Source organism: Lepisosteus oculatus, chromosome 23 (genome assembly GCF_040954835.1).
Source record: "Lepisosteus oculatus isolate fLepOcu1 chromosome 23, fLepOcu1.hap2, whole genome shotgun sequence".
NCBI classification, from domain to species: domain Eukaryota; kingdom Metazoa; phylum Chordata; class Actinopteri; order Semionotiformes; family Lepisosteidae; genus Lepisosteus; species Lepisosteus oculatus.
The window spans coordinates 16,115,829-16,186,531 of record NC_090718.1 but is presented as its reverse complement, the minus strand read 5'-3'; the positions used below and the strand labels follow the sequence as shown (position 1 = coordinate 16,186,531).

The 70,703-nt window shown below is 43.4% G+C and overlaps 3 long non-coding RNA genes across 17 annotated transcripts; 1 reads left to right on the top strand and 2 right to left on the bottom strand.

The window, feature by feature from the left end:
• Positions 1–21,019: 21,019 nt before the first annotated feature.
• Positions 21,020–37,468, bottom strand: LOC138224753 (uncharacterized). 14 transcript variants are annotated; one of them, XR_011183178.1, is made up of 13 exons: positions 37,201–37,304; positions 36,827–36,958; positions 36,311–36,712; positions 30,807–33,088; positions 30,309–30,396; positions 29,579–30,185; positions 29,402–29,450; positions 26,475–28,178; positions 26,265–26,367; positions 26,041–26,169; positions 23,188–23,362; positions 22,818–22,859; positions 21,020–22,534 (listed from the first exon to the last, which is right to left on the bottom strand). It is a non-coding gene; the product is annotated as an uncharacterized lncRNA (long non-coding RNA). The 14 variants fall into 14 exon arrangements; XR_011183182.1 differs by having other exon boundaries at positions 29,985–30,069; XR_011183184.1 differs by having other exon boundaries at positions 26,475–26,805; positions 27,463–30,185; positions 37,201–37,468.
• Positions 37,469–38,271: 803 nt separating this feature from the next.
• Positions 38,272–43,456, top strand: LOC138224752 (uncharacterized). Of its 2 annotated transcripts, none has more exons than XR_011183171.1 (4): positions 38,272–38,286; positions 40,471–40,629; positions 40,756–40,882; positions 43,367–43,456. It is a non-coding gene; the product is annotated as an uncharacterized lncRNA (long non-coding RNA). The 2 variants fall into 2 exon arrangements; XR_011183170.1 differs by lacking the exon at positions 38,272–38,286 and adding an exon at positions 39,989–40,003.
• A 22,920-nt stretch (positions 43,457–66,376) lies between these two features.
• LOC138224847 (uncharacterized) lies at positions 66,377–68,820 on the bottom strand. The gene is made up of 3 exons (XR_011183302.1): positions 68,578–68,820; positions 67,371–67,472; positions 66,377–66,476 (listed from the first exon to the last, which is right to left on the bottom strand). It is a non-coding gene; the product is annotated as an uncharacterized lncRNA (long non-coding RNA).
• Between the last annotated feature and the right edge of the window lie 1,883 nt (positions 68,821–70,703).

Below are 70,703 nucleotides of genomic sequence, written 5' to 3'. Positions count from 1 at the left end.
AGCTTAAAACAATGAATGAATAACAGTCATCATTACAAATTTCAGAGCACACAAACCTTGTGCTCATTACAATACTAAACTTCATAAAAATTGGCAACATAACATTGAGCCCTAAACAATTTAAAATACCTTAAAAACAAGTTTAGTTATTCTTCATACAAAAAGATTGACAAACCTTTTCACCATCATAATCAAATTCCTTACAACCATAGAAAAACACCACATTACATGCTAAATGATCCCACATTCACTTACTCAAAACAAGACAGAACATGGCCATATTGTTCTAAGGTTAGAAGCAAAGTTAACCCATAACAAACTAACAAGCCAGATCTACTGAGATAAACCCTATCCCTAACCCCCCACACACAAAAATAGGTACTTACCACCTGCCTCTTCAAACTATGAAAGTGTTAGACATTACAATTTACATCATGTTAAAAAAAACAATCACACACTGTTCTTTAAAACAACTTGCATTCTAGCTCATTTGGAAAAAAAAACACACAAAGGATACCTTCCCAAAGCACAAAAATATAACACAGCTTAAAACAAGATTGTATAACAAACATATCCAAATTTTTTCAGTCATCATACAAATCCTCAAAGAGCACCCCCAGAAACTTTATTGTGCTCAAATGACAATACTAAACCACATCATGAAAATTGACAACATAACATGCAGTGAACATCCTTCACAATACAAAACAATCTACCATCCATTTGTTTCCATCACAATTAAGCTCCTTACTCCAAACAATACACAGAACATATTCACTTAACATACCACAACTTTTAAAAGTCCATCACTACTTCAGACAGGCTCCTCAACTCCATCCAGAAACTTGACTTGCTTGTAGAAACTCTCAAGTTGAAACACTTGCAACAGAAAAATATCCACTCAAACACTGCTCCTGATGAGGCCTCTTCAAGATGTACTCCATTTTCATCTTCAGTTCCAAGTCAGGAAATAAAAATACATCACACCTGGAAAACAGACACCACCTCCCTCATCTGCACCACACTCCATGCACATATACAGGTACCCAATGAAACAAACATCTGCCCACCACCACCAACAAAATGACCCAAGTAGAAAAACAAAAGAAAACTTTCAGATTCATTTACATTAAACATCCAAATAAAATACAACATTTCAAAAAATCCCTCCCCCAAAACTAACCCTAACTTCAAAGCATTAGAAATACAAATTTCCAAAGTAACATTGCAATACAAAACCCAACCAGACTATTCACACTTAAACATAGCCAAATACATGCAAGGCTCTACTTACAATTACTCCAAACAACTACCCAAACTTAAATAGTGAAACAAGAAACACACACCTGCAATCTGCAAATGAATCCACACCCCAACTACAAGAACACCCACAAAAAACGTACTCACCCAATTCCTCTTCAATCCCAGAAAGGTAGATGGACCTTGAAATGGACAGTTGATGAGTTTCCAACCATGTCAGATTTCTTGTATTACAAATATATACAATGAAAAACATGGTCCATTACACTACAAAACACTTTTGGAAAAATAAACTTCTTTCCAATCCAACACATTTTAACACTGTTTCTTACATAAACTCACTCAAAACAAACTTTTTTAATCTACCACAATTTACAGCTTTAGCTTCAACCAACTCAAAATTAAACCTCTAGCACACAAAAAAGATCCCCTCAAAGAACTACCATCACCTCATCAACATGCACACAAATAGCAGATTCCATTCCAATTTTACAGTCCACAGCAATGACCAAAAACATCCCTCTTGGAAGACAGACACCACCTCACATCTGCACATTTTACCAGTAAAAAAAAATACTAAACTTCATATTGTATGACAGCATTAAATATCAAAGTGCTTAAAAGGTAGATAAAAACATTACTCCATTGGATATATAAAATAGTTCATTATTATACTGTAGCCTGTGAACAAAGAACCTCTTTCAGGTTTCCATTCAAACAAAAATGTGAATTTACAAACAGCTACTTACCACCTGCCTCTTCAATCCCTGAAAGGATGTTAAACATTGCCATTTATCAAACTTCTTCAATTTCAATTAAACAACCTTGGATAAACATCCCATATCATTTAACAACATCACCAAACACTACAACTTCATACAATATTGTACAACAAAACATACCCACATCTTTTCAATCACTAATACCCTGAAAGAGCACACCCAGCAACTTTATTGTGCTCAAATTACAATGCTAAAACTACAACAAAGTGACAATACACCAGACATTGAGCATTACACAACTTCAAAAAATCTTGCATTACAAAGTTTTGAAAATACAATTTACAATTGAGAACACTGTCCATCACACTACAAAACAACTTTTCAAACATATTCAAGTTCTTTAAAGTTAAAAAAAGGAGACAAAGTAATTTCCCACAAACTTTCTCAAAACAATAAAAGATCACATTTATTTCATCGACCACAAATTTAATTGCTTTTAAACTCCAACTTTAAACACTCCTCCATTCCATCCAGACACATTCAAAAGTTGAAACACTGACAAAAAACTTCTAAATTTACTCATAATAAGGCCTCTTCTACATGCACAAAATCATATGCCATTACAAATGTAGAAATCACACATACAAACACAACAGAAACAAACAGAAAAGCATACTTTTAGAATTGAATGAATAGGGAATATAATATGGAAACATAAAAAAATAAGAACAATAATAAAGTTCAAGTACTGTAGCACAAACAGTACTAAAAGACTTTCTATTGATGTGTACAACTGTTTCACCACTGTGCTGTCACCATCTGTAGTGGATGTCTTAAATAACTGACTTAAATAAGTGTGAGATTGGGTGCAATTGCTATGAGTTTTTTTAAACAAATAAACATTTCTTTTCAAAACTAAAAGAGCAAATCTTAATAGCATTATATTGACATCTTTTACATTTCTAAATATCACATGTTCACACTGTATGAACACAGCAGTACCACAGGGTGTAGGGCGCAAACCCACAGGAGTCCAAGAGCACAACATTGCAGGATGGGATAGCCCTACGCTGAGGACATTGAATTAAGTGGAGGAGAGTGTAACACCTACAGCCACCATTGCAGGTTTTTTTTGTTTGTTTTTTTTTTAAAGCTACATACAGGACTCGCTCAAGTCGCCCCTCCTCATCCCCTGCATGTGCGAGTTTTTTTTTTCCCGTCAGAAGGAAAGACAGCTCTTTAAGACCATGCATTGATTACCGCAGCCTTAATGCCATTACAATCAAGAATCACTACCCTCTGCCCCTTATCTCTGCAGCCATAGAAGCCATCAGGGGTGCCACCATCTTCTCTAAACTCCATCTACGTGGTGCCTACAACCTCATTCGCATCCGCAAGGGCAACAAATGGAAAACTGTTTTCATTACCACCCACGGTCACTATGAATATCAAGTCATGCCGTTCGGCCTCGCGAATGCTCCTGCGGTCTTCCAGAATTTTATAAACTACATCTTCAGGGACATTATCAATCAGTTTGTTCTGGTCTACATCTTGATCTTCTCCAGCTCTCTTCAGGAACACATCACTTGCATCCAGGAGGTCCTCCATCGCCTCATCGACAACAAACTGTATGCAAACGCAGAGAAATGCCTTTTTCACATCTCCAAGGTACAATTTATAGGCTACATTATTTCTCCACTTGGTATCAAGATGGACCCTGCCAAGACAGAAGCCATCAAGGACTGGCCCACCCCTAGGAACTTGAAGCAGATTCAACAGTTCCAGGGATTCACCAACTTTGATCATCGCTTCATCAGGGACTTCAGTTCTGTCACTGAGCCCATTACCTCCTTGATTCGCAAGGGTCCCAGTCAGGGTAAGTGGACTCCTGAAGCTGACTATGCTTTTCTCCGCTTGAAGTACCTTTTTACCTCTGCTCCACCACCCTGACCCTCTCAACCTTTTGTCTTGCAAGTGGATGCCTCGGCACACAGAATTGGCGTCATCCTATCCCAGTGCCATGGGGACAGGGGCATTCTGCATCCCTGTGCCTTTTTCTCTCAGAGACTGTCTCCTGCCAAAATGAATTATGACTTGGGTGACAGGGAACCACTCTCCATCAAACTCGCTCTAGAAGAGTGGAGACACTGGCTGGAGGGGGCTATGCACCCCTTGACCATCCTTACTGACCACAAGAACCTGGCTTACCTCCAGTCAGCAAGGCAACTTAACCCCCCATCAAGCTTGATGGTCTCTATTCTTCACCCGATTCAAATTCTTCATTACCTATACACCCGGCTCTAAGAATATCGAGGCAGACGCCCTATCCTGCCTGCACAACCCCCCTGATTCTGAGAATTCCCCTGAACCCATTGTTCCCTCCAATAAGATCATTTCCGCTATCCGCTGTGACATTGAGGACCTTGTGCGCCGCTCTCTCTCCAGCCAGCCTGTACCACCCCAGTGCCCCCCGGATAAACTTTTTTTTCATGACTCTCAATTCACCAGACATCTCATCACACCTCTCTCTCAAGACCAATGTGGCCGACTATATTAAAGCTGGTCCGACCTGCGCCATCGCCAAGACTCCTCGCCTCAAGAGAGCCAGTCTCCTTCAACCCCTCCCTAGTCCCAGGTCACACGTCTCCATGGACTTCATTACTGACCTTCCCCCAAGTCAAGGCAAGTCTGTCATTATGGTCATCGTCAATAGATTCTCCAAAGCCGCCCACTTTGTGCACCTTACCTCGTTACCTACTGCTCAGGAAATGGCTGACATCTTCGTCCTTCAGGTCTTCACCTCGTATTCCGTCTTTCACCCTTTGGATTTCTGGACACCTATTCTCTCAGCACCGCATAGGGTCCTAACACCTTTTTACAGCAAGTCCCTAGTGACTTCAGTGACAGAACAGTGAGCCTTAAGATGGACCCCGCAGGCTCTAATTTTCCTTCAGCGCTGCTGGCAAAGTACTCGGGCACTGGACCAGCTCAGCTCTAACGTTCAACAATTAGTTAACTTTGTCTCCGGGTCTGCCCCCCAGCCTGTCATTTCCCACCCACCCCGGAACCCCATGCCTCCTCCCACCCTGGACCGATTCGATGGCAATCCGAACATGCCAGGTTTACCTGATGCAGTGCTGGGTGGCTTATAATCTCCATCCAAACTGCTTTCCTACAGATAAAGAAAGGATTGATTTTATGGTAGCCTACCTCTCTGGCCGGGCCCTGGAATGAGCTCCTCACCAGGAATGCTCCGGAAGCCAAGATCTCACAGTTTCAGGCACTGTTGACCAACTTCAGACAGTCCCAATCCTATTTCGCCACCTCTCGCCTTTCAGTCCTATCGCAAGATGCAAAGCCTCTCCAGAAATACATCACAGACTTTCGGGTTCTGGCCTCCCAGCTTGCTTGGAATCAGGAGGCCCTCATTCATCAATTCCGCCGGGGTCCGTCCCACGCTGGAGAGCTTTGTTTCGCTGGTCGTAGAGTTAGACGTCCACCTGCAGCAACGTAGGGCTCTAGCCAAACCCCTCCCGTTCCTACTCTGGCTACTCCCCCTTCGGTCTTATTCCTGAAGAACAGAGCCGCCGACTCTGAGGGATGCTATCTTTATTGTGGGGCCCCGATCACCTCAGAGCCTCCTCTCTAGTCCAACCCTTTCGCACCACCCATCCCCCTGCTAAGGTCAGTATCCATTCTCTCAGTCCTTCCACATCCGGGCTCTCCCTCCGTGCTACTCTTTCCTGGGGCAGTTCTCGGGAACCCATCTTGGCTTTTGTTGATTCAGGTGCTGTGGGCAACTTTCTAGACTCCAGTCTCGCCACCTCTAAGGATTCCCCTGCTGTCAGTCTCCCCTCTCATCCACATACAGTCCATCGACAGCTCCTCCCTCTCTCCGGGATTGGTGGAATGGCATACGATCCCCCTCTCTCTGCATATTGGTATTACTCACCAAGAACAGATCCAGCTCCTCCTCATCCATTCCCCATCTCTTCCACTTAATCTTGGTTTTCCCTGGTTGCAAGTACACAATCCTCGTATTTCCTGGCTTGCCATGATATCACTGCCTGGAGCCCTCGCTGCATTACCCATGTCAGGGAACCTATAGGTAGTATAGGAGGATCCTTATGCTTGACCGGAATTCCACAGAACACAGAGTAGCAAAGGGACGATCCGAAAGACGAAATCCAAAGGCTGGGTCGATTAGGGAGGCAAAGGGTTTGGTAACGAGAGATATCCAAAAACAATCCAAAAGTCAAAATCCAGAAGGCGAGGTCAAGAGGCGGAAGCAGAAGATTCTAACGGGAGATCAGTCAAAAGGCTAGGAAACACACTGGAGAATACTGCGAGAGGCTTCTCAGTAGTGAGCGTGGGAAGGTGTGTGAGGGGAGTTTAAATACTGAAAGGAAAGGGGTGTGATTGGATGATTGCTTAGGGAGTGAGAATTTGAGGAATCTGATGCATGTGAGAATGTGATGGGTTCAATCAGGGATGAGATTGTGAAGCAGATTTTCCCAGAATGTAACGTCATTTGCGAGGGAAAGTGTGGGGTGTGACAGGGACAGAACGGCGTTTGAGGTACAGTGTGGGGCGTGACAACCCATTGTTGTCAACTTCCCCAGAAACTCCACATCACCCTCATCTCTCAAGATATCCCATCCACTATACCCCCTGCTTACGCCAATCTTCATCTGGCAGTTTGTAAACAGAAAGCACTGTCTCTCACCCCACATCACCTTTACAACTGCCCAGTCAATCAAAATCCAGGTACCTTACTTCCCAGTGGATGCATCTACCCTCTCTCAGTACAGGAATCCAAGGTCTTAGAAACCTACATCCAGGACTCTCTGAAATCAGAATTTAGTCACCCCTCCGCCTCCCCTGCCTGTGCAAGTTTTTTGTTGGTAAAAAGGATGGCTCCTTAAGACCATGTGTGGATTACCGCAGGCTTAATGCAATTACCGTACAGAACCATTACCATCTGCCTCTTATCCCCGCAGCCAAAGAATCTGTCCGGGCCGCCACCATCTTCTCAAAATTTGACCTACATAGTGCCTACAACTTTCATCCGCATCTGCGAGGGCAACGAATGCAAGACGGCTTTCATTACCACTCACGGCCACTACGAAAACCATATCATGCCTTTAGGTCTCACCAACGCTTCGGCTGTTTTTCAGAATTTCACAAATGACATTTTTCGGGATATTATTAAATCGGTATGTCCTGGTCTACCTGGATGATATCTTGGTCTTCTCCAGCACCCTTCACGAACACACAACCCATGTCCGGGAGGTCCCTGGTCGCCTCATTGAGGACAAGTTATTTGGCAAGTTGGAGAACTGCCTTTTTCATGTGTCTAGGGTGCAATTCCTAGGTGACATTTCTCCACTTGGTGTTCAGATGGACCCTGCCAAGAAGGGCCATAAGGGACTGGCCCACCCCCAAGAACTTGAAGCAGATTCAGCACTTCCTGGGTTTTGCCAATTTTTAATGCCACTTCAGTTCTGTCGCATCCCCCATTACCTCCTTGACCGCAAGGGCTCCAAGCATGGCAAAATGAACTCTTGAAGCACCTTTCATCACCTTTTCACCTCTGCTCCACTCCTCCACCACCCTGACCCCTCTCTGCCTTTTGTCCTGGAAGTTGATGCCTCCTCTCACAGAGTCGGAGCTATCCTGTCCCAACGTCATGGGGACAGGGGCGCTCTTCACCACTGTGCCTTTCTCCCGAAGATTGTCTCCCACCGAGATGAATTCTCTGGGTGACAGGGAGCTACTCTCCATTAAACTCGCTCTCGAAGAGTGGAGACACTGGCTGGAGGGGGCCCTGCATCCCTTCACCATCCTCACCCATCACAAGAATCTGACCTACCTCCAGTTGGCAAGGCGACTCAATCCCCGACAAGCCTGGTGGTCCCTGTTCTTCACTCAATTTGACTCTCTCATCACTTACACTGCTGGCTCTTAGAATGTCAAGGCTGACGCCCTTTCCTACCTGCATGATCTTCCTGACTGAGAAACCCCTTAAACCCATTATCCCTCCTCATAAGATTGACGCCATCCGCTGCAACATTGAGAACCTCGTACGACGCTCACTGTCCAACCAGCCCGTACTCCCCCCCCAGTGCCCTCCGGATAAGCTTTTCGTTGCTGACCAGGTCTGCTCCGACATTCTCCGCTGGGGCCATGACTCTCGCGTTGCCGGTCATCTGGGGGTTCGACGCACCATCTCCTCTCACTTCTGGTGGTCCTCCCTCGAGACCAATGTCACCGACTGTTAAGGCTTGTTCCACTTGTGCCACGATCAAGACACCTTGTCTCAGAAGAGCTGGTCTCCTTCAACCTCTCCCTATCCCCAAGCATCCCTGGTCTCACGTCGCCGTGGATTTCCTTGCTGATCTCCTGTTAAGTAAAGGCAAGTCTGTCATTCTTGTCGTTGTTGATAGATTTTCCAAAGCCGCCCAGTTTGTTCCCCTTACCTCGTCACCCACTGCCCAGAAGATGGCGGACGTTTTCGTTCATCAGGTCTTCAGACTCCACGGCATACCGACTGATATAGTCTCTGGCAGAGGCCCTCAGTTTACGTTCCACTTTTGGAAAGCTTTCTGCAAGGCTCTAGGGACCTCCGACTCCCTCGCCACCGGCTATCATCCCGACGCTAACGGCCAGACCGAGCATCTGAGCCAGGAGCTTTTAACCTACCTGTGAGCTTACGTTTCCCCATCCCAGGATGTCTGGAGCTCTCTGCTACCTTGGGTCGAATACGCCCATAACTCCCTCTACTCCTCCTCCACCGGCGTCTCACCCTTCCTCTGCTCCTTGGGGTATCAACCCTCACTCCTCCTGAATAGCAGCCCCGACTGACTCGGATATTCCCTCCATCTGTCAATATACGTCTTCTCTTAAAACTCTGGAAAACAAGCACAGAAGACCCTTTCCCAGGCTCCAAAGGGGACAACTTGTCTGGTTATCAACCAAGAACATTCCATTACGCCAACCCTCTGTCAAGTTGGGACCCCATTTTGTCGGCCCTTTCTGGGTTGTTTCCAGGATCACCCCGGTTAGCTTTTGTCTTGCTCTCCCCCCTACCCTTCGAATCCACCCAACCTTCCACGTTTCTCTTTTTAAGCCTTATCACCGTCTCCCCTCTCTAGACCCCAACCTCGGCCATCTCATCAATGGCACTTCCACCTTGGCACTGGGGGCAGTGCCAGTTCCTAATAGACTGGGAAGGATAAAGTCCCAAGGACAGATCGTGGATTCCAGAACGGGACATCCTGGATAAGTCCCTCATCAGGATCTTCCGTCAGTCTACGGCATCCAGAGCCGCCCGTGAGCGGGGGTGGGTACTGTCACGAACCGCACTCCCGCGTGCACCTCTCCACATCAACACCTGCACCCTAGTTGAGCAATTAGCACTGCTCACACCCTCTTTCCCATTTAAACCCTCGCTCACTGTTGAGATGTCTTAGCCTTTCTCTTGTGCGCTTACCTTACTGAACTGACTTCTGGATACCGACCCCGTTTTGTCTTCAGCAACGTCTTCATTTTTGTCTCACAGCTTTTGGATTTGGATACCTCACAGACCTGACTACTGGATATCCGATTGCTCTGTCCCCGGCTTTGTCTTCATTTCTGTTTCGCAGCTTTTTGATTTGGACACCGTACCGACTTAACTACTGGAAACCCGACCTAGCCTACCCATTCGACCTCGTATTCTGTCTTTCATCCTATGGATTTCTGGACACCTATTCTCTAAGCACCGCATAAGGTCCTAAAATCTCCCCCCCCCCCCCTCCACACAAGTCCCTAGTGACTTCAGTGACATTTAGCCAGTTGTGGGTCAACTTCAACATCTGTCCAACTGTTTTTGATCATTTAACTTGAGCTTCTTAAAAAAAAAAAAAAAAAAAACAGAAAAGGGTCCTCAGATTAAAATTAAGTATTACATTAGCTAGATTGAGTGAATGGCCTCCTGTTGTTCATAACCCTTTTAATGGTTTTAGATTCCAGGCACTATTGATAAGTAAACCACTACCCCACACTGCACAGCATAATAGCTATATTTGAAAACAGTAATGAAAAGTATCTTTTCTCAGGATAACTCCCCTCACAAAGAAAGCCAAGTAACAGTTTCAATACTCCCAAAACGCAGTACGTCTTACAAAACTGTTAACTTTCAGAACCAATGTGAAACTGAAATAAGACACAGGAAACCCAGAAATTACTGGAAGCACTCCCCATCCCAGTGTATTACCTGCAGTGTTCTCTTAAAAAAAAAAAAAAAAAAAAACAGTTTCTCAACCCAAAGCAAGGTTGTATAAGGTGAGGGGGGCTGTCTGGTGTGTAAATGCTATTGAGTCATGAAGACCCCCTATTCCAGTATTACCTGTAGTGTCATCTTCAAAAAAAAGTTTCACAACACAAAGCATGACTTGGAAAGTATAAAACACTTACTTGCAGCATTGTGCAGCTGCTAATAAGCTGCCGAGTAACAATTTGAATTTTCCTGCTGTCAGCAGTATTGTGTATATAGTTTACCCTTACCTGAATGAAAACAGGACATAAATAAAGGGTTTCAGAAATCAAACAAAGCTTAATTCCCGTGCTTACAGTCTTGGTAATTGGAGGCTGCGCTGTTCTGCTTCCTATGGTGATATAGGAATTTTTCCACAAAGCCGTATTGAGCAGTATTTCTCACATTGTGAATGTGTGTACACAGCGGCCCCCCAGGTTCCAGTTAGTGCATAATTAGGCATTAATGAAAAACCAGAGGTTTTAAAAAAAGAATTAGCTCACTGATGTTTTACCTGGAGGCTGTGAACACTTTCACAAGTCGTGGTCTTTAAAATGCATTTGTTTGAAGGCTTTCTGCACTTCCCTTCCAAAGATATGGACAGAAGAATAATTCAGCGTGGTAAAAAAAGGCTTAAAAATGACAGTGAAGGCTGTGAAAACAGTCACAATGTACTTTGTACACACAGCCAGTGTTTTCGTAACTCAAGGAGGTTTCGTGAAAAAGCTACAGGCATGCCAATGTAATCTTTTTTTAAATTTTTAGAAAAGTTTTTTAGAACCATAAAATAGCAGGAGAGCAGAAAAAGACCCCATGCAAAGAGGCCGAACAGGGAGTTAGCCCGGGCTCAGCAGTGCAAAGAGTTCTGGATTGGCATATAGAAACCTTTTGTCACGGATGTCGGAAAGGACGAACCATGGAATGGCAGGAGAGCAAAAAGACCCCATGCGTAGGAGCAAGACGGGGGTTAGCCTGGGCTCAGCTGTTCAGGAAATGCCGTATAGAAACCTATGCCCTCAGTTAGCGGATGTGGGGCGACCTGGTGCTAGGCAGATTTCAGGACATCCAAACGTCAATGCTGAGTGAGTAGCAGAGCAGAAGCAGGAAATAAATGGGCTACACAACAAGACAAGAATAATCACAGGGAACTAGGAACAGGAGGAAAGTAGAGCGCCATCTAGGTGTACTGGGTGTGACACCTATGCCTTCAGGCCACGGACAGAGCAACGACCTGGTGCTAGGCAGGTCTCAAGATATCCGAACATCAATGCTGAGCAAAGTTACCCAGAAATATATAGCCCCTGGGAGAGAGAGAAACACCGGAAGGAGAGCAAAGCACAGGAAACTAGGGACAAGACAGTAGGAGCATCCTGCAGAGGGCGTGACAGTACACCCCCCCCCCCCCTTCATGGGTAGCTCCTAACGTCCATACAAATAAGTGAGCTGCACAGCACTGGGAAGAGGAAAAACCTCATTTAACTGAAAGGAAACCTCCAGGAGTTCACGGCTGAGAACTGCCCCCTCCTTCAGGTAAAAAAAAAAAAAAAAAACCTTTATTGAGTAGAGGAAGGGGGGGCTGGACTGAGCTCCGGAGGAGCAACACAAAAAAAGGCAGAACAGACAAAATCAAACAACAAAAATAAACCCTAATGGAACAGGGGGAACAATTAACACATAGGGGCATGGAAACCCAGACCAGAGGTGGTGGGAGCTCGGAGCCAGGGAGATCAGAGTGCATGGGAGCCCAGGACAAAGTTAAAACATGCAACAGGTGGGGCAACCTGGTGCTAGGTGGATTTCAGGACATCCAGACGTCAATGCTGAGTGAGTAGCAGAGCAGAAGCAGGAAATAAATAGGCTACACAAAAAGACAAGAATAAATCACATGGAACTAGGAACAGGAGGAAAGTAGAGCGCCCTCTAGGTGTACTGGGCGTGACACCTATGCCCTCAGGCCACGGACGGAGCAGCGACCTGGTGCTAGGCGGGGTCTCAGGATATCCAAACATCAATGCTGAGCAAAGGAGAATAAGTTACCCAGAAATATATAGCCCCCAGGAGAGAGAGACACCGGAAGGAGAGCAAAGCACAGGAAACTAGGGACAAGACAGTAGGAGCACCCTGCAGGGGGCGGGACAGTACGCCCCCCCCTTAATGGGTGGCTCCTAACGTCCAAACAAATAAGTGAGCTTCATAGCACTTGGGGGAGGAAAAACCTCATTTAACAGAAGGGAAACCTCCAGGAGTCCACGGCTGAGAGCTGCCCCCTCCTCCAGGGTATTAAAACTTTATCGGGTAGAGGAAGGGGGGGGGGGTCAAGTAGAGCTCCGGAGACTTGCCAAAAAAAAAAAAAAAAAAAGCACAAACCACAACAGAATTAAACCTGGGAGACCATAAAGAAGGGGAAACCGGGAAGGGAAAAATCAACACCAAGCAAAAAACAAGAAAAAAAAAAAAACACAGACTGGGCAAAACATGTTCAACATTCTATCACTGATATCGGAATGAACAACCCAAGGAGAGCCAGGCAAGGAGCCCGCTCACAGACACGGATGTCCGGAGTGATATCCGGCAATAAGAATAGGAAAGCCAGCTCAACATTCAATCACGGAAGCCAGGAGAGACAACCCGAAGAAAGCCAAGTATTCAGAAGTGTATGTCGGGATGGCATGACAGACTGACCCGCTCACAGGCTCGGAAGTCAAGAGTAGCATCCCACGAATAGAATATCAGAACTGAAAAAAAAGTACATTCATTAATACTATTAGTAATATCTTCAGTAAATACTGATGCATAAAATATTTATGATAAAGGTAGGTTGTGTGCTTTTGTCCAACTGAGCAATCTTGCTTTCATCGAATATACCCTTTTTAATGTTGGATGATTAACATGCTGTAATACAGTTTAAAGTCTAAAGAATATACAACTTAAATTCTTAATTGAATAAAGATTGTCCCTCAGCAGTGATCGGGATTCAAAACTGGCAATTTCTGGTGACAGCTCAAATGCTGGACATGCAAGGTTAAGCTTTATGAGCTCCACCTGGTGGTTTTACAAGGTGATTCCGGGTACTATTAACAATCTAATTTGCATACAGTCAATTGCAGTATGACACGAAATTGCGCGTTTTGATGCAACACGCCCACCGCGTTGTACCACAGCATACCCAGCTCGTTTTGAATGGCTGCATCTGTACAAATCGAAACAAACCGACCCCCAAAACTAACACCTCCCTTCCTGCACAATACCCCTTGCTAAACTAATGTAATTGTGCACACTTCCATCAAGAAAAAACAAACTACCTCCACAATCGTAGAGCAAATAAATGCTCCAATTTCAGTTCTACATTGTATTGCATGACTCTCAAAAAAATACAATACAAAGCAATAGAAATTCCAAAACATGAAAATTGCAAAGTTCCAACATAACACAAAACCAAAACAGGCTATTCACATTGAAAATTAAAACTGACTTAATTCCAAAAGTCAAAAAGAAAATAACCAGCACATTCACCTAATAACAAACCATAACAACCATCAACATAAATTGTTAGTGTAATAAGGGTATCATTAAACATCCAAATATATACAGGGCTTTACTTTCAATGACTCAAAAAGGTGTGAATGGTGCAATTAGCCAAAGAGCTTACCACCAGGAAAACAATTGTTCAAAACAAAGTTACTTCAGATATCATTCAGCCAAATCATAACAGAACATCTTCAATGTCCACTAGAACCAATAACATTATAGCCATTGAAAATAAGTGAAGCTCCAACTCTTCTCTGAATCCAACATGGCCTCATCATTCACAACCACCCTCACTGTAAATCAGCATACCTTACTCCACAAATTCAGAGTACTAATCTAAACAATGTTACCAAAAACATTCATATAAAAAAAAAGCAAAATAGACTAATTTCCACATCAGCTAAAATGACAAAACTGAAAGCTCAAAACAACCATAAACATCTAAGCATGTTTCAAAATACTCATATTTAAGCATAAAAAAGGATAACTCCTAACCTTTAAAAAAAAAAAAAAACACCACATTCAACATTATCCAAAAAGCTCAGTGCAGCCAACCTGAAGCTCCTCCTCACTTTCACATCAATAGTATTCATACTATCTTTTTAAGTTGCCCAAGTAGAGCATCGTGTGTAACGCACAAACTTCACATTGGCACCCAGGTTATTTCCATCACCATTCCAAAAGCCACAAAGTCAAAATTGACTCTCCTTCATTATTCCAGTCACTTAAACTTAGATCCACAAAATACACCAACAGCAACATACTGAACCTCCAGTACAACCTTCACAATTCAAAAAGCTTTAAATACCACACATAACAAAACACTTGACCAAATTAGTCCCTAACCCTTTAACTCCTTCTCCCATCTAAAAAGGAAAAACCATTGTGTAAATATTCCAAATGTCAACTTCCCATCAAAACAGTTTAGGCATACAACAAAAAGGAGTTACACACCACAAACACATATCTCAATTTCCCCAACTCAACGCTTGCCTAAACACTGAACCGGATCTAAAATACTACCTATTTGCCAACTCAATTTACATTCTCTTACCTGCCACCTTTTTGAAAACAATCATCCAAGACTGTAATGTCCTATAGCCTTGACTGCTTACAAAAACCAATGAAAATTAACAAATTCAGGTCCAAACAGGCTTAAATCCTTTGAAATCCTACCACCCTTTGGAAAACCCATTTACAAAGAACCTTATAGAACACAACCCATGGCTGAAAACATTTCAATTCAAAGAACATAACCCTCACAAGTATAAACATCAGATTTCAGAACACATTAAAATAAACTAAAGTAACTTTTCTTCCATATCTCCAGAAAAAAAAAAAACTCTAGTTTCAACTGATTATAGTACCATTAAACTCAACAAGTACCACAAACCTTCCCAAACCCACATTGCACAAATATTACCCCCCCCCCCCCAAAAAAAGCATAAAAAACACCCACCTTTCTCAGTCTTTCGGCTAACACAGCTGCAAGCCAAGACCTCCTACCCCTACAGGAACCAGAAACAGACTGACTACTAGACCCAAGGCTGCGTTTTTAAAACCCTCATCATTAACTCAGAAGTGTGGCTAATTCACCAGGAACCTACCACAACATGTCCTCAAAATGGTCAATTTGCAAAGCCCTATTGTTCATAATGTGACACACACCTGTTTCCAATGACTAAACAAGTATTAGCCAGCCCATCTACAGATCCAGCCATTCAAAATGCACCGGTGATAATGTGGGGGCTACTTAGAGGTTCAGGATCTGCTGGGTAATTTTTTTTTTTTTTTTTTACAAACACTTAGTTGTGGGACTGCACTACTTTGTGGAACATTTGGACAGTCTTTAGAAGACAGTCAAGTTTCAACTAAATATGTTACCTTTCCACCCATCACATACAACCCTTCCCAAACTCACAGTACAAAAATATTCTAAACACCTTCAAAAACTTCAACTGTCAACAACTTCAACCTACAACCTTCTTCAAATTACCACCCAAACCCAACAAACATCAAAACCACTCACCTTCCATAGCAGTCTTTGGGCTAACACAGCTGCAAGCCAGGAGCTCCTACCCATCCAGGAGCCAGAAGCAGACTGACTACTAGTCTCCAAGGCTGTGTTATTAAACCCCTCATCATTAACTCAGAGGTGTGGCTAATTCATCAAGAACCTATCCCCACATGCCCTCAAAATGGTCAATTAGCAAAGCCCTATTGTTCATAATGCGACACACCTGATTCCGATGACTAAACAAGTATTAGCCAGCCCATCTACAGATCCAGCCATTCAGAAGACACAGGTGATAATGCAGGAGTACTTAAAAGGTTCAGCATCTGCTGGGTGCTGCAACGTTTTACAAACACTCAGTTGTGGGACTGCACTTCTTTGTGGAATATTTGGACAGTCACCAGAAAACACCTGAGTTTAAATCCAAGTCAAAGGTAAGGAACAAATCTTTGCCAGTTATAGAAATTGAATTGTATACTGTGTATGACAGCATGTTAAATATCAAAGTACTTAAAAGTAAGTAGATAGAATAAAAACAAGATTGCTTAGTTGGATATATACAAATAGTTTATTATTATACTGTAGGGTGTGAACATAATGTGCCTCTTTCAGGTTTACATCGACAAAGAGAAAATCCAAATATATAATTTTATAGCAGAAAGTAAAAATAAAACATAATATATAAATAATGTACACAACAGTATTCCACCTTCTTCATACATCTTTTTAGGCATCAAAATCTTTAAATTGGTAAATTACAGTGGGATATACAAAAGTTTAAACATGCTGCTTCTAACACTATAGTTTATATACATGTGAAATTATTTTTATCCTTTTCAAAGAATACATAGTAAATGCCACTTGCTGTTATAAATAATGGCATTGAATTAATACCACTTAATTATATTAATATGGAATCACGTAACTAAGCAGCCAAAAATATCACAAATTGATGTTTTGGACTTTTAACTTTTAAAACTTTTTGTGTCCCTATAGAGGTAAAGGACAATAGATAATAACACTTTATTGGCCATATATATTTTTATGATATTAGGAATTTGTCTTTCCACATACCCCGTGTATGAGACACACATACAGGGAGAGAAGCTTGGGGTCAGACTGCAGGGTCAGCCATTTGTACAGCACCCCTGGAGCATTTGGGGTAAAGGGCCTCACTCAGGAGCCCAATGAAATAGGATTCCTGTGCCAGCTGTGGGATACAAACCAGCAACCTACCAGCCACTCTCAGATCCTTAGCCATAGAGCCACCACACCACCCCATGGAAAATGGGATTTCATGGCCCATGCAGGAATTGAACCCACAACCTTGAGCTCATTAATACCATACTCTAACCCATTGAGCTATCCAGCACACATAATGTAGCGTGCTCAACCTGTTTTTCATTCCTGATTTGTTTTACTAGACAGTTATATAAAAAAGTTATATAAAAGTCTATAGTTATATAAAAATCTTAATATACTATACATATTTACTATTTCATGTTTTTAAAAAGTAGACTTTGTTTATTAGAAAAAAAACTTGAGCCCTAAGCAGGAATTGAACTCAGATCTCTCAGGGGGTGAGAGGACCACACAGCTAAACCCACTGCACCAACAGAGCACTTGGAACTGCTGCTGAAACAGACAGGTCAAACTGTTCCAAAAGTAATCAGGACTGAATGAGTCACAAAATAAACATTTTCAAAGAAAACAGACTACAGTTATACAATCAGTTACATAAATCTTTAATATTTTGATCCATTCATGTGATTACTAATTTCTTTTACTACATATTTCCATTTCATAATCCCATGAGAAAAGTGTGGTGGCTCTGTGGCTAAGGATTTGCACCTGTGGCTGGAAGGTTGCTGGTTCAAATCCCACAGCTATCAGAGGGCTTTTTCTCCATTGGGCCCCTAAGCAAGGCCAATTGCTCCAGGGGTGCTGTATAATGGCCCCAGACCTCTCTGTATCTCATAGACAGCAAGTTTGGCTTATGAGAAAAAGACAAATTCTTTTATAATTGTATATGGCTAGTAAAGTAATCTTACCTCATTCAGTGGATTCTAAAAAGTACATGTATTTTATTGGAATAATGCAAGGTGTCATAGAGAAGATTTATATGCTTTTTAAAAGAATCCATAATATTTTAATCTTAATAATGTTTTAAATTTAACATAGTCAGAAAGAGCACATCAAAACTTAACCACATAAAGTGAGTCTTTGATGCATAACGTTTGTAAAGTGCAATCCTTCTGTGTACTTTTTATTTAAGCTACCTCTATCAGTCTTAGACATTAAGTATAATGTTTATATTACTAAATCAATATAATTTATGATGATATGATGTTCAAAGATTTATTCTCCTGTTTTTTTTATGCTCAGCTACCAAAATTACCCTTTTGTTTTAAAATTCGATATTAAGATTCCATATTAACCAGGTTTAAACATGCACTTTGAATGCCTACATCTGTATAAATCTCTTGATCAAAAAACACAAAGAGGCTCAAAAGTGCTAACAATAATCATCAATGAATAGCTTCCCACATATGATTCAATCAGTCGCACTTTATTTAACCCCAAAATGAGAAATTCATTATCCATCTTCAAATGAATAGATGTATTATATGGAGTTTGTATAACTGTTGATTTAATTCAGCCAGCCACTATATACAGTTGTGAAGGTTTCACCCCTCACTGGACTTGGTACATTCTGAGGGGGAGGAGCCAGCCCAGCTCAGAGGATAAAAGAGCAGACTCCCTGTGCCTCTGTTTTCATTCAAGAGTCCAGGAGTTAAGGAGAGTGGTAAGTGGTGAGTACTATTTCCTTACTTTTGTAAATCTTTTTTTCTAACAAAGTTTATTTTAGAAAAGGGGTACTTAGATTAAATACACTTGGCTCCTACTACAAACCTTTTGTTGAGCAAAGTATTTGTTATTTTATATTTATTAACCAAATCTACTACCTTTTTTGCAATAACCTACTCGCACGTTAAAGTTTCTACTGACTTAATTGGTGGACACTTCCAAACAGGTCTATATAAATGAGGATTTATTTCATAATGTGATAAATTATTAAAGGTTTTAAAAATAAAGTGTTAAAAAGAGAACCACAAACTAAGGTGTCTCTTTAGCTAAACCATGCACTTACAATTCAAAACCTACAAAGTTGGCATTTTTATGGTTAACATGGTACTTGAAAAAACTGGGATATAATTAATGAAATAGATTATAATTGTAAAGGTCATTACACTCTGTACTGGACTGACCCAAATCACACTAACCTCTGGGATTGGAGAAAAAGACCCCTAAACTCTAGTAGAATACATTGAGCAGCTAAGCTACTGTACCAAAAGTAGAAGAGTAATAAATCAACAAAACCTTGATAACTACCAATCTCATATGGCATATATGAATACTGGAGTGGCATATTTTATAAACTCAGTATGTCACCATTGTGTTTTCATTAATGAAATGTAATTACATCTACAAGCAGTTGAACTTGAAGAGGCAGGATCTGGACAACCTGACCTTTTCACACTTTTTTGGGTTCTTCTAAAAATGAAGAAAAGGTTGCTTTAACTACCAACTCAAGTTTATGACGTGATAACTAATGTGAAACTTATTTATCCTATGAATGATACATACCATTGCTTATTAAATGTCAATGTGCACATTCTTGCTTCTCTCCAAGCCATCATCATGGTTCCAAAGGACTCCTTCATGCAGGGCTCATGAAAATAAACACTCCTTACACATGATACTTGTCACCAGTTTATTTTTCTACACATTACACTTCATGGGACGACTGGAACAGAACCAGATTTGGGCTTCTCATGTAATTCTCTCCAGTTTGCGGCTGTCACTGAGATGTGTTCTCTGCCACAGTCCAAGAACATGGAGGTAGGTTAATTGCATTCTGGCACAAGTAGATGAGGAAAGGAATGGCATTCCATCTGATCTTCATTGGTGCAGTGAGCAGTATGGTTAAACCACTGTAAATAGATTTATACTTCCTTGCTGGCAGAAATCACTTATAGTAACATCCACAACAGATCTATTGCAGAGACAGACCAAGCCCTCTATAAAAAAAAAAAAGAGCTCACTAACCAAAAATCTAATTAGTTTAAAAGGATGAAAATTGTGTAACAATTACATTTGCTAGACTGTAAACCTAATGTATAAATAATTTTACTGCCACCAATGCTAGCAGTTGTCTCTGCCCTAGATGGCAACCTCTACACAACTCCATACAATTCTGATAACTCCTTTCTTAAAATCTATTATATTCTCTTGGTCTATTCTATAATCTACAACTACTGCAGCTATAATAATTTCACACCAACATGTTACAAAAATAGTACTTACTTTGCAATGCAGTCTCAATCACTACAGTATGAAATGGATTCATCTTGGCAATACTTCCAGTAGACTTTTCTTTTAAAGACATCAACTAATGCATTAAGACATACAAATAGCTGCACCCAAATTCACTACACATACAGAAAACCTTGTATAATGGACAGCTTAAGTAAACTGCTTTTGGGACATTTTCACATGGAAGGGAATGGAACTTAATTGGTGTAACTTCAGTTGCACTGGAACTGCTTGTTTACTCTTAAATAAGTGTATCCATTGTGACTAATGGGAGGCACTGTAGAGAGCATCAGTAAAAAAAAGTCAACCACCCCAGATGGAAAAGTACCAGTATGACATTAGCAGCAACCACAAACAGTGAAAAAATAAACCATAGTGCCAACATTACCTCCAGACTGGTCTAACACTATTGAGCAGGGTGCGTAAAGTAAAAAGCAAAACCTTACTACCCAAGATGCATGAGTTTGCCTACACATGGAGAAAGGCATAAAGGGACAAGAAAGGAGGAAATGACACCTTACAAGGGTGCAATCCCCTCCAGGACTGTAGGAGTAAAAACTCCCTCTATAGGGGATGGTACTGCTAGTCACAGAGGCTGTCCAGTGTGCCTGTTACAACCCCAAGCATCTAAAGTTGTAACTTCTAGGATGGTTTTGGATGGTGGTGGGTTTCTGGTGAAGAACTTTGAAAGCATGACAAGTTTTGGTGCAAAAGATTTATTTAAAGTGACTGGTACATAAACAGGATAACATGGAACTAGAGCAGTGCCAAATAGAAACAAAATGAGGCTGGCTAATAGTGAGAAAGCCAACCAAACAAAAACCCAAAACACTCAGGTCTTCGGTATCTGAAACCCTGGCTAACCTTAACTACCCCCAGCCAGCCATATAAAACAAAGGCACTTGCCCATCCTAAACTAGTGTTTCTAATACAAAAACCAATGTACCCGACAACTTCAACTACGTTCACTTCAATACACTAGGGAACTACAACCAAAAGATGACAAAACATACTACAAAAGAACACAAACATTGATAACATGTTGGGACAAGGTAATTGTAAAAAAGTTCACACAAAAAAATGAAGCCAAAGCTAGACAAAAAAAAAACCCAAAAGTAAAACATGAGAACTAAAGAAAACCAAAGCCGAGCCAATTCCAACCAAAGACACCTTCATTCTAAAAACCTCTACGTTAGAAAGAAAATAAAGTACATTTTCATTTCTACACAACTGAACAAGGCACAAACCACCCAGGGGCAAAATCTAATAACTTTCATAAACCCAAACCATTAAAATTCTGTGCTTTACATTGTCAATGCCTAAAAATATATACCAAAGCTTAGATGCCTAAAGAATGCTAATAAACATCCTCTACTTACATCAAATGTACCCAAAAAGTAGGACCTGAACCTCCCCAGTAGTAAAAAAAAAAAAAAATCAGTTGTGAAACCAATCAATTAGGAAGCAAAATGTCCAAATAAAAACTACAGGAAAAAGCAGATCCAGTGGCACAATGTACTTAATATAATTAACAGCAACTTATGTTGATGGTGGTGGTACAAGAAAAAAAAATTGGTACTTTATTAACATCCCATACAGACAAAAAGACATTTAATACACGAGAACATTCTCTGGCAAAGTATTTACAAAGCCACAACATAAAACAAAAATCCTCTCCCATGACAAGAGCTTTCTGTGCAGGTACCAAAAAAAGAGCCACACTCAGGTAAACCTTTCCGAAATGAGTGGATGTGATTAGTTTCCCTTTTATTCATCCCTACTTAATAGGTTTAATTCACTTTTACTCTACAGCCAAGGCAAGATTTATCTACATGTGTGCACCCATGCAAATAAATCATTGCTTGACCTTAGCCTCTCAAACGCTTTTCAAAATGGCTAAGAATGTGCAAAGTAGCTACCAAGTTACAAAACTTGGAACTCTTTCTCTGTTCCTGCACCAAAAGGAACTGTCTCCTCCCTGCCAGGTGGCTCAGGTGCTGGAGTTACAAGCCAAGGTCCTAACAGCCATTACAAGGCTGGTGTGCAGAGATTCACTTAGAGCTTCACAGCTCCTGTTGGACCATCAAAAGCACCTGAACCTCTTTCCAGCCCACAATTAACCCAAAAAAGACCCCCCTAATTTTTTGCCTGTCATTAGACACTTCTACAGCAGCTTTAATGATCCTCTGATGTGCCCATTGGCTTCTGGGATGGGAACAGATTCATCAAGATCTTTGCAGACAACCTGCTACCCAGTCTGCTGCATCTGGGCTCCTGTCCTGGTGAAGGTCTTCTCTTGGCAGCAAAGGCCTGGTCATCCCCCTGACAGCAAAGAACCTGAAGAAAAAAAAAACACTAGTCAGAAATAGTCCAGCCTACATTTCCACTTCCAACACCCAGTTTGACCTAAACTACTATAAGTGTTCAGTACTACCTTTTCAGGACAAACCAACAAAACCACCCTAAAATGTGATAAAGCAAAAACAGAGTGCAGAACTCAAGTCCATTTCTAATACCTTGTTTAAAGCATTTAACATTCCCACACAAGTTCCCAAAAACAGCCAGTTAAACCTCTCCCTTCCCTCAACCTTGAGGAACTAAATTGTTCTTGAATACTTACCAAGGACATAAATCCACTTGCTTCTCCTCCTAGGTGTGCTAGCTTAAGACAAGACAATTAAAACCGTTAACATTCTCAAAAATTCAATTCCTCATTAAAAATGCAGGGTTTCAGATTCCTCCACATTCCTCTGATAACAGGATCTTTCATGTTCATTTAATGTGTAAAAAAGTTTAGGCAAGAAAAAAAGTTGTTTGTACTATACAACTCCCATGCACATGCCAACAGCTGCCTAACCAATATACTCAATTATCCAACTTGACATGCAATCTCCACAACTGTACCTAAACAAAATCAACATATACCCAAAGTACTCAAATGAAACCCCCAAGTACCCAGTGTACTCAAAATGAGTACTTGTCTCACTCACCTGACTGGATCCTCTGATGCTGCCTTTAACTTGCAGTCTTCAGACAAGCACACCACTCTAGCAGACCTTCACTGAAAGACCCCAGAGACCAGCCCCATCTGTGCTCCACTCCTGGGTGATGAAAGGACCTCCCTCTGAAGCCCAAGCTTGCTCATCTCCTCTAGCAGCATAGAGCCTGAAATGAAGAGAAGGATTCAGACCAGGTCCTCTGCACTTCTTAGAAACAGTCAAGCCAGCATTTCCACTCCCAACATGAACACAATGCAGCACCTGTCCAGGACAAACCAACAAGAAAACACCCAGCAGAGAGCCAAGAAAAACCCCCTAGTCAAGGGTTCTTGGCACAGGATCCAGTGCAGTTCCTTAAAGATGCTTAAATTGCCCAACAAAAATCACAAAACTTAGCCTCAAACTGAAAAGACATTTAAACATTTTGTATAAAACTAGCAAGACTTGTTTCCTAGTTCTAAAGGAGCCAGGAGCCTTAGTAATCAAGCTCTAGTTCTCCATTTCAGTTACAACTCTTGACTCGTTTTCCACCAAAACTTAACTAACATAGTATTAAAGACTCAGCAATACACCTAGATGAGTTTTCTGCCTTCAACATGGACAGAACTACAGAGTCTGGTAAATCCAGAGGTGGGGGAGTTTGCATTTTTATTAACACATGGTGCAACATCTTCCATCATGAAACACTGCTCACCCACTCTGGAATTTCTAATGATCAAATAACACCCCTTTTATCTGCTGAGGGAATATAAAACTTATAGGTAGATATTTTGATCCCATGAGGGAAATTGCAGTGCAACAGCAGCTAAAGTAAACAGCATTGTAATGAATGATACAATACAATCCGTACAGTGAGAAGTGCATTAAGTAGAGTTACTCACAGTCCAGAACATACAAAGAATAAACCAAAACGGTACACCAAGTTGTATTGCACAAGTCCCTGGCATATCGCACGAAAACAGATGTAGCCGTTTACTGTTCAGACTGTTTACGACTGCCATCTACATCCACCCCTGACTAATGGCAAAGAAGTGCTAGAGGTACTGTACCCTGCAATAAGCAGGAATCTGCACATCCCGACAACCTATATCATCTTGGGTGACTTTAGTCTTACAAATCTCAACCCCATTCTCCTGAAATACCAATCAGCAAGTCCCCCTCCCAACGAGAGGAGAAAACACTCTGGACTACGTTTGCACCAACATTCAGAATGCTTACAAGGCCATACCCCTCCCCCACCGTGGAAACAGACCACAATCACCATTTCTCCTCCCCACACACACACAGACAGCTGCACAGGTGAGTGAAACCAGCAGTCAGGACAGTGAAAGTGTGCCATGAAGGAGCTGAATCACTCCTGCAGGACTGTTTTGAAGGCACTGACTGAGGTGTTTTTAAAAGAGGCAGCCACACAGTATGTATCGACATACAGGAATATACATCAGTCACTAGCTACATCAAGACATGTGCTGGCTATGTGACAAAAGTCATAAGAGCGTTTCCTAAACAGAAACCATGGATGAACAGAGGTCTGCAACACTCAATCGGGCAATAAATCAGAACTGAAGTCAGCCAGTATCAATCTAAAGAAAGGTATTAAACATGCAAAAATCACACTCAAACAGGAACTGAAGTAACACTTCAGCACGATTGACCCAAGGCGCATGTGGCAAGGTATACAGGCCCTCACAGACTACAAAAAGGCAGAACATCTGTCCATGATGCCTCCCTGCCTAATGAGCTCAATGCCTTTTATGCTCAGTTTGAAGCCAGCAACACTTTTTATCCACATCTGGATAAAAAGAAAACATACACAGGATTACTATTCATCTACTTCAGCTCAGCTTTTAATACCATCATTCCAGAAACTAGTCAAGAAACTCAATGCACTGGGTCACGACACCACCCTCTGCAATGGGATTTGGGACTTTCCGACAGGCAGACCTCCAGCTGTCAAGCTTGGACACCGCACCTCCAGCACCAACTGAACGCAGAAGTCCCCCAGGGTGTGCGCTTAATCCATCGTCCACCTGTCTGATTAAGAAAGGTCAACACAGCCTGAATTTCCCCAAGACGGTTGGAGGCGGCTGAGATATGTCCCCAGATTCTCACCAACCTTTACAGATGCACTACAGAAAGCACACAGGTTGCATCAGTGTAGTATGGCAACTGCAGTATTGCGGGTGGTGAAAACTGCCCAGTCCATCACTGGGGTTACTCTCCCATCCAAGTCATTTATGATGGAGAGTGCTTGAGGAAAGCTCTAAGCAAAGACCCCACACACCCTAGCAAGAAGACTGCTTGAGCCTCTACCATCTGGAAACCAGTACTGGAGTATTTGGGCCCAGACAGTTTTTACCCACACACTACACAACTATTAAACTTCCAGCCTCTCACCCATGAGCTGAACCCTCAATCAAATCTAAAACGCACACATTGAAATCTACCTCACTTGCCAAGAAGCTCACTCTCCATAAAATGTTTTATCCTTTATTTCATATAGTTGAAGTATGATCTTGCACATTGCCTATTTTCTTATACAAAAGTATTGTTTTGTACTGCTTAACATCCAAGACCTAGCCAAATAGCATTTTCATTATACTTATATACAGGTATACCATATACCTGTATATAAGTATAATGAAACTTGAACTCTACACTTCCCAAATCAAAGACAAGATGCAAAAGCTCACAACTCACCGCTGCAGTAGGGACAGTGTCCTGCATGACTACTGTACCTTTGCATGTGTTCCAACATCCTCAGGTGCCCAGCAGATTCACCAAGGGCAGCTTAAAACCCCTCCTTGCTTTCTAGTGTTCAACCTGCAGGACTTCAATACTCACAGGTCACACTCCCAATATCCATTCAGACAGCCAAGTCTGTTCCATGGAAGCTCATTTCCAAACAAGACATCAGCACTGTCTGCATTCAGGTGGGCAGGGACTGGGGAGCACCCATCATGGCATTCCACTCTAAATCACAAACAATATTCCAGAGTCAATCATACCACTCAGCACAACTGTGGTCTAGCCTCATTGAGAGAGGCGGTTCTGTGAACATAACTGACCAAGATACCAACACTCTTCTCTTGAGACCAGGAGCTGAAAACTTCAAAAGCATCCTTTTTCCAGTGACAGTCCTCATCTGACAGCTGCCTCTCAGTGCACCAACTGCAAGGACAAAACAGGACTGTCCATTTTCCTCCTCCACACTACCACCATGCAGATGCAGTTTTAAAAGTGCCCCTCACACTGACCTGCATCTCCCCTCTACTTACTTTCAACTCCCCTTGTTCACAGAGAGGAGTCCAAGTCCACTTCCCCAAGCAGTAGCACTCCTTGCTCTCCACCAAGACAGCTATGGGAAAACTGCATCCTGTGGAAAAAAAAAAAGAATCAGACCCCCCCCACAGTCATTTACATCGAAGCCAAAAAGATAAGGATAACCGATTAAGCAGAACATGATCTATACTAAAAATGCAAGATGGGTTAGGAGTAAACTAATCAGGCAGTGGGATAATTGGATTACTCAGTTTACTCCACTTCTGGCGATGAGAGGTCATCCATCTGGGAGCAAAAGCCTGGTCAACCCTTCTGGCAGCAGATAACCTAGTAGACAGATTCTGTTATGATCCTCTGCACTTAGAAACAGTAAGAACAATTACTCCCAGCTCCAGTTTTGTACTAAACGTCCAAAATGTTTGTTGCAGCATCTGTCCAAGATAAAACAGGAAAAACACCCTGCAGAGAGTGAAGAGAAAACCCCCAGTCAAGGGCTCTTGCCACAGGGGAGGGATCCAGTGCAGTTCCTCCCCTGTGAGGAGAGCAATTCCTGTGCCAACACACATCGCGAGTACCTGGCTATAACCAGTAAGGAGTCTACGGAGGAGGCTGTTGTGCCAAATCACTATTGTACTGCTGTGCATCAAAACCAATTTACATGTGTGCACCCATGAAATAAATCCGATGCAAAGCAGTAATTGCCTTACAGAGCCAGTCAAGTGCACATTAGTACACAAATGCCTCAACCAAACAGGGAGGAAAAATTACCCAGAAGAAAGCCCAAAAAAGCTTCACCTCTAGAAACAGTTCAGCATGTTAAAGCATGATGTTATACACCAGAAGAGATCCAAGAGCTTAACATGTAGCCTACTCCAGAAGAAACTTTTCAGCTTCAGTAAACAGTTCTAACAAGCAAATACTAAAAGGTTATATAGCATCAAGTTTGAAATGGATAAGGTTAGACCGGAAAAGAGTGAAACTCACCTCTGCTCCAGGGACATGTCCTCTATTACACCACCCTTGCACCTGCTCCAAGATCCATGTGCATCCAGGAATTTCAAGGACTGCTTGCAGCACCTCTTCACTTTCTACTGTTCAAACCACAGACTTCATTGCTTACCAATGGGCATCAACCAGTCACACAGCTGGTATCCAGTGAGCTTCCTCTGAGCAGGGTCCTCCAAGCCTGTCACTGCACTGTGCATTCAGCTGGCCAGGAACTGCAGAGCACTGATTGAACTATAATCAAATGCACAGATCTGCATCACTGCTGACCCATCTCAGGAAAAACAGCTACACTTGCACCTCCTCTACTTACCTTCAAACCCACCTATACCTAGGCCTCAAGAGTGCACCGATTAGAGTGAGAGCAAATAACATATCCACACCGAAGATGAGGGTTACAGCCCAAGCACGTCGTCAGGCAGTAGGATGATTGGTTTACCCACCACGCTTTCCACCTTATTCAGAGGCTCGGGACTTTCTGTAGATGAGAACTTGAAGCAGGTGGATCACCTCACCTTACTCAGGACAAAGCTAGCCTCCTCTCTTCTGAGCTGGACCATCATGCAGCATGGCATCATGGACACAGACACCACTAACATTGACAGTTCTGGATCTTGTTGCAATACTCCAGGACAGTTCTCACCCTGGACTTAGATGCTGTTGCTTCACTTCCTTGAGATTAGCTTGGATACTGGCTGAAACCAGAAATGAAAACTAGTCAAATCAGTTGCAAAAGCAAAAGTAGAAAATTTGAGACACCCAATTAAAAACCTCTAGCTTAACCAACTGAGCCTTATAACCAAGATACATGATTGTTACCAAATCCATTTAAAGTAGTTCACCACGTAGATGTGCTGCAGATTCAAGCACAACTTACCCATCATTAAAATCCAACCACCACTACTGAAAAACAGAACTGATTATGCAAAGCTGCATATCCAAATAAAATAGTAATTGAAATTCAATCTTTTTAAAGAGATCCTAAAAATGCATACCTAGTGCAGCAGAATTTTTGCCTTAAACTCAATTTGAGACGAGCCACTTCTGATTTTGCAAAAGTAACAAAAATTCAAAAACAGCAAGGATCCACAGCAGTAGGAGATCAAAACACTATCCATCTTCAGTACCAAACCGCTACAGCCTTAACCAAGGTGAAAAGGCTTTAGAGCTTAAACAAATTAAACAATTGACAAAAGTACATAGTACTCGAAACTGATTGATAGGGCACCACGTGGATTGAGGTCTTTGAGCTGCATCACACACTTGACCATCATGGAGAGAATACTTTGAACACATACCGATTAACCCATGGTCAAACTAAGCCTCATATTCCTCAATGACTAGAAACACCTTTAAAAAAAGCTTTCTAGAAGATCAGCAGAACCACTTAACCACGTTTCACAGCCAGTTTTACACCAATAACAGGTTTGTGCTCATGGTTAAAGTACACATCCAGTATAAGAAAGTCCAACAGTCTTCATGTAGCTCTCTCCCTCACAAGGCACAGTACACAACCACTTCTAATCAGCTGGAAACTCACTCCCCTTTGTGCACTAAACCTCTGACAGGACTGTGCTGGACATTCACAGAATAGTCTCACTGGGTAATCAGGAAGACACCATACTCTTGGTTCCCCCTTTAATTTACTTAATTCACTTCTAAAATTTCAATGTAAGATTTAGTTACATGTGTGCACCCATGAACTAAATCTTACATACTGACAATTCTCTAATTTCCCAGTCATACCATAAACAATTTAGCCAAATCCTCCCCAGTGCTTGCACAACACTTTCAGTATTTGACTTCCGTCCCCTGATTAACCAGTACTTATGCTACAGTGACACTATCATTAAGGCTAAAAAAAAAAAAAAAACAAAGAACCCCAGCAGCTCCAGGCTACATCAGAGTCCCCTCTTACCTGGAACAAAGTCAACTTTGGCTCAATCAGCCAGGTGGCTCAGCTGCTCCTGGGAACAACCATCAAAAGGCTGATGTGTAGAGCAGCAGTCAGAAAAGAAAGCTGCTCAAGTGGTGTCAAGCCCACAGCTGCCCCACACAACCTCCCCAATCTACTCTTGAGTGGTAAGGAACTCACTGATCTGACTGGGTCTCAGACATGGTATTTCACTGTTGTTTGAAAACATCTCCAAGGAGTCTCCAAGAGGAGGTGGCTGCTGGTGCTACAACTGCTTAAGCAAGAAACATCAAAACAAAAGCCTACAATAAAGAAACCCACAGTTCAACAGGAAGCTAAACTTGCCCAGTGAATCCCAAAACTAAGCCTAGTACAAAAGTGAAAAAGCATTGCATTTGGAATTTGCTAGCAAGACACTCACACCTGACTCCATATAAAGACTCTTTTAATCAAACACTATAGTTTGATATTTCAGTCATCTTTGATTTGGGAAAGTGTAGAGAACCAGTCACAAGGTGCAAAATGCCAAAACTCACCAATGATTAGACAATGTTCTGCACAACCTTCCCACGTGTTTAATACTCACAGAACACTCCCGATATCCTTTTGGACGGCCAATACTATTCAATGGAAGCGTCCATCAGCACTCTTTGCATTCAGGTGGACAGGGACTGGGGAGCACAAATCACAGCATTCCACCCTAAATCACAGAAACATTCCAGAGACCAAGACACTCTTCTCTTGAGACTAGGAGCATCTTGTCTTCAACCACTGCCACGTGCCCCAACTGTAAAAGAAACAGAACTAACCACTCCCATCCTCCACACAGAGGGGACCAGGTTGTGCTGTGTAGGCTGCTCCCAACTTTAAAAGCTCTCCTCACACTGACCTGAATCTCTCCTTTGCTTACCTTCAGCTCACATTGTTCACTCGGCGCAGCCCAAGTTCACCAGCAGTAATGCTTCCTACTCCCCCGTTCTCAGTCTGACAGCTGTCACCTGCTCATTGGAATACACAGTGTAAAAAAAGTATTTCAACATCACTATCTTGCATCACAACACTGGCTTGAATACTGAAGATGCCCAACGGATTGCTACAGTTGAAGTTAGTTGCAAAATCAAAGATTCTCAAAATATTCAATTTTCCATGCAGTAAACTAAAGAATGCTTGGCTTTCAGATTGTCCTGCATCTCTGATCCTGATTACAGGGTCTTTCAACTTCAAGTACAAACTAGAAGTAGCCAAGAGTGTGTCATACAACACTATGTCCCATGCCAAAAGCCATCTGCCCAGTACACATAAATATACCCCATACAACAGTCTACACAATTGTACGTGAACCCAGGTATATGTACTGTACCCAATGAAAATGTTCCACATGTAGCTAGTGTACACATTGTAGTCAAACCTGAATCCTCTGATGTTATCAATGACATTCAGACTTGGAACAAGCTCCCCACTCCTCCAGTAGACCTTCATAGAAAGAGACCGGCCCCATCTGCGCTCCACTCCTGGTGATGAAAGGTCTTCCCTCAGGAGCACAAGCCTTCTCATCCCTACTGGCAGCAGAGAGCTTGAAATGGAGAGAAGGATTTAACCCAAGTCCTCTTCCTTTCTTAGAAACAGTCAAGTCCGCATTTTCACTACCAACAGGGTCCAAGTCAAACCAACAGGACAACACCCTGCAGAAAACAAAGGAAACCCTCCAGTCCACTGTCGTGCCACAGGGGAGCAAGTGCAGTTCCTGTGCAAACACCCATCAAGAGAACCTGGCTGACATGCTGTCTCCTCAGAGTTGTAACCAGTAAGGAGTCCGATCCATCAGGTCACAATTGAACCAAAGTGATTTATTTACATGTGTGCACCCATGAAATAAATCACATACAAAGCACTAATTTAGTCTTTGAGAGCCAGAATGACAGCCAGTCAAGTGCACGTCAGTACCTCACCCAATCAAGGAGCAAACATCACCCAAAAGAGACAAGACAAATCCAAAATTACACCTCATTTCTAAGTGGATAGCATGTTGCAATGAGGTTCAAGAGTTTAACACTAAGCCTACACCAAAAGTACCTTTTCCTCCATTGTAAAAATTCTTACAAGTGAGGGGGTTGTTTGATCAATTTGGACTAAGCAACATGAAAGATATCTGAAAGAGAAGCTCACTCACCAATACTAAATGGTTAGAGCATCAAATTTGCTTTGGATTAGGGAAGACAGGAGAAGAGTGAAACTCACCTCTGCTCTGGGTAGTGCAACTGCTCCAAGATACATGGGCATCCAGGAAATGTAAGGACAGCTTGCAGCATGTCTTCGCTCTCCCGTTTTAAAGTTCTGCACTTTATACTCACGGTAGGGCATCAACAGGTCACGCAGCTAGCATCTTTTCGGCCAGCCAGTGAGCTTCCTCGAAGCAGGATTCTCTAGGCCCGTCACTCCACACTGTGCATACAGCTGGCCAGGGACCGGGAAGCACATCACTGCTGACCAAATGCACGAAAAGTTTGACTTGCAACTCACCTTTACCTTGGCCACATGGGTGCACTGATTGGGTTAGGATCACTGATCAGGTCAGCATTGAAGGTGCAGGTTATAGGTTAGGGTCAGGAATTTCAGGCAGTGGGATGATTGGTTTACAGTCTGTGAGTCCTAACAATTTAAGCCGATAAAAAAAAAAAAATTGAGCAGATGCATCACCTCAGCTTTATCCATACAATTAGTTAATTCACCACGTAAAAGGATCAATGATCACTAAAACAAAACACTTGATTTTCATCCAATAAAGCTCAGGGCTACAGTAAATCTGATTACACTGGCTTGCAAAAAAAAAAAATTAAAACCTCAAAAGAAGCTATTACTCTTACCTACCACAGTAATACTAACATTTTAAAAGTAAAAAACCACCACAAATCACAGGAGCGTCTTCACCTGCTGCAGCTGGGAACACACTGGCTCCAGGGCTGCCTTATAAAACTCCTCAGGGCGATTAACAGGAGCCAATCCCAACCTGTGCTCAGTGTCCCACCTCCACTGTTTCCAATTCAACACAACTGCTTCCAATGACTAAACTAGCACTTACCACCTCATCTGTTAATCAGATGAGATTTGGATAATTAATGGATTACAATCAACCATAGAGAACTTTCCCACCACTATTAATCCATTAGTTATCTCAAACTAAAAAGGAAATTAACCTTTATTTAAAAAAAGACAAGACTGGAGGAACAAAATTACTTAACCATGTGTTCAGCTTGGGAAGACTAGAGAAAGGTATGATATCTGAAACATACTTGAAGTAAAGCAGAAATATTAACCAGTCCAGACAATTCTTTGCATATGACTTAATTACATGCAGCACTTTATGGTCCCCAAGAACTAGCATGGAAACTGTTGAGCAAGAGACTAAGGCAGAGGTCTTAAGTCTGAAAAATTCCTTATCTGGAGCAAGCACAGCACTACCCACTTGATTCAAACTAGTTTTAAACTGATACAATGCATGTAAAACCAAAAGATTCAAGCAGGAGGTGTCCATTCGCCTTAAGCTCACATCTCCTACCACTATATGGGTACAGAGTAACAGATTCCACTCTTAGACTCCATCACAGATAAGTACAACTGACACCCCTGCATGTTGTCACACTAAGTCCTTCTGGACCCAAGGCCTGCTCGTCCCTTCTGACAGCAGAGATCCTGAAATGGAGAGAAGGATTTAGTCCAAGTCCTCTGCACTTTTCAGAAATACTAAAGGAAGCTCAACCCCAAATCCAGGATTGCGCTGAACTTGCAAAATGTTCAGTATAGCACCTGCCCAGGACAAGCTAACAGGGAAACAATGTAGAGAGCAGAGAAAACCCCCCAGTCCAGGGCTCTTTCCACAAGGAAAAGATCCAGTGCAGTTCCTCTCCCTTGAAGAGAGCAGTTCCTGTGCCAACACCCATCAAGAGAACCTGGCTGACATGCCATCTCCTCAGAGCCTCAACCAGTAAGGAGTCTGCAGTGTGCCAAGTCACAGTTGTACTGCAGTGTATCCAATGGGATTTACTTACATGTGTGCACCCATGAAATAAAATCACATACAATGCAGTAATTCAGTCTTTGAGTCAGAATGGCAGCCAGTCCAGTGCATGACTGTGTAGGAGAGCTTCAACCAAGCAGGGAACAAACCCAGAAAGAAAGCCAAAAAGGTTTAACACATTAAAAACCATGTCATTTGCCACCAGAAGATATCCAAGAGGGGGGGTTGGGTGAGTGAAACCAACCTTGTCTCCAGGCACAGTGTCTTTCTAGACACTACCCTTCCATCTCCTCCAAGATCCATGGGCATCCAGGAAACTTGAGGACAGCTTACACCTCTTCACTTTCCCCACTGTTCAAAGCACAGGACTTCCATACTCACAAATGGACAACAGGTCACAAAGCTGGTATCCTTTTAGCCAGCCAGTGAGCTCCCTCTGAACAGGATTCACCAATCTTGTTTCTCCACACTGTGGATTAATCTTGCCAGGGATTGGGGAACACTGATCATTGTACTAAAATCAATTAACAATCCAGACCAAAAGATCTTGACCTACACCTCCCCTCTATGTACCTTCAAACTCACCTTTACCTTGGCCACAAGAGTGCACTTGAGTTAAGAGCAATAATTGGATCAGCATTAAAGACTCTGGCTGACTGGATTACTGACCAGTATTTCCTGCAAACTGCCCATCACAGAGCAGCCAAGGTCAGGGATTCAGGCAATAGCTGAAATAGACACAGCCTTCCGCTTCCTCAACATTCTTCCTTTGACACGGCAGACGTCCAGGGAAACTGGATCCTTTTGCAATATTCATTAATGGTTGTCAACAGCTCACTAGAATAAACATGTAGCACCAAACAACAAAAACAACAATGAATCAAATTCAGTGCATCCAACTCAACTCCACCCCAATCCCGATGGATCACGGATCCTAACCCTCAATGCTGGATCCTTACTGGCTGAAAGAAAAAAAAAAACAAATCCTTGTCCTGCTCACCCAGGACATAGATGCCCTTGCTTCTCTTCCTTGACATTAGCTTGCAAGCTTCTGAGGCAAGAGATTAGAATTCTTCAACTTGCTTCCCCGTGCCACACAAATACTCAGATCTTTAGGTCAATTTACAGAAGACTAACATTCCTAAAGTAAAGGGGAAAAATAGTTAATGGAAGATATTTTTCCCATCTGGACATAGGGTACATACAAGTACATCTAATGCACACCTAAATAAAACTACCAGTACTTCTACATAAACAGTAACAAGTTTACAGTACAGAGAATTGACAGACATTTCAATGTTGTATACCCAAACAAATAGTGGTGGACAATGCTTTAAGAAAATGCCTCAACACACAATGAAAGAGGTGCAGTAAGTTTGCATTTACTACAAAAAGAGCAAAAAGTCCCCCCCCCCAAAAAAAATAATTAGGTTCCACAGCAGTACAAAACCAAAAACACTAACAATCTTCAGTACCAACAGCAGCAGCCTTGACTGGAGCTCCATAAGAGGGGAACGGTTTGAGTTTTAACACTTAAAGTTGATTTCAGCCTTCCAGCTACAGCATGCTCTATACCATTAGGGAGATTACAGCTTGTACATATGCAGAACAAGCCATTGGTAAAACTAAGCTTAACATTCCCTAATCAAGTCATTCAAGTGTTCTAAGAGGTGTAAAAATAGAAATAGCTTACTACCATAGTATCTTGTATGGTCACAGGTCAATACACAGGAGCCAAGGGAAAAATATGCAGTATAAAGCCAGTTTAAACAGGAGCACAAACAATGAAGTCCTCCAGCACAAGTAAGTTTCCATACTGCTCTCTCCCTTCTCACAAGAGAATACATACCACTTCAGTCACCTAGAAACTCATACCTCCCCTTTCTGCACTAAACCTCTGACAGCATGGCTTTTAGTGCAGATAATGGGGAAAAATACAGCCTCACTGGGCTAAATCAGGAAGTCCACCTTACACTAGACTGGAGCATAGGTTTCCCCATTTTTTAAATTTAATTCAGTTCAGAATTAAAGTCAATGTTAGATTTATTTACATGTGTGCACCCATGAAATAAATCTCACATACTGTGAATCTCCATTTTCCACTGGTACCCTTAGCAAAATAATTTAGCCAGATCTTTCCCTGTGCTTGCACAACACTTTCAGTATTGGACTTCCATTCCTAATTTACCACTTCATTTAAGTTAGAAGACACAAAGAACCCCAGCAACTACAACTAAACAAAGGCTGTAAAATCAGAGACCCCTCCTGCCTGGAACAGTCAGTTATAGCTCAACCAGCCAGGTGGCTCAGGTGCTCCTAGAAACAGCCACCCCAAGGCTGGTGTGCAGAGTGGCAGTCAGAACAGAAAGCCACTCCTACCTTTGAGTGAGGATCAAGCAATGTCAAGCCCAGAGCTGCCCCACACACAGTCACCCCGGTCTCTACTCCTGGGTGGTAGAGAACTCACTGAGCAGCTCTGACAGGGTCCCCTAACAGCTGTTGTCTTGGTTTAGTAACTAAGAACTCCTCAAGCAGATCTTCACTGAAGAGAAAGCACCCAGTCTACAGTGTACCACATCTGCACATTCCTGGCAAATAAAGGTCATCCCTCTAGGAGCAAAGGCCTGGTCAACCCTTCCAACAGCAGAACCTGAAGTAGAGATTTAGATTTGATCCTCTTCACTTTGAAACAGTAAGAATTTTTACTCCCAGTACCAGTTTAGTACTATACATGTCAGTATATAGTACAGCACCCAGAAGATAAGAAAACCTACAGCTCGAATTAAACCAACACTCAAACATGATAGAAAAATCACCAGAAGTCTTCCAAAACTAAGCCAATTCTTAAGGGTAAAAATAAATAAATAAAAAAAACAGGATACAAGAGTGAAACTCACCTCCTCCTAGACACTACCTTTACAACTGCTCAAGATCCATGGGCATCCAGAATATTCAAGGATTGCTTGCAGCACCTCTTCACCTTCCACTGTTAAAACCACAAGACTTCAATATGCACAGGTGGGCATCAACAGGTCACACAGTGGGTATCCTTTTATCCAGCCAGTGAGCTTCCTCTGAACAATTCTCCAAGCGGTGTCTCCATACTGTGCATTGAGAAGCTCTGAGTACTGCAGTGTAGTTTAACTCAGACAATCAGAACCACTGCTGAACAGCCTTATAAAAAGCTGGTCTGTGCAGTTTCCACACACCGTTCCAACAAAATCTCATCTGGAAACTCCACCAGCATCCTCTCTCAAGTGAATGTGCTCATTGTCACCATCTGCCTCTCAGAACAGCACCTGAAGGAGACAAGGGCAGCAAAACACTGATGGCCACCCCACTGCCACAGAGAGGGGACCAGAACAAGTGCCATACAGACTTCTCCCAGCCTTAAGAGCTCACCCCGCACTGACCTGCATCTCCAGTTTCCTACAGTCCAGCAGAGACTGGAACACCAGCATGTTGGACAGAGAAGGGTCTTCCCTGATGTCCCAGTGAAACTGTCAAGTCAGGATATAAAGCCTTTCCTGTTGCCGGTTTGAGCTCTAGAGAAGAGATCACAGTATTTACCAACAAGAGTTTTATACACTAAAACAAAATGTATAAGTGTTGGGGAAAACTAAAAATTGTCTAAACCAAAAGCAAATAGAGACTTCACACTAATCTTAACTTCACTCCATACTCTCAAGTATTGACACTTCTTAAAATTTTTAAAAACACATCTTTGCAAAAGCTTTACAATTCTTCAACAACTCCTGGTTAAAAAAAGCATAGCAAAATAATTTACCTTATATAATAATGACATTAAAAACTAACAACCACCACTCTAATAACATAAAGCCTCTCTTTAACCTGCTGTAGTAAGAGACAAAGAGAGCCAGACACCCACCCACCTGGGCTGCCTTGTTATAAGCCTCACGATGACCTCACGGCTGTAGCTAATTCACCAGGGGCCAATCCCAACGGCTCCTCAAAGGGCCACTACCAAACCCCCACCGCTCCTAATACAACACACACCTGCTTCCAACGACCAAACAAGCATTAGCCAGCTAACCTATTGATCTCTCATCCCAAAGCCAAATTAATTTCCAAATGACTACCAAGAACACTTGTTAAATAGCACCCTGCTCCTGTTATTAAATTAGTTGCAGTTTCTTAGTGATTAAACCACCTTTTTATCCCTTCAAATTTCACTCATAAATGGTGAAAAGTGACTTGAAGCCAAACTGCAAATTATTCAAGATCCTTAAAATGTCCTTAATATAATTTCAAATGTTCAAAGTGTATATATATCCACACTGTATATCACATATATAAACACAACATGTTTGGTTGTGTAACAAAACATAACTGCAACCTTGATATTAACTTAACATAAAATTTTATTTGGTCAAAACCATCACTAATCACACAGAAAAAAAACACAAGAAAAAATAACACTCCTACACTCCTGAGGAAAAAAAAAAACATTAATTAAAAAAGTTAATTTATATGACAAATGAACATGGTGGGAGTACAATAAGTAATGGTTGGGCTCTTAAATTTCACATTTATATCTGCAGATGACTAGAAACTCATCTCTCCTACATATGTGTGTGTTTACAAGGCTGTTTTTTTATTCAGTTCAGTTTATTTGTTATATACACAAGTACAATTAAATCCTTATTCACATGTATGGTCCTATAAAAAGACATTAAGGAACACCCCTTTTAACTGTGGGTTAAACCTGTTTCACAGCCACTACGACTGTCACCTGTGGATGCTTTGCTCCTCTGTTTTTGCTACATTCCAAGGGGGAGGTGCCAGCCCTGCTCAGGGTATAAAACAGAGGACTCCCTTTGCTCCTGTTTCCATTCAGTGGTTCAGAACAGGGGTGAGTACAGGCTGCTCTGTGGGGTAGAATATGTTCTTGAGATTTGCTTTACGTTTACAGGGCTAAACTAGTTGGCTTTTCACTTTCCCGGGTTAAAGGGGACTACCACTCCTGGACTGGAGCAGCAAGTGTTTGTATTGTTGCTAAATATTGATTTAAATGAGTTTTTACAAGGTTGTTTTATCAAACACTTGATTATGACCATTTAGTTTGCATTCCTATAATAGTATAATAATTATATTTCATAGGTAAAATATAACTAGTATACTTTTCTTGATTACCTGGTAGAAAGCATCTGAGCTGCATGAAGCCATTTCTGGTGGACTATTGATATTGTACACCCCCCGGACCATCAACCCGATCAGGAACTCCCGCCGTAACAACCGCATTCCCTTGGTGCTTCCTTACCACCCTAACACACTTCCTATCCCCAGGACCATTAACCAGAATTTTTCCATCCTACAGGATGATCCCTCCATTGGGGCCCTCTTTTCTGATCGCCCTATCATCTCATATCGCCGACCACCTAATCTGCGTAACCTCCTTGTTCACAGCTCCCTTGACCGCCCTCAACAACCATCCACACCAGGCACTTTCCCTTGCAACAGAGCTCGCTGTATCACCTGCAAGTACACAGCCACCACCACACTCATTCAAGGCCCCTCAGGACAATTCCGGATCACCCAGACAGCATCTTGTACCTCCAGCAACCTTATTTACTGTATCTCTTGCAGTAAATGCCCAGCCATCTACATTGGTGAAACAGGAAGGAGACTCGGAGACCGCTTCAGAGAACACGTCAGGGCTGTGAAGATTAAAGATCTCTCCAAGCCCATTGTTTCTCATTTCACCTCTGACGGCCACGACCACACTAATCTCTCCGTCTGTGTTCTCAAAGACGGTTTTCCGAACTCATACATCAGAAAGACCACCGAAACTAAAATTATTCTGCAGTTAGGATCACACATTCTCCCTTCCCTTAACGACAGATTACTGTTCTTTTAAATTTTCTCCATTCATTGGAAGTTTCATTTCACACCTCTCTGCACCCATTCTGACTTCACACCTCTTGATTGGCCTCTCTTTCTGTCCCCTGCTCCCGCCTCTCACTCCTCCTCCCTCCCAACCTTTGTTCTCCAGCTACTTTACCTTTGCCTACTGCCCTGTCTCTCTCACACCTGAAGAAGGCTCCACGGCCGAAACGTTGTGTTCTCTTTCTTCTTTTTTTCAGCATGGAATAAACCTATTACTTGTTCCTTTGCAGCCTACGCATGCTGACGCAGCTACCCACCTGAACTACTATTGATATTGTAGGTGGGTACCTGCATCAGCATGCGCAGTCTGCAAAGGAACAAGTAATATGCATATTCCATGCTGAAAAGAGAAGAAAGAAAACACATTTCAACTGTGAAGCCTTCTTTTTGTTTCCAATTGATTTTGGCTTTTTTTTTTGCTTGGAAAACTGGTTTTACTCAGGTTTCTTGTGGAGGTGCCAGCCCAGCTTAAGGTGTAAAAAGTCACTGCTCCTGTGTTCATTCCGCATTTATAAAGTGGTGACATCTGGCTGTTTTTGGGACAAGCCTCTTTGTCAAGTGCTGTTTTTCTCTAGTTGACTTTTTTAATGAGTGGGGGCTCTTAGATTCGTTCACTTGGCTGGTTCTAGTAAACTGACTGGAGTGCCTGTTCCTGATGGAAAGGTCAGGATACTGTGAGCTGGGTAGGTACACTGTAGCAGTGTCCATTTTCCTTCATGTGGAATCCTTCTGTTAAGCTATGACACTTTCCACCTTCCCACCAAAGTGAGGGTTTCCCAGTTTATTGAAAATAACTTTTTCTGAATCTTGGGAAACAATTCCAGTGGCTCTTAACTCTAGAGAAGTGGTTCCCAATCCTGTTCCTGGTGACCTTGTTTCAGCTCAGCCCTTAGTTACACAATCAAACCCTTCATTGACTTTGGTTTGTTCCCTGTTCTTACTCATGTTGGAGATTTAAAGTAATATATTGTAAGTTAAATAAAGTCCCAAAGGTGCGCAGGTCACCAAGACTTGGAACTACTGCTATAGAGCATAGATACCCCGTCTTGGCCCGACAAACTTACTCTTCAGGTTTTCCATGTTTTTTTAAGAATTGGCACCTAATGAGCAGTGTTAACCAGAGCTGCTGTCCTTGTCCTTCATTTCCCAGCTGGAATGAACCAGGGTTTGGGAAGGAGGACCTGTGGACCCCTGTGAAGTGTGATCCTGGGAACAGGAGGTGCTGTACTCCTGCCATTGTGGGAGTCCCAAACAGTGCTTAGCCACATCACGGAGGCAGACGCCTTGGGTTCTTTCAATAAAGGGCTGGGTAATATGCTTATGTGATTACACAAAAGCTGTGTACCTCTACCCTTGAGAAGGATAGACTATGGCTTTGACTACTAAACTTCAAATGGCCCATCAATAGTATCCCTTTTCCTTACCTCATGTACAGCATCAAACCCTGGGAGGTGGTTCATCTTCAGTGCTTCTGTCATTTTTGCAAAACGTGATGCAGAGCTTTCTTCCTGGTGCACACTGTTCTTTAGTAACACTTGCATCTCGTGTAGAGCATGGAAAAGGTGAGTAAATGTACTAGTTTCCCTGAATCACAGATTCAACTGCACAGGTTATAACTGTCATACAGTTTACAACACATACTAGTTTGTGCCAAGTTTTGAACTATAATGGCATTTTAAGTGATTGATTCATCAATGGTGTAGTTTTTTAATCTGTTACTATTGTCTTTTTTTCCATAGGCAAGTGTACTATTCTAGGTTTATAAAAGTTATAAATCTTACCATCTTACTTGGGTGCAGCATGTAACACTGCAAGTGTTAATCCAAGGGCTCAGTACTGCAATTAAACTGGGGGGGAAGTGGAGGTGAACGCTGGACACATTCCTACTGGAATAGTGCTCTATAGGCAATATTAAAATTATCTTCCAGTTTTAAGGCTCAGCAGTGGAAACCAATCTATTGTTCACTTTGCAATTAACTCTTTCTTGTTCCTATACAACCAACAAATGTGGACAGCTTCCTCCTCAAGCACTTACTAGTTTAAAACATGAATTTTTAGCTGCTGTGGTACTAGTAATACATACCTACTACCTGCAACTACAACCAGCATGTGGTGGCGGTGCCAGATGAGATATAAAGTGTCACAAGTAGAAGTTCACACCCATGTCTTCTCAGGATATAATCTGGAGTTTAACTGTCTGCCTATGCATGCTACAAGCCACCAGTCCTTTAAAATGGTAACCGTATCATTGGTTAAATGTTTGTTTTGTTTATACAGTTAACTGACTGTTTTAGAAAAGAAGCTTTTCCATTGCCTTTCCAGTCTGACCTTACCAGAATCTCACTACTCTTTACAAAATCCACAAGGTGGCCAAGATCAATATTGTCTTCTGGATCTGTAGCAGCTTCACATGTGCACCTCAATGAAGGCTGACATCAGTAAGGAGGAATTGAGACCCAGTTTAATTACTGCAGTTTAATTTAGATCTCCTGTACCTATTGGGTGGAAGAAAAGTGATTTTTTTTGTGGAAGTGATTTCAAAAGCTAGGGCAAAGCCCACAGAGCTCAACCAATCGTTGACAATGTGGCAACTGCTTTACCTCAAATGTTTGTCTTCAGAGTACAAAAAAGTATGAGAAAGCAGTTGGGGGAAAAAATACTCAACTCCACTTACATATTAAAATGTACCTTCTTCCACTGTTCTCTTTTGCCCAGTCCCACACAACCTTCCTTAAAATACAGGAGAAATGGTTTTGCTCAGAATGTTCATGACTAGACTAACCTATCAAGTTTAAGTTGTTTTCTGATAGCAGTAGGTTTTGCACCATGAAATTTGAAAATGCTAGATGTAAGTAGGTTACCTTTTTTCAGAGAGAAGTAATGTATTTATACATATCGTGAATTTTAAACATACAATTAAAGAGTGTGTTTGCATTAAAGCTTAATTAAAAATATTATGTACGATAGCTTATGTAAAAAGCAAACAAAATATTCAAAAGTGGATGACTGTAAAATTAAGGTACAACAGAGTTCCTCACGTATTCAAGCCTGGGTTCAATTTTAACTTGGCAATATCACTCTACACTGCATCTCCTGTTCCAGTTTGCTCTTTCTCCAGGCCTTCACTCTGCACTACAGCTCCCAGTTCCAAACCTGCACTCCAGTCTGCACTGTGGTTCCTGGCCTTAGCCCTGGAGCTCTGGCCTATTTTCTGCTGGTTCTCTTGCCTGAGTTTCCAATCTACGTTGGGAGGCAGCCTTCATCCTCTAGGACCCTAGGGCTCCTCTAGTGCAGGCACATTTCATTCTTATGTCAATGTAAACCATCCAATAAAATTAGCAGGTCTCAACCAACAGACTCACAAGTAAACCAGAATGAACAGTGGAAGAAGAGTATTGAGTGAGCTATCATGATCCTCACTGCCTACTCAACCATAAGACAAATCTCTTAATGAGCACTAGGACTGGCTAAAGAAATTACTGTTGTTAATAAGGTCCAAATTATAATTGCTAGACTTGGACTATGCAGAAACTGATTTAAAAAAATTGAAGTGATTGTCCAAAATTTGAGGTTCCAGAGGCTTCACTTCTGCTCAAAGTGACTGGGGTGAGACTTTACTGAGAACCCTGGGCAGTAGGGCAGTAGTAATACAGCTGGATGCTTCATTCACACATCCTGCTATACCATGGTAAAACCAGAAGGCATTAGCTCATGCAGAAGGATCTATAACTAGTAAGATGACAGAATATTGTAGGACATTTTTGCCTTGTTGTTTGGAGGTAATGCAGTAAAATTCCTGTGAAATCTGTAACAAACACTCCCAGTTTATCTGGTGTTTATCCACCCCTCAACTCTTCCTTCTCCTCAGCCTTGATCCCCTAGACATGTTTAAAACCAATAAACATGCTACCACTGTAGGTGGTACTCAGTCTTAAGGTGTGTTATACAAGGTTACAAGAAAAATATGTTTACAAGTCCAATTGAATTATCAAGAGTGTGAAAGTTAGATAAGAGTTTTAACTGCAGTTTTGTCTTTAAACTTGAAGGTATCATCTCTGGAACAGAAGGTACTATGCTCACTGACCTCCTGGGACCATCAGGACTACACACCAGTGGGAAAGCATTTTGGCACAAACAGGCATTCAAAGGGTCTGAAAAAAGGCATCATAGTATTTCCAAGAGTAACTTGGATAATCACCATCATGGCCTGCCTGCACCACCCAAAAAGACAATTATTCCTGTTCAAACAAGTTTGCCTACTTGTGCCACTGTAAAATCCTGGGAAGGTTATTCCGAAAGGAGCAGCTCTCCCCCTGTACTGTTCTACTTAGTTCTGCAGGACTGAGGCTACAAATCAGCACAATAAAAACTAAGTCAAGACCTGGCTGTGCCTTCTTGTTTCATTAAAGATGGACACAAGTAGGCAGGTTTCACATGCAAACGAGCACAACCAATGAACAAGGTTCTGGACTTTAAATCATGCACTATGAACAACCAGAATTAGTCCTGAAGTGTGTAGAAGAACAATAAAAAATAAATATGACACTGAGGACAGTAATGGAACAGCACAATCGTGTTCCTCAGGAGAACCTCAGATGGCTTTAGATAGATAGATACTTTATTGATCCCGTGAGGGAAATTGCAGTGCAACAGCAGCTTAACACAGACAACACAGCCACAGTGTAACGAATTACATAATAATAGTACAATACATACAATACAAGAGTTACTCACAGTCCGGACACAGAAAGAACAAACTAGAACAGAACACAGAAAAATCGTATCACACATCTGAATATAAATATAGATGTAATGCACAGGTCCCTGGCATATATTGCACAAAAAACCGTTGTAAACGGGGAAAAAGAAAGAGAACAGATCACTGTCAATGTTGCCTCTGCCCAGACGCAAGGTAGATGTGTTGTACAGTCTTATGGCAGAAGGCAAGAACGACCTCCTGTAGCTCTCCCTGTTGCACCGTGGATGAATCAGTCTATTGCTGAACGTGCTCTTCATTTCTGCAAGCCTGTCATAGAGGGGATGGGAGAAGTTGTCCATGATGGCCTCCATTTTGGACATCATTCTCCTCTCAGCCACTACCTCCAAGGGGTCCAGGTCAGACCCAATGACAGAGCTTGCTCTTCTGATGAGCTTGTTCAGCCTTTTAGAATCCACTGCTCTAATCCCAGAGCCCCAGCACACCACTGCGTAGAAAATGGCACTCGCTACCACCGACTGATAGAACATATGTAGCATCTTACTACACATAATTCAGAAATGTATGTACTTGAAAAATAATTGGTACTGTTTCATCACCAACTTACAAATCCTTTTTGCAATCAATTTCAGTGCGTCTCTTATACCAGCCACATGAGACAATGAATCACTAAGTGGATGTTAAAGTTTAATTTATCCCATATTCCTTCTTCCTTATATTTTTCCACTTTTTGCACAAATTCAGGTAATTATCTTTTCTTGAACTTCCTGGAAACTAGTTAAAGAGATCAAAAGCTCTTGGGATCCTAAGAGGTGACCACTGCATTTAAACTTGAAAGTTTTTAATACCATAAACCGATATTGCACTAACCGGGAGCATTTCCAAATCCTACATGAAAAACAGACAGCTCTCCTCTTTCCAACACAAGCACAAGTCTGTTACAGATGGCTGCATTAGACTGTTTCCCACACATCAAATGCACTCTGTGCAGAAAATTAAATTGCTTAAGTTGATGATGTACAGAAATAGACACTGTGTACAGTACATCTTTCCAGACCCTATTCCGCTGTTCAGCCAGATCCTTCTCCCAGATAAACTCAATCGCATGACATGCTGATGTTCCAGAGATCCTGTTAATTCAATATAGTTGACAGGCTACATGTGTATAAGTTTTAAGTACACCTGTGAGCTTCTCCTCGATTCTGACTCTTTTAAAGTGTGAAGAGTGTTTTAAGAGCTGCACTGTGAGCTGCAAATCAGTTTTTGTTTGATTACATTTTTCATCAAATACACTCTGCTGAAAATTAAATTGCAGACGCTTATGATGAGCAGAAATAGACACTTTGTAATTCAACATAGTTAACGGGCTACATGTTTATAAGTTTTAAAGATCCCCGTAAGCTTCTCCTCAATTCTAACAATTAGGTGAAGAGTATTTTTACAAACTAAAGTCCAGCTCATAGTTAGTCTTGAAAAAAATCTAGGAGCGTTACTTGGAGACTAAACAATTATATGAATATTTGTGGATGTAATAAATTAAGATCTCTGTTGCAAGATGACAATATCCTTGCTGTTACAGTATATTGGAATTCCTCATTTGTAAAATGGGTTGATTGGAAAAGCAAATGTGGATGCTGCCGAATAAATATTGTATAACTAATAAGGTTAAGGAGGTTTCATACAAAATAATTAATCATACTTACCCAGTTGAGACCCTTGTTGTCCAGCGATTTAAAATTGAGATAAGTGATAAATGTGTTTTATTGTGACATTAGTAACTTTTCTATATTTATTTTGGTTATGTCCCATGGTTAAACCTTTCTGGACTAAGTTGCAAATTATATTAAAAAATAGACCAATATTTATATTTGCTTTGAAGAAATAGATGGCATGTTCAATCTCAGCCCCATCGAAAACGATACAAAAATATCGTTTGTAACTTTATTAGAATGGCACATTATCATGTACACAAAATGAAATAGTCTGGGAAAAATCCTATGTTTGAGCATTTTAATATGGATGTAAAGGAGAATCTGCAGACTGTTTCAAATTGTAAAAATATGAAAGCGGTGCAGACTTCAATTTGTTTCACCTTTTTATAATTTGTATTTATTTTATAATATGTACCCCTGTGATGCTTTTGTCTTGAAATGTTATCTGTACTCTTGTTTGTATTGTGTTCGATAATGCTTACATATTTTTTAAAATGAACTATTAATAAATAAAATTTAAGAACTAAAAACTATTAAACTTACATTCTGTTAACGGTATTTTCAATTTAAAAAGTTTTGAAGGTGAAATTTTGCTTAATGGCCACAAGGTGGCGCCATTGCACTATTTCTGTAAGAATCAAAATGTATTTTTCCAGTTTAATTCCACGGATCGGCCAACAGAGGGGGCACTTCTCCTACTGCTTCTATTGAATTCATAATAATTGCTTTCACTTATATCGCGCTTTTCTTTACGGGAAGATGTGATGAATTATGGAAAATGAAGCCTGTGCACTGTGGATTTAAAAACTATTTTAAGTTTCATGATGGATGAATTATGAGAAAATGTTACATTGTCTGGTGGTATTTGCAATATTCTCAAAATATACAACAGAGCGACATCTTAATCTCACACAACAAATATTAGAAGATCCTTCTTTTATACCTAAAAGCTTTCAGATGTTGAACAATTAAAATATTGCTTGCAGGAATCCAATTACTGTTATGAACTTTTTACAAGCTAATTGTCTGATTTAATTTTAATCTTATGATATTATGCATAATGGTAATGTACCATTGTTGTATTTTATTATTGTCATGTATGTTTTATGTTTAAGGTTTTGATGAAAACAACAAATTAGCTTCAGGACACTAAAGATGAATTAAATTATAAAGTAGATAATTAAATCATAGTATTGCAACCATATTTACTGGCAACCACACTGTCTAATTTTGGTGCTGCTCTTAATCTTGTCAGTTGGGTTGCTGATAACCGGCCCTCCACCTGGGCACTGCCAGCCCATCTGGACCCAGAACAGCCTGGCACTGCTGGAGCAGGACTGTCACACCTGGGCACTGCCAGCCCATCTGGACCCAGAACAGCAGAGCCTGGCACTGCTGGAGCAGGACTGTCAGACCTGGACACTGATAGCCCTTCTGCGTGAGACCAGAGTCATTGGTTCCCAGAACAGATCCAGATCTCAGGAAAACAGTTACAACTTCACAGTGAACAACAACACTTTGAAACACATACTTCTAACAGACAATCAGTTCATCTGGGAGTTTTCCTGGCAGTGAAGTCACTGAAGGAGAAGGCACACAGGGCTTTCCATGGCAGTAAAAAGAGGCTCTACAACATCAGTCCCCCAAATACAATTGGCTCTGAATATTCAAAAGTGCAATCGAACCCTTTACCCTATACTGCAGTGAAGTGTGGGATCCCCTCAGTGAGCAAGATTACACTAAATGGGACAAACAGCCTGTAGATACTCCATCCAAAAGAGTAAAAACATCCTCCAAACTGGAATGCTACAGAATCCTAAACAGACGATCCACACAATAAACACTAGCTGGATATTTGACCAGGCTAAGAAACAGCAAAGAGATACAGACCCTGTCAAGTACAGGTTCAGAGACACAATCAGGCCAGAGCAACTGGCTGACAAAGACCCGAATGTCCAGAGAGGACAGGCTGTGCTCCCATTGCCGAAAGAAAAAAAGGAAAGAGAGATACACTTTCTGCCGCACGGTGAGAAATATTCTGGAACAAGACGAACATTATTCACCAATAAAACAGATCATATCGCAAACCTGTCAGAATCAGAACAATGTCGAGTCCTGCTGGGAGAGAAATAATACAGTGTGTGATCTCCTGTCCCAGCCTGAGGAACAGTGAGCCTGTCTCTCAATAATAATAATAATACAGTGTGTGATCTCCTGTCCCCAGCCTGAGGAACAGACAGTGAGCCTGTCTCTCAATAATAATAATACAGTGTGTGATCTCCTGTCCCCAGCCTGAGGAACAGTGAGCCTGTCTCTCAATAATAATAATAATCCAATATGTGATCTCCTGTCCCAGCCTGAGGAACAGTGAGCCTGTCTCTCAATAATAATAATACAGTGTGTGATCTCCTGTCTCAGCCTGAGGAACAGACAGTGAGCCTGTCTCTCAATAATAATAATAATACAGTGTGTGATCTCCTGTCCCAGCCTGAGGAACAGACAGTGAGCCTGTCTCTCAATAATAATAATACAGTGCGTGATCTCCTGTCCCAGCCTGAGGAACAGACAGTGAGCCTGTCTCTCAATAATAATAATAATACAGTGTGTGATCTCCTGTCCCAGCCTGAGGAACAGACAGTGAGCCTGTCTCTCAATAATAATAATACAGTGTGTGATCTCCTGTCCCAGCCTGAGGAACAGACAGTGAGCCTGTCTCTCAATAATAATAATAATACAGTGTGTGATCTCCTGTCCCAGCCTGAGGAACAGACAGTGAGCCTGTCTCTCAATAATAATAATAATACAGTGTGTGATCTCCTGTCCCAGCCTGAGGAACAGACAGTGAGCCTGTCTCTCAATAATAATAATACAGTGTGTGATCTCCTGTCCCAGCCTGAGGAACAGACAGTGAGCCTGTCTCTCAATAATAATAATAATACAGTGTGTGATCTCCTGTCCCAGCCTGAGGAACAGACAGTGAGCCTGTCTCTCAATAATAATAATACAGTGTGTGATCTCCTGTCCCAGCCTGAGGAACAGACAGTGAGCCTGTCTCTCAATAATAATAATCCAGTGTGTGATCTACTGTCCCAGCCTGAGGAACAGTGAGTCTGTCTCTCAATAATAATAATACAGTGTGTGATCTCAACAGATGACTCTTGGGCATGTGCCTGTGTGTTGTTAGTTTGTGTGCTTTTCTATATATTGCCTGCTGCCGTGAAACACATCCACCTCGGGGATAATGAAGACTCCCTCTCTAAAGAAAACACAACGCATCTGAAAATGACTTTTCTACAAATGTTTTCACTCCTCTGGTGTCAAAGTACGGCATCTGCAGGAAGGGGCGACTTGTCCATCCATCGTCCAGCAGGCCCACTCTACAGCACATTAGACAGATGCCTGTGAAATCAGCACCTTCAGGCTGCTTTACAAATATATTATGTAATACAATGCGTATTTTTACGGTCACGTTAACTTGCACTGTTAGTGTGTGTTGTGAGTTCTGGTGTGAATGAAACATGGCTGCTGTGATCAAATAACATTCAGAGAAACTCCAGCTCTCAGTGTTTAAGAATATTAAACCTTTACTGACCACAGTGGTGTTGAAAGCGAAGCTCCACTAATGTCTGTCAGGAGCTCCTCAGAGCCTCAGCTGCAGAGACCGGCCTGGAGACGCCCATCCTTCTGACTTGAAACCTGACAGGTGATGAACAGGAAAGGTTTTTACTCGTGTGTCGGGACACCTGGAGTGACGGACTGGTTGGCATTGCAGCCCTGGCTTTCTCCTCAACTGGGATACAATCAGGTGGGGATTTTGTTTTCCTGGGGGTTTAAGTGGTGCATCTTGACTTGCAAATTCGTTTTTACTTTATGACAGTTTTTTTTTAGTTGTTTTAAAGAACTTACTGTTTTGATTAGATGCATCAGAGATTGTGACTCTGCTTTTAGCTTCCCATTCCTTCCAAACAAAGGGTCTTCTGTTGTAGAGAACAGCACAGCATATCCAAAGCGAAGCGGGAGGGGACTGCAGTCCAGAGAAACCTTTAATTTTACAAAGAATGGAGGCAATTTCACACCTCTGGTTGTGCCAGAGGGTCCTCAGTGGAAGAGATACCAGGGTCCCCAGCACTGCTGTCACCTCTTCTTTACTCCTCCTATGCTAACAACTGTGTATCTACTGCTGTGAAAGGAATCAAGTCTGCAGATGATCCCACCAGAATAAAAAAAAATCTGTAGAGGAAGGAGGTCACTGTTTTAATCAACTCCAAACAGACAGCACCCCAGGAACAAGACCCATGAGAACAGGGGCAGAGTATGCAGACTCCATACAGACAGCACCCCAGGAAACCAGACCCATGAGAAAAGGGGCAGAGCATGCAGACTCCACACAGACAGCACCCCAGGACACCAGACCCATGAGAAAAGGGGCAGAGCATGCAGACTCCACACAGACAGCACCCCAGGAACCAGACCCATGAGAACACAGGCAGAGCATGCAGACTCCACACAGACAGCACCCCAGCACACCAGTCCCATGCGAACAGGGGCAGAGCATGCAGACTCCACACAGACAGCACCCCAGGACACCAGACCCATGATAACAGGGGCAGAGCATGCAGACTCCACACAGACAGCACCCCAGGAAACCAGACCAATGAGAACAGGGACAGAGCATGCAGACTCCACCCCAGGGAACCAGACCCATGAGAACAAGGGGCAGAGCATGCAGACTCCACACAGACAGCACCCCAGGAACAGGACCCATGAGAACAGGGGCAGAGCATGCAGACTCTACACAGACAGCACCCCAGGAAACCAGACCCATGAGAACAGGGGCAGAGCATACAGACTCCACACACACAGCACCCCAGGAAACCAGACCCATGAGAACAGGGGCAGAGCATGCAGACTCCACACAGACAGAACCCCAGGACACCAGACCCATGATTACAGGGGCAGAGCATGCAGACTCCACACAGACAGCACCCCAGGACACCTGACCCATGATTACAGGGGCAGAGCATGCAGACTCCACACAGACAGTACCCCAGGAAACTGAACCCATGAGAACAAGGGAATAGCATGCAGACTCCAAACAGACAGCACCCCAGGACACCAGACCCATGATTACGGGGCAAAGCATGCAGACGCCACACAGACAGCACCCCAGAAAACCAGACCAATGAGAACAGGGGCAGAGCATGCAGACTCCACACAGACAGCACCCCGGGACACCAGACCCATGAGAACAGGGGCAGAGCATGCAGACTCCACACAGACAGCACCCCGGGACACCAGACCCATGAGAACTGGGGCAGAGCATGCAGACTCCACACAGACAGCACCCCAGGAAACCAGACAAATGAGAACAGGGGGAGAGCATGCAGACTCCACACAGACAGTACCCCGGGACATCAGACCCATGAGAACAGGGGCAGAGCATGCAGACTCCACCCCAGAAAACCAGACAAATGAGAACATGGGGCAGAGCATGCAGACTCCACACAGACAGCACCCCAGGAAACTGAACCCATGAGAACAGGGGCAGAGCAGGCAGACTCCACACAGACAGCACCCCAGGAAACCAGACCCATGACAACGGGGCAGAGCATGCAGACTCCACACAGACAGCACCCCAGGAACAGGACCCATGAGAACAGGGGCAGAGCATGCAGACTCCACACAGACAGCACCCCAGGAAACCAGACCCATGATTACAGGGGCAGAGCATGCAGACTCCACATAGACAGCACCCCAGGACACCAGACCCATGATTACAGGGGCAGAGCATGCAGACTCCACACAGACAGTATCCCAGGAAACTGAACCCATGAGAACAGGGGAAGAGCATGCAGACTCCACACAGACAGCACCCCAGGAAACCAGACCCATGACAACGAGGCAGAGCATGCAGACTCCACACAGACAGCACCCCAGGAAACCAGACCCATGAGAACAGGGGCAGAGCATGCAGACTCCACACAGACAGCACCCCATGAACAGGACCCATGAGAACACAGGCAGAGCATGCAGACTCCACACAGACAGCACCCCATGAACAGGAACCTTGAGAATACAGGCAGATTATGCAAACTCCACACAGACAGCACCCCAGGAAACTGAACCCATGAGAACAGGGGCAGAGCATGCAGACTCCACACAGACAGCACCCCAGGACACCAGACCCATGAGAACAGGGGCAGAGTATGCAGACTCCACACAGACAACACCACAGGAACTAAATCCAGGCTCCCAGCGCTGCCACCCACTGCGCCGCCGTCTCTCACCTTTTCACCTCCACCTGCAGATCATGCCCAGTGAGCCCAGCGGTGTGAGGCTGGTGTCCAGCGCTGATGTGTCCCTGATAGTCCTGTCCCACAGCCTGCGAGTCACCGTTTCTTCCACAAAATACTCCAGCCAGCGCTTTTTAGACTAAAGTTTCTTAAGTTTCTGTTTTTCTCGCAGATTAGATTAAAAAAGCCGCCTGTTGACCTGCTGGAGGTCAGACCCGCTCCGGCAACAACTACTGCAGCTCCGTTGCCCCGGCAACCCCGTTTTATTTAACAAAGTAAAATAAACACCGGAGAAAAGTTTGCAAACAAGACAAGAGAGCTCAGAAACCCACAAACACGACGGCAGTGGGTTTTGTTTCTGTGTCGAGTTGATAAACCAGGCAGGACGAGCGCTGCAAACACACTAGAGTACACATAACACAATCAGGGGTACACAAGACTCCTGCTCTTTACACAAACAGGTTCAACAGGTCAATAAAGAGCAGGTCGGCACAGCTGTCATGATGTCTCATTTACAAAGAGTCTGAAGATTTGCTCGTCTCTTCCCAGAGCAGCTTCACTCCGGAGAGCAAGGAACAGCTCCTGCCGAGTCCGTCTTGTAAGACAGACATAGAAATCCGCGACACGGTAAATACACTGACATTGTATAATTAATTCTGATGCTCAATCAAATCTGCGGAACACGTGCGGAGCGCAGTCCAGAGCACTATAAAGACTACATTTCCCACAAGCCCTGTGGCGACTTCCTTTTGACGTAATCGATTCGCGTCTTTTTATTTTTAATTATAACAACAATACATGCCATAAAAACAAGAATACATATAACACAGAGTATAGTCAGGGGTACATACGATAATACATGTACATGTTATGTAAAAAGATTAAACAAGTAATCTTGTTTAATAGTAAACAAAAGCAGATGAGGTCCGTACATGTTTCAAATTGTCTGTACAGACGCATTTACATCCGTTTTCAAGTGTTCAAACATGGGTCTCCTCTCACAGCATTTCGTTAATTATTATGAAGTATCATATTTTTTTAAATACAAACGATATTTTCATATTACTTTCAATAGGTTTAAAATGTAGTATTATTTAACTTCTTTAAAAGTAATGTCAATATTAGTTTCCTTCTTTACGTTATCTTTCAGAGTTGCTGTCACAAACGTCACAGTTATCATCTGTATTGATTTTCAATCTCTGCACAACGAGGATCTGTACGGAGGCGCTATTGGACTCGCCGCCATAGACTCGTGTATCTCTGTCGCCGCCCAGTGGACATTTCTCGAAAGTGCAGTTCTTTTTAACTTTTTATTGTAGCAATAAAAAGAGATACAATACAAACAAGAGTATATTTATAGCACATCAATAATACCATCAGGGGTACATAGTATAATATATTTACACTTCTGAAAAAAAGATTAAACCAGGTTAATAAAGATAAGGGCTGATATAGTCTGTAAATACACTTTTACATCTATTTAAAATGTTCTAACGAAGCTGCCCGAGGAAAGAACGTACTGTTTTGATTACATGAATCAGAGATTGTGACTCTGCCTTTAGCTTCCCATTCCTTCCAAACAATTTCAATTTCACACCTCTGGTTGTGCCAGAGGGTCCCCAGCACTGCTGTCACCTCTTCTGTACTCCTCCTATGCTAACAGCTGTGTATCTACTGCTGACTCCGTGAAAGGAATCAAGACTCCAGATGATCCCACCCAAATAAAAAAAAAATTCTGGAGTGGAAGGAGGTCTCTGCTTTAGTCGGCTGGTGCCGTGAAAACAACCTCTAACTCTATATAACTCCAACTGCCTGTGTCTCAGGAAGCCCTGGTCCGTTTGTAATGGAAAACCATTGAGAGCACTAGAATGACTGATTTCCATCTTCACTCTAGGTCACTGTGCTGAACAGCACATTACTGTATTCTGCATATGATATGTCTGTTATTTACACCTTTTCTTTCTCACTTTGTCTCTCTGTCCGTTTGGATCAGGTATTTGGAGAGCACCACCACACCAGCCAAACTACCCAAACAGTTGCTTAGGCACTCAAGTGGACTTGATCAAATTAAACTTTCCAACCTAAACAGGAAAATGACAGTTTAAATGGATTCTGCTGCCTTATTAATCATATTTCTCTTCTAAATTCTTTTAAAATAAAAACAAATATTTCTGACATGATACACACAAATAGCTATTTTTATACTTTCTGGTTATATTTCAATCTTATAAATGAAGCATTTCTTTCCTGCGGTTTGAGGTTGTTAAAGAGAAAGACCCCATACTATCACAACCCCCTTTACAGGCTGGTGAAAGAGGTGAAATGAGGTAGCGGAGGTGTAATTGAGTCGGACAGCAAACTCTCACCTGCTGCTTGCCAGGACAGGAATCTTACAAAGGTCCCCTCCTCCCAGGAGGGTCACAGTAACAAATACTAAACACGAATGATTACAGTTCAGGGCCCCAGCACTGCCACCCACTAAAATAAACATGACACACAAGAGAACCCATAAGACAGTCATAGAAATCCATGACACGACAAACACGCTGAAATGGTACAATATAATTAATTCTGATGTTCAATCAAATCACCGAAACACGTGGGCAGTGCGGGCCAGAGAACTACAGAAACTACATTACCCATACGCCCCGTGGGCGACTTCCTTCTGACGTCATCGACTCGCGCCTTTTGAACGTCATTTTAATTTTTGGTTTATTGTATTTATTTTGTATTTTGTATCCATGTACAATACATTCATTCATTACTCTTGTTTGCAAGGCAAATGTATTCTTTGCTGTTGAAAATGCTTAAATATTTTTAAAATTAAAATAACTAATTAATACGAACATTACTAACGGTATTTTAATTAAAAAAAACTTTCGGTGAAATTTTGCTGAATGACCACCAAGCGGCGCCATTGGCACATCATTGTAAGAATAAATCATTTCTAAGAAATTTTCCAGTTTAATTCCACTGACCGGCCATCAGAGGGGCACTTTACTCGTCCTGCTGCTTCTCTTGAATGAATAATTGCTTAAATTATTGTCTGGTTAAATTGCCTGGTGCTAAGTATTTGTAATATAGGATTGCTCATGTCTGATCTGGAACCCGAGATGGAAGTTTAACATGTGTGATTCACTGAGGTGGAGGGGTGGGAAATGACTGAAAGAAGTCTTGCCATGCTGTATTATTAATAGTAGTAGCAGTATTGTCATATTAACACGAATCCTCAGACTCACTAACATCTCCAATAGAACGACAATCTCACACATCAAATATTAGAGGACCCTTCCTTTATACCTAAAAGCTTTCAGTTGTTGGACAATGAAAAGAGTGCTTGCAGGAATCTAATTACTGTTGTTATAAACTCATTACAAGCTAATTGTCTCATTTCTTTTTTTTTTCTTTCTTCTCTTTTCAGCAGCAAATAAACCCATTACTTGATCCCTTACATTTCAAAACGCTCTGAATCAAACCAACAAATCGGGCATAAATTTATAAACCATGTTTTTGAGAAACTAGCCTTAAAATCAAAATGACTACATTCATATGAAACACACTCAGAAACAATATCAAATGGTTTGATACAGAGTGCAGAAACAACTGAAGAGAACTACCAGAACTAAAACAACACCACACCACTCTGAACTGCGCCTCAGATACTGTGAGATGGTTAGACACTACATGCACACCCTAAAGAAGATAAGCACATACACAAACAAACAACTCTCAGACCACAAAAGGCCTGTAGCCAAGACACAGTCAACAACGCTTGATCCAACTGCAGCTCAGACCTGCAGCAAAGCCTGCTCAAACTCCCCAACCTCGTCCTGACGGCCGGCTGTTTCCCTGAGGCCTGGAATCAAGGACTGATCACGCCCGTCTGTAAGAATGGAGACAGACTCGACCCCAACAGGTACCGGAGCTTCAGTGTGAACAGTAACCTGGGGAAGGAACTCTGTCGTAACTTGAATATCTGATAACCGGCCCTCCTTACTGAGCACAATGTCCTGCATTAGAGTCAGACTGGCTTCCTACCAAACCGCCACACATCCCATCACATTCACACCTGGGCACTGCCAGCCCATCTGGACCCAGAACAGCAGAGCCTGGCATTGCTGGAGCAGGACTGTCACACCTGGGCACTGCCAGTCAATCTGGACAAGACCAGAGTTATGGTTTTCCAGGAGAAAGCCAGACCTCAGGGAAACAGGTACAAATTCACACTGAACAACAACACATTGGAGCACACATCCAGCTACACATATCTCGGTCTCACCATCAGCTCTTCTGGGAGTTTTGACCTGGCACTAAAGGCACTGAGGGAGAAGGCACTCAGGGCTTTCTACGCAATAAGAAGGAGGCTCTTCAATGTCAACCCACCAACAAGAATTTCGCTCCAAATATCTGAAAGTGTAATCCAACCCATTGCCCTATACGGCAGTGAAGTGTGGGGTCCCCTCACAGACCAGGAGTACACTCTGTAGAAACTCTAATCAATCTGTAGAAACATCCGCCTTGCGCAGAGAAAAACAGCTAACAGCGAGTGCAGGGCTGAATTAGGCCAGTACCCACTATTGATAAACATACTGTCACACCCTCTGCAGCCAGAGGGCGCTCCTTCTCTGTCCTGTCCCTAGTTTCCGGTCTGCTGTCCTTCCTGTCCCTCTCTTTCCCTTGGGCTATATATTTCCGGGTCTTGCACTCTGTCCTCGCTCAGCATTGTTGTTCGGATGTCCTGAGACCCGCCTAGCACCAGGGCGCCCCACGTCCGCTCCCTGAGGGCATAGGTTTCTATACGGCATTCCTGAACTCTTTGCACTAATGAGCCCGGGCCTTTTCCCGTCTCGCCGCTACGCATATGGGTCTTTTTCCGCTCTCCTGCTCCCTACGGTTAGTCCCTTTGGACGTCCGTGACACATACAGCACAGAGTAATCAAACACTTGTTACACCTGAGAAACAGAGGCCACAATTCATACCACCACTAGGCCCTGCTGATCCCAGAGTACAGCTGGTGTTGACACCAGTCAGTCTCAGGACAGCACACCTACAGCAACACCAATCACAATCATCCAAATGCGGAGGGGACTGCAGTCCAGAGAAACCCAGCATTTGACAAGGACTGGAGGCCATTTCGCACCACAACTGTAGAACAGGATTCTTTCTGCACACCCAGTACTGGGGGCTGTGTCGGAGGCTCCTCACCAGAAGAGACTTGCATTCCTGTTGGCTCCTCTCGTTCTGTGATGATTTTAGACGTCGAATCGGGCAGGAGGCAGGCGCTCTTCGGGAGCTCTCGTCCCGTGCTATAACTCGGACCACGCGATGGCACAATTGCTTCCTACATACAAACAGAAACTTCAAACAACAAACCCCAACAAGAAATCTGTGCACACTTGGACTCCTGCTTCAGCTGAGGAGCTGTCACGCACACACCTCCTGTGTGGGTAGTGTTGGCCGTAGGACCTGTTGTTCACAGAGAGAAAAAATACACCATAGCAAGTCAGCACTCAAACAAACCAAAAGGCCAGTTTTATTGAAGTTGACGCAGCTGGCCACACAAACACTCACTGCGTCTCTTCACCAGGTATCAGAAACAAAATAAAGGAACAATCTTTTTATCATATCCACTCGCACCTTGCTCTCATTTCCAGACTCCTAACTCACCACTCCCAACAAACCCCAGTGCTCACAACACCCTTTAAATTGGATTTGGCCCATACCACTATGGATACAATAGGTGCAAAACAGAAAATTCAAAAGACAAACAACACATAGCACAGCAGTCCGGACTACTTGGACACACAAATACATGAAACCCTTAACAATTCACAGGACAGACAGTCAGCAGCCATATCACCCTGCAACTCACAACTGGCAACCCACTGAAGCTAAGCAGGTGTGAGCCTGGTCAGTACCTGGATGGGAGACCTCCTGGGAAAAACTAAGGTTGCTGCTGGAAGAGGTGTTAGTGGGGCCAGCAGGGGGTGCTCACCCTGTGGTCCATGTGGGTCCTAATGCCCCAGTATAGTGATGGGGACACTATACTGTAAACAGGCGCCGTCCTTCGGATGAGATGTAACAGCGAGGTCCTGACTCTCTGTGGTCATTAAAAATCCCAGGGTGCTTCTCGAAAAGAGTAGGGGTGTAACCCCGGCATCCTGGCCAAATTTCCAATTGGCCCTTACCAATCATGGCCTCAAAATAATCCCCTTCTATGAATTGGCTACATTACTCTGCTCTCCTCCCCACTGATAGCTGATGTGTGGTGAGCGTTCTGGCGCACTATGGCTGCCGTCGCATCATCCAGGTGGATGCTGCACATTGGTGGTAGTGGAGGGGAGTCCCCATTACCTGTAAAGTGCTTTGAGTGGAGTGTCCAGAAAAGCGCTATATAAGTGTAAGCAATTATTATTATTATTATTCAGCAGACCGTCTATACCTAGTTGCCATTTTTCGCAATAACATTAGGCTCTGATAACCTCCCCTCTCAGAATTCCAGCACTGTTATGTTCCTCTAGCTAAGCTTCAGGCATGTAACCAGTCTCCTATCTGTTTGCAACCTTTTGACCTTTCTGAGGATCCCAAATAGACACTGGAGTCTCCTCTCATGCAGTGCTGTTAAGACTTAAGCTAGTGGCATCCTACACTATGCTTTGTTCCTTTAGGACCATTTCTCTAAAAATAGTGTTCTCTACCTTTTGTTTCCCCTCCTGTCCACAGCTGGAACAACTGTTTGCTAACAAAGACTGTTTATCTGTCTGGAAAGGTCTCCAAACTGTTACCAATTACAAAAGAAAATCCCCTCAGATACATCTCTACCAGATAACACATTTTACAGCAGGCCTGAAACACAAAGGATCTCCAACGACCTTGTCCATGGCAGTCTCGCAACTCGTCCAAATAATTCACATCCTGGGGATGAGCTATTGTCCCCCACTCAACTGGAGTGCCACACCCACTCACACTCAATCTCTCACGAAGACTTGACGCCGTTAACAAGTCTTGAGAATGCCCTGTGAAGCAAAGAACAGGATGTGTTAAGGCTATTCAAAAAGCAAAACTGTAAAAAGGCAGCAGGACCTGACTGTGTATCTCCAGCCACACTACAGCCCTGTGCTGGCCAACTCGCTCCAATCTTTACAGACGTTTTTAAGCAATCATTGTCCCAGTGCACAGTGCCAGACTGCTTCAAATCTTCTGTTATTGTTCCTGTTCCAAAAAAGGACACAAGAACCTGCCTTAATGCCTACAGACCCGTCGCACTAACGTCAGAACTGGCGCGTCTTCCCAACACGTTCGTGTCACAGTGAGGTGACCCCTCAAACAACAATTATTTCCTGCCTCATATATGACATGCAATGCAAACAGGGTGCTAGGGCCCCTCTCCATTACCACAGGTTCTGTTGATCTCCCAGATCCACCAATGCCCACACAGACCAGCGACAAGCATGTGTATCGTATAAGTGACCTTTTTATTTTCTATCCACATTCACCATCAGCCAAAGACACAACGAAAACAGCAGCAACAAAAGGTCCTTCCAAGGGTCATAATGAATCCAGAGGGACGGCAGTCTTTTCTGTCAAGTACCGAAGAGTGGCCACTCGAACGATTCTTCTTCGTACCTGTAAAGTCTTTGATGGCCCCAGTGAACGAGAGGCCGGTCCCATTTCCCCAGACTCCGTTCAGGTTCCACTAGAAATCCTCCCGTGAACTGTATTCCATTCCCCTCAGTTTGGAGCGGCTAGCCGGGCCGGTTTCTCGCTCCTTGCCTTCAGGTATTAAAAGTCTCTGTACAGTACCTCTGTTCCGATGCCACTGTCTCCCGTGGTCGTCAATCGGTCCTTGCCTCCGCGAACTCGCGCTCAGTAGCTTCCCTTGTGCTGCCTGTGTCGTCTCCCGGGTCTGGTGGGAATCGGGAGCGCGCTCCGTTCCGGCTCAGATGGTTTTATTCCTCCCCTCAGCCCATCTCCCTCAGGGGGTTTTCCACTGTCCCTGTCAGAAAGGGGCTTGCCCAGTATTTTACCAGGAGGAAGCTCGTGTGGCTGAAGAGTGTGAGAGTGCCGAGCTTAGGTGTTATGGGCCCTTATCACTTCTTTGTTCACTCTCCAGGTCGGAGAAACCTGAAAAGAGACAAACGTTGTGAGACCATTTATAAGCTTGGTGACCTCGAATTAAACAGAACAATAGCAACACTGTTCTACAAACCTTTCATTGAAAGGGTTTTCAAACACTGTCCCACTTGCTGGTTTGGCAACATCAGTAGCTGGAATTGAATATGCAGCCATTAGTCTGCCTGGCAAAAAACAACCGGTCTCTCCAGTGGTCTGCATACAAGTGAACACACAAACCCCATACTATTAAAACCCCTTTAGGGCACACTCACACCACAACACAATCAACCCGACAGACTCACCAACACTGGACTGCAGAAGCGGCAGGAAACCCTTGAGAACATGAGCAGAGCATGCAAACTCCACACAGACAGCACTCCAGGAAACCAGACACATGAGAACATGTGCAGAGCATGTGCGCCGTCTCTCAGCCTTTCACCTCCACATGCAGATCAGGACGCGACCGGAGACCGGAGACTCCTCACTCCTGCAGGAGGAGGCGCCGACGGACTCGCTCAGCCCAGCGCTTACATTTCCCCGACAGTCCTGTCACACAGCCTGCGACTCACCGCTTCTTCCTTTTCTTCCGCAAAATGTCCACAAACTACTCCAGCCAGCGCCTTTTAGACTAAAGTTTCGGCTTTGCCAGCTGTCTCCCTCCCGGAGGTCAGATCGCAACAACTTCTGCAGCACCGTTTCCCCAGCAACCACGTTTTATTTAACAAAGTAAAATAAACACAGGAGAAAAGTTTGCAAACATCCAGGCAGGATGAGCGCTGCAGACACATGCTGCTGCCCGGGTCCGTCTTGTGAAATAAACAGAATTTTGCACCCCAGAAAACTGGAGCCACGAGAACATAAGCAGAGCATGCAAACTCCACACAGACAGCACCCCAGGAACTAAATCCAGGCTCCCAGCGCTGCCACCCACTGCGCCGCCGTCTCTCACCTCCACATGCAGACCGGAGACTCCTCACTCCTGCAGTAACACACCCCAGCAGGCGGAGGCGCCGACGGACTCGCTCATGGTGCAGTGAGCCCAGCGGTGTGAGGCTGGTGTCCAGCGCTGATATTTACCGACAGCCTGCGACTCACCTTTTCTTCCTTTTCTTCTGCATAATGTCCACAAAATACTCAGCCAGCGCTTTTTAGACTAACGTTTCTGCTTTGCTCGCTGATTAGATTACAAAAGCCGACTGTTTACCTCCTAGAGGTCAGCTCGCAACAACTTCTGCAGCACCGTTTCCCCGGCAACCACGTTTTATTGACAAAGTAAAATAAACACAGGAGAAAAGTTTGCAAACAAGACGGGAGCTAAGAAACACGAGGACAGTGGGTTTGCTTTATGTGCCAAGTCGATTAACCAGCGCCGCAGACAAGTGAAATACAAGAAAACATACACACAAGGGAACACATAAGAGAGACAAAGAAATACAAGACACGATAAATACGCTGAAATTGTATTAATATAATTCATTCTAATGTTCAATGAAATCAGCGAAACACATGGGCAGGGAAGCCCAGTGAACTACAGAGACTACATTACCCATAAGCCCTGTGGGCGACACCATTTTGACGTCATCGACTCATACTTTTGTATTTTTTATGAGACCAAAAACTACAAGAAAACGTAACGTAGCAGTCGTATTGTCAGGGTACATGCAATAATACATGTACATTTTATGGAAAAAAAGATTCAACAAGGTAAATGCAGATAAGGCCCGTCCATGCTTCAACGTTCTTACAACACAGAAACAGACACATTTCAGAAAGACATTCTGAAATAAAATGTCTTTACATCCGTCTTAAACTGTTCAAACACAGTCTCCTCTCACACCATTCCCTTAATAATTATGTTGCGCTAGTATAATAATGTTTTAAAATACAAACGATATTTTCATCTTCCTTTTCAATGGGATTAAAACGTAACAAATGTATTTCTTTCCGATAGCGCTTTGAGACTCAGCTCCGTGTATCTCTGTCGCCACCCAGTGGACATTTCTCGGAAGTGTCACCGCCCGCCGGAATTCGGAAAAGTCCCGGGACTGAAGCTGTGTGACTGGACAAGAGCCTGTCTCCCGCCTCCTGCTGAAATCTCAGCGCCGATTGGACAAAAGCTGCTCACAGTCCGGATCCAGTAGAAGGCCAATCCACTCCGGGTTTTCCGTAGCCGGCAGTCCGGATCCAGTGGAAGGCCGATCCACTCCGGGTTTTCCGTAGCCGGCAGTCCGGATCCAGTGGAACGGCCGATCCACTCCGGGTTTTCCGTAGCCGGCAGTCCGGATCCGGTGGAAGGCCGATCCACTCCGGGTTTTCCGTAGCCGGAAGTCCGGATCCGGTGGAAGGCCGATCCACTCCGGGTTTTCCGTAGCCGGAAGTCCGGATCCGGTGGAAGGCCGATCCACTCCGGGTTTTCCGTAGCCGGAAGTCCGGATCCTTTACGATGCACGCAAGACTACGTTACAGATCACCGGAGTACATTATACAGTCAAATAAAGATAAGGTACGCACAGCTTTCATGTTGTGATACTTAGACATGGTTTGGAGACGTTCCCTCGTGTGTATTTTGAATTATTCAAATGCGTGTCGCTTTAATTTGGAAGCGCATCATTTCAGTGCATGAGCTTACCTGTTATATTGGGCGAGATTTCACACGGATAATCAAACAAGAACGAGTTTGCCCTGGAATCCAGTCCACTGCCCAACCTGAAAGTCAGAGCATGAGAACGGACGGATTGTATGGCGATTGTGGAGTTGCTCGACCACATCAAGTAGGCGAGAAGTACAATCTGCTACTACGACATACGGTCTAATTATTCAATTTTCGATTATTTCTCATCTTTAGGCTATTTCTACATCTAATAACGAGCGAGTATAATGATTAAGCCAATGATACATTATATTTTAGATTCGGTTCAGCAGTATTGAGCAGTAAAATAACATCAATTTGTCTACAGGAAATGTCAGAATTAGAAGCCTTCTTTACACCATTTTGCCGATCTGTTCAGAGTGTTTTAACAACAGAACAAAACAAAAACAAACGTAAGGTTTCTGGGCTGCTTTGAGATAGACAATTATCATCTATATTACTTTTAAATCTATGCACACTGTGTATCTTTACCGGGTCGATTCAATGTACAATTTTGTACTGACGCCTTAACCTTATTATTCATACAAAATCTGTTTGACAATAGTCATGTTTGATTCCACTCACTTTCCCCAAAGAGGTGCTCCAAAATAGTTTGACAAGATATTGTGAGATTGCGAGAGGGATCTGAAGTATTTATTGGTACAAGTATAACTAAATTGTTTTCCTTGTAGTCTAATAAAGGATGTAAATTCTTCCATAGTTTCTGATGGGCTACTGTTAGTTTCTTAAAAGCATCAATACCTAGTTCCTGAATGATTAAATTAGGGCAACATACATCACCTACTTTGCTTAATTTTGTAAATAATACTGTCAGTATCGGTATTAGATGCTCTAAACCCTATAGCATTTAGGCCTCCTTCTGCCCGTGTTTGACAAATAGCAACCATGAATAAAGTTTTTTTTTTATTTTACTAAAGTAGAGAACATCAAATCACAAAATCACCTTTTTGAAAATCTTAATACCAAGATATTTAATCACATCTTTTACATGTATATTACGTACGGAGCAGACACTTTCCAACAGCCACCGGTTCACTTTTCTGATATGTAAAGAAAGACCAGAAACCGAGGAAATGACTTGTAAACGCATTTAATTGCTTTGTCCACCTCTGTGTGCTTTCTCAGAGAGAGAGTTGTATCCTCAGCCAATTGGGAACACCTGTCATCTCTTTATCCTGTACTTGAATACCCTGAAACTATTTGTTATAGGGGTGTAAGCAGTGGGAAGAGGAGTGGGCTCGTGTCGAATTGCCTTACCCGTTCCCAATCTGCAGGAGGTCCCACGACGGCAGGTAGCTGCTCCAGTCGCTGGAGCTCAGTTCGCTGTCGAGGGAGGACGAGGGCTCTGGCTCGGGGGAATCACGGCTCCACAGCTCCTACCTGTTGCAGAGTGTTTCTGCCCTCCCGATGGCCTCTGTGTTTTAGAAGGATCTGTCTCTTTTTGCTTGCTTACACCACAGGTTTCATCGACGATAGTGTGCATCCTGAAGCAGTTAGTTATTGGTCTTATTTCTGCTGAGAAACAGTTCAAGCACTCACAAAACAATAACCAGGAGACGGTGTATGAAAAAGAATTGTAAGACTTGCAGAGTAGATTTGAATAGACAGTGGACGTCACACTGCGTGCTTGAATATCAGAGATTCAATTCATTCTTTCCTGTAGGTTAACTTCCTGTTTGACATTGTTCCGCTGTCACTTCTTCACAAACTCATAACTCGCTGTGTTCAATTTTGTGTTGAGTTACAGGAACCTCAGCATCAGATGAAATCCTCTTCAGCGCCCCAGGGAGACTGGGGGACTTGCCAGATTTTCAGCTTTATCACTGGGTCCTTTGGCTCAGGGCTGTTGAGCAAAGGGGCACTACAGAGCGGCCTCGTGTTCCCTGCTCCTGCCCGTGCCTGTGGACGGCCAGTGTGACCGCGCGCGAGACAAAGTAGTGCATTCGTGGTGTAAATACAGAATGTTCACTAGCTGACTGAGGAAAGTTACAGAGACGGGAGTATACGTTCTGAAATAATGTGAACCACTGTTACTACACACAGACAGACTACTTAAAAATCATGTGGCTTTTTAAGGTCGTTTTGTCTGCCTAAAGTACGTTAGATTTGTCACAGCAAAGAGTTTGAATACTTACAGAATGCAGCAGCTAGAATTGTTACTTGGAGCAGAAAGAATGACCACATAACCCCCATACTTCTCTCTCTTCATTGGCTTCCTCTCAGGTACAGGGCGGACTTCAAACTCCTTCTACTTACTTACAAGGCTCTCAGAGGTCAGGCACCTGTCCTGCCTCGCAGGGATCCTGCAGAGGAGAAATACTGTCTGTCATGGGCTGGGCACCATGTGAGTTGAATGCTGCATCAGTGCCATGGATCCAAGAGGGGCATCATGGATACAGCTGTCGTTTAGGAGGATTCTGCTGGTCTGCAGAGACCTGCGTGGGGTACTGACATACAGACGACGTGATGGATGGATGGATTAATACCCGCATTCATTTCTTTCTTTTTTTTTAATGATATAATGTTAGCATGCCCAAAGGGGTTGGGCAGCCAGTTGACCTTGGACCCCTAGAGGATTTTATTCTCCTTACTGAGTCTTTGGTTCCTTTCCTCCATTGTCTTCAGTTCTGTATTCACAAAATGTATATTTACCTGCATTGTTAAGCGCCTTGGGGCAACCTTGTTGTGAAAGGTGCTATATGAAAATAAATTGAATTGAATGGAATGACAGAGTCACGGCTTTTCCGGTTTCCTCTCCTATTATCTTCTTTATCTGCACTCTAAAACACAGTGAAACCTTGAACCTTTCAACTGGACCACTGCCGTTCTACATCACAATGACTCTAACTAGGACGGAGACTTGAATGGGATGAAAAAGGAAAAGGCATTATTTGCAGGAAGAAATTAAACTGTTCCACCTGATCACTTGCTAAACAAAGTGATTCACTGGAGTGGAGGCGGTGAAAGCTTTGTGAATCAACTTACAAAAGGAAACATGTAAGAAACGTGGCTCCCATATTTAACCCTTGAAAAATCTATGAGTGTTATGTGGAGGTGAAAGTATTGTTCAATTATTCTAATAAAGCTCACTCAACTAAGACCCAGAAAAGTACCAGAGTATTCTCACCTAAGAGGAAATACTAACAAGTAGGATGTTCAAATGAAAAGCATTAAAAACTGAATGATCTTCAGTAGCTGAAATGATTATTGAGCTCTGGGTCACAGTGCTCCTGAAAAAAAATCAAATTTCAGCAGACACCCAAGGACAGCAGGTGAGCACCATGCTGAGCCAGTGTATAAGTGTATGAATCACAGTTTCAAGGAGCTTTTTTCAGTTTCGTTCCACTGATCGGCCAACAACTTCAGTCTTACTCGCCCTATTGCATTAAGAAACTGTACAACATTCTCCAATAAGAACTTGCGACTTCACCTAACGAAAAGCAATTTGCGTAGCAGGGAAAGACTGGACTCCCACTGGGGATTTTTGTTTTTCATCCCGATGGTGATGTGCACTATATAGAACGTTGCTGGACCCTCCTCGGGAAGCGTGCAGAGATCACATTAGATGTGTTGCTCAAGCTCTTTATTGTCACGTACAGTAAACCCAGCAGTGTGGTCAGTGCGGGATGTGTTCTGTCCTGACGGCAGGGTCAGCAGCCAGAGGAGACCTGAAACACAAGACGGAGAGGTAAGACATTGATTCCGACAGAGACAGCTTTCACACCGGATTACTGACAAGAGGAGCAATAAGAGAAGAGTTGTAAAGACACGCCGAAGAGAATATTCTCATCTAAGAGGAAATATTAACAAGTAGGATGTTCAAATGAAAAGCATTAAAAACTGCATGATCTTCAGTAATGAAATGATTACTGAGCTCTGGGTCACGGACAGCAGGGGAGTGAATGAGTTGTTTATTTTGTTTTCTGTGAATTATGTAGAATTCACAACGTGATCCAATTGTACAGGAAAACCATTGAGAGCAGATTCATTTCTTCTGCACCAGAATGAATGATTTCCATCTTCACTCTAGGGTACTGTACTTTACAGCACTGTATTGTATTCTGCATACATGTCTGTTATGTACACATTTTCTTTCTCACTTTGTCTCTCTGTCCATTTGTATCAGTTTGTTGGAGAGCACCATCACACCAGCATCACAACATTTATTCTACTGCCTTATTAAGCAAATGTCTCTACTAAATTCTTTTTAAATATAAAACATTTTTTGACATGATATACACAAATGGCTAATTATACTTTCTGATTATATTTCCATCTTAGAAATGAAGCATTTCTCTCCTGCAGTTTGAGGTTGTTAAATAGAAAATGGATCACTCCAGGGCCGAATCTTCTCCCTTTCTTACACTCTCTTACATTCGTTCACGAATGATCACAAGAGCAAACACATAGACTGGCTTCTCACAAAGTGTGTCGATGACACAGTCCCGGACAGCTTACTAAAGGACCCAGAAAATCACCACGGGCCAGTCTGAACAGTTTCACGGAATAGTCTGTTGACTTCTCTTTGATGTTTCATGTTACAAGAGCAAAACAATACTCACTGATTTGAGGATAATTGCGCCATCCCTCCAGCCTACTGAAATGAACCGTCAGACTGCAGAAGCTGTCAGTGACTACAGGTCCTTGGGACTGGTCAGAGAAACCTGAGATGAGACAAACGTTGTGAGACCATTTATAAGCTTGTGACCTCAAATTAAACGGAAGTCAGACATTTTCAAAGGGGGCAACACTGCGGCACAGTGGTTAGCATCGCTGCCTCATAGCACCGGGGCCCTGGGTTTGATTCCAGGGCTGCTGTCTGTGTGGAGTCTGCATGTTTGTTCACGCTGCAGGGGACACCTCACCCCCACAGACACAAACTCACACCACAACACAATCAACCCGCCAGTATCAGTTTGTGTTCAGTGCTGGGGAGGTGCCTTGTCCTTGCAGAACAAAAACAAGGTGATCAGGACTGATGGCAAGATTCAGGTATTCAAGTACCCAGTAAATCCAGGGCTCAAATGGGGGAACTGTTTCACGAGCTACACAACATCCTCACACACGATGACAGAGCCTTGGAAAGCCGTGTGGAGAGTGAGGTGCTCGTACCCAGCCGGAGTTAAAAGACCACGCATTGAGCAGAGCAACTGAGCAAAAGCACACTATCGATCTACCCAACCCAGAAAAGCACACATCTCTGTGATACAGAGGCTAAGGCAACATGTGAGTAAAGGATTTTGAATCAGCAATTGTGCTGATGAGCCAGTCAGCAATTTTTCAGAAACAGCAAACATGTCGTCAGCCTCCAGGAGCTGCAGAAGATTGTGAGATATAAAGGAGTGAAACCAGGGCAGGAGAAACTGATTCCTCGTGTAGGAAGCAGAGGAAAAAGATGCACACCCTGCAGACTGAAAGGAAGACAGCACAAACTATCAGTAATGTCAGCCTAGAAGAAAGTGTAGTGCAGTGTGTTGCAACTAAGTTATTGTTCAATATTTGTTTTGTCTGAAAGAGACTATTTTGATTAGATACATGCAATACTATTTCTTTCTCATTCTCTGTCTTTGTATGTCATATTTGGATCACACCATAAAGTTCATAACCCAGCCAGTTGCTTTGGCTCTGAAAGCATCCCTCAGCAGGGACAGCCCTGATCCCCAAACACAGGGCTGCCCTTCCCACTGCCCGTCTGCTCTCTGCCCAGTGGAAGTAGCGTTTCTGCCCCACAGCTGTGTGAGAGAAGATGACCTGAGAGCACTAACCCACCTCTGGAGAGGGAAGAGTCTCAGCTGGAAGGGAGGAGGAGCTGCCGGGCTGCCGCAGACAAGGCGCCGCTGAAATGATAGAGAAATCTTTTAGAATCAAACGTCACCTGGCTCAGTGTTTAAGCTGTAGTACATGATCACATTATATTATTAAAACATGCAGACTGCCATTTCCATTCTGTACAAACAAAGGGTTTTCCATTGTAGAAAACACCACTGCAAATCCAAAGCGGAGTGCACTGGGACTGCAGTCCAGAGAAACCCATCATGTTACAAGAACTGGAGGCCATTTCACACCAAAACTGTACAATAGGATTCTTTCTGCACACCCAGTACTGGGGGCTGTGTCAGAGGCTCCTCACCGTTCTGTGATGATTTTAGACGTTGAATCGGGCAGGAGGCAGGCGCTCTTCGGGAGCTCTCGTCCCGTGCTATAACTCGGACCACGCGATGGCACAATTGCTTCCCACATACAAACAGAAACTTCAAACAACAAAACCCAACAAGAAATCTGTGCACACTTGGACTCCTGCTGCAGCTGAGCATGCAGACTCCACACAGACAGCACCCCAGGAACAGGACCATGAGAACAGGGGCAGAGCATGCAGACTCCACACAGACAGCACCCCATGAACAGGACCCATGAGAACACAGGCAGAGCATGCAGACTCCACACAGACAGTACCCCAGGAAAACGAACCCATGAGAACGGGGCAGAGCATGCAGACTCCACACAGACAGCACCCCAGGACACCAGAGCCATGAGAACAGGGGCAGAGCATGCAGACTCCACACAGACAGCACCCCAGGAACAGGACCCATGAGAACAGGGGCAGAGCATGCAGACTCCACACAGACAGCACCCCAGGAACAGGACCCATGACAACAGGGGCAGAGCATGCAGACTCCACACAGACAGCACCCCAGGAACAGGACCCATGACAACAGGGGCAGAGCATGCAGACTCCACACAGACAGCACCCCAGGAACAGGACCCATGACAACAGGGGCAGAGCATGCAGACTCCACACAGACAGCACCCCAGGAACAGGACCCATGAGAACAGGGGCAGAGCATAGAGACTCCAGACAGACAGCACCCCATGAACAGGACCCATGAGAACAGGGGCAGAGCATGCAGACTCCACACAGACAGCACCCCAGGAAACTGAACCCATGAGAACAGGGGCAGGGCATGCAGACTCCATACAGACAGCACCCCAGGAAACCAGACCCATGAGAACAGGGGCAGAGCATGCAGACTTCACACAGACAGCACCCAAGGAACAGGACCCATGAGAACAGGGGCAGAGCATGCAGACTCCACACAGACAGCACCCCAGGAACAGGACCCATGACAACAGGGGCAGAGCATGCAGACTCCACACAGACAGCACCCCAGGAACAGGACCCATGACAACAGGGGCAGAGCATGCAGACTCCACACAGACAGCACCCCAGGAAACTGAACCCATGAGAACAGGGGCAGGGCATGCAGACTCCATACAGACAGCACCCCAGGAAACCAGACCCATGAGAACAGGGGCAGAGCATGCAGACTTCACACAGACAGCACCCCAGGAAACCAGACCCATGAGAACAGGGGCAGAGCATGCAGACTCCACACAGACAGCACCCCAGGAACAGGACCCATGAGAACAGGGGCAGAGCATGCAGACTCCACACAGACAGCACCCCAGGAACCAGACCCATGAGAACAGGGGCAGAGTATGCAGACTCCATACAGACAGCACCCCAGGAAACCAGACCCATGAGAACAGGGGCAGAGCACGCAGACTCCACACACACAGCACCCCATGAACAGGACCCATGAGAACCCAGGCAGAGCATGCAGACTCCACACAGACAGCGCCCCAGGAACAGGACCCATGAGAACCCAGGCAGAGCATGCAGACTCCACACAGACAGCACCCCATGAACAGGACCCATGAGAACCCAGGCAGAGCATGCAGACTCCACACAGACAGCACCCCATGAACAGGACCCATGAGAACCCAGGCAGAGCATGCAGACTCCACACAGACAGCAGCCCAGGACACCAGACCCATGAGAACACAGGCAGAGCATGCAAACTCCACACAGACAGTACCCCAGGAACTAAATCCAG